At 43.0% G+C, this 71091-nt stretch overlaps 2 protein-coding genes across 6 annotated transcripts; both read left to right on the plus strand.

Moving 5' to 3' along the window:
- The first annotated feature begins 2204 nt into the window (after window positions 1–2204).
- On the plus strand, window positions 2205–49455 carry MIER2 (MIER family member 2). Of its 5 annotated transcripts, none has more exons than XM_074302052.1 (14): window positions 2223–2293; window positions 9179–9266; window positions 10205–10350; window positions 11917–12042; window positions 12557–12680; window positions 13295–13386; window positions 13869–13938; window positions 39804–39955; window positions 41036–41117; window positions 41199–41293; window positions 47530–47633; window positions 47899–48035; window positions 48678–49116; window positions 49367–49455. In XM_074302052.1, exons 1-14 carry the CDS (start codon window positions 2285–2287, stop codon window positions 49386–49388), a joined length of 1686 nt encoding a protein of 561 aa, XP_074158153.1. In that variant the 5' UTR covers window positions 2223–2284; the 3' UTR covers window positions 49389–49455. The 5 variants fall into 5 exon arrangements, with proteins under 5 accessions (XP_074158162.1, XP_074158153.1, XP_074158142.1 ...); XM_074302041.1 differs by having other exon boundaries at window positions 2225–2293; window positions 47530–47654; XM_074302066.1 differs by lacking the exon at window positions 2223–2293 and adding an exon at window positions 3139–3309 and having other exon boundaries at window positions 47530–47654.
- Window positions 49456–53096: 3641 nt separating this feature from the next.
- On the plus strand, window positions 53097–59254 carry PLPP2 (phospholipid phosphatase 2). The gene is made up of 6 exons (XM_074302074.1): window positions 53097–53313; window positions 55253–55404; window positions 55847–56124; window positions 56371–56428; window positions 56564–56740; window positions 56889–59254. Exons 1-6 carry the CDS (start codon window positions 53262–53264, stop codon window positions 57030–57032), a joined length of 861 nt encoding a protein of 286 aa, XP_074158175.1. The 5' UTR covers window positions 53097–53261; the 3' UTR covers window positions 57033–59254.
- The last annotated feature ends 11837 nt before the right edge of the window (window positions 59255–71091 follow it).

Raw genomic sequence — 71091 nt, forward strand, 5'->3', positions numbered from 1 at the left:
CTTCTTTTGTGCTTGCTTTAGGCTTATTTGTTGTTCCTATTCTGTCAGGGGACTGAATCTCTTGATTCACTGATATTGGGGAATCTTGAGGGAAAAGGGAGCTATTTCCTAGAAATTAGCGGTAAATGATCTTTTGAGGAAAATGGGTCTATTTCATAAAATCATACCCACAAAGGGGGGACAATGTTTTTTCCCAGAAGTCAATTACTTAACATTTTATGAAGTGCCTATTATGTAGCAGGCACTGGGCTAAACACTTTGGAAATACACAGAAAGGCAAAATCAGTATCTCTTTCAAGGAGCTTAAAATCTACTGGGGAAGGCAAAGGCAAACAACTATGTATACGCCAGATATATATATATGTATATATATATATATATATAAAGTTGATAAACTGGGGTTAATCAAGAGAGGAGACATCAGAATTTAAAAATATAAAGGTTTCTGGTAGAGATGAGATTTTTGCTGGGACTCCTGCTTCTCCTCAGTCTTTGTTGGATCTTCATCTGGGTCATATCCATTTATCATATTCTTCTACATAATCTCCTAGTTGTTTGTCTTTTTTTTCCTGCCACGCTATTTTATTTGGTGATACCATCAGCTCCCCTGGGTTTGATTTTTATCTCTTTGTTGATAATTCTTAAATCTACTTATCTATCCCTAACCTCTCTGCTGACCTCCAGTATCATATTTCTACCTTTGTCTCCAAAGCCTCCCTTTTCCTATCTTCCCTGTTACTGAGTGTACCACCATCTTCTCAACCAGGTTTTCAACCTAAGGGTCATCCTCAACACCTTTCTCACCATCTCATATCTAATCTGTTGCCAAAGTTTTGATTTGACTTTGTAATATCTCTCTTATATGCTTCTTTCTCTCAACACTAATACTCACACCTGAACTATCACAATAGTCTACAGAACCATTTTCCCGGCCACAACTTTTCCAATCCATCTGCGACTGATTTTCCTAAAGCACAGATCTGGCCATGTGACTGTCCTCAATAGTCTACAGTGACTCCCCTTCACCTCCATGATTAAATATAAAATGTTCTTTGGTGTTCAAAGTTCTTCAAGCTCTTTTCAAGATCCTATGATCCAGGAATCAGGAATTTTTTTAGGATCAGTCTAAAGAAAACTCTACCCTTGGAATGGTCCCCCTACTGGCTTCTTAGGCTTCTTTCAAGTCTCAGGTAAATTCTCACCTGATCCCCCCTTAATCCTAATGTCTTCTCTGTTGACTATTTCCCACTCCTTCTCTGTATAAAACTTAGTTCTAAGTATTTGTTTGCATGTTATTTCCCCTATTAGACTATGAGTTTCCCGAGAGCAGGGGATGTTTTTCCCTTTCCTTTGTATTCCTATGCTTAGCACAGTGGTTGACAGTGAGCATTTAATAAATATCAACAGACTAATAGACTTACCCCATTGAGATATAAGGTTCAAATAAAATAATATAAAAATGAGAAATAAAGTCTTTTGCACAGTTAAAAGTTAGACAATTTGTGGATCATTAAAAAAATTATAAACCACTATAGAAGTACTGCCTGCTGTACACTCATTTGTGAATACGGAAGACCAATAAGAGTAAGCAATTTTCCCAGACTCAACCAAGCAATAAGTTCTAGACTCCAAGCTCTGTGCCCTCTTCATTCTGAGAAGCTACCTTTCTCATCACGTCCACCACAGATTTTTGGAGCAGAGAATTCGACCCTCTCGGTGTATTAAAAAAAAAAATAAATAAACCAAGAAAGAGAAGGATTGGTCCAAAGTCATTTGGTGAATTAGGGACAGTCTGGTTATGTGGGCATTACATAGTACTTCTCAAGAAAGAACCCCCCACTAAGATTTTAGACCTCTCCCCAATCTAACTCCAAAGACCCCGCCTCCTTTCATGTTAGGCCACGCCTTCTTTCTAGCCCCTCCCACTTCCCTTTCTGGCTCTTAGAGTTCTCTTTCTCTGTCCCTAAACTATACTACTTTCTCCCATACTCTTTTTGGCCTCTAAGCCTCTTCTTTCTCTCTCTTCTTCCTGGACAGTCCCACCTTTTTTTTTTTTTTTACCCCCATCTCTTCTCCTTGTCCCTCCTCCCTCTTCTCCCAAACACATCTCCTCGGGGCTCCTCCCCTTTTCCTAGCCCCTCCCCCTCTCGCTCCTCCCCCACCCCTCCCTCCTAGTCCCCGCAGCCTCCCCCTGCCTCCAGATGGAGGCGGCGGCAGCCAATGAGAGGGCGGCTTCACATCCGGGGCTCCCGGCGCGGCCGTCGCCTCCCGCTCACACACGGCCATGGCGGAGGTGAGTGAACCGGGGTTGGCCGAGGACCGCCCGCCGCCGCTGCTGTTTTCCCCTAGACCTCCATCTCCCGGGGGCCATGGCCCCCTCTGGCCCACAGCTGACGAGACACAGATGGGGACGGGAGCCGGGACTGGGGGGGGAGGGTTTATAGCGGGCGCGAGGACCCGAGCCGGGCCGCCTCCTGCCCGGGGCCGCGCGCAGCTTTCCTCTCCCCCCCCCCACAACCGCCAACCGCCCCCGGCTGCCACATAGCGAGCCTCGGGCCGAGCTCCGCGGCGGCGCAATAGTGAGCCGCGGGCCGGGGTGCGCATGTGCGGCGGCTGGCCTCGGTTCTGCTGGACTGGAGGGGGGGCGGAGGAGCGGGGCGGCTGCGGGCGGCCGGGCGGGGGGGGTGGAGCGGAGTTGGGGCTGGGAATGGGAGAGGGGCGGGCCGCGCGCTGCGCCTGGGGAACTGGAGGGGAAGAGGGGGCGGCATGCGCCTCCCCGGCGCTTGCAAACTTTGCGGAGCTCGCTAATGGTACGCTGAGGCGAAGCGTCCGGCTGGAAGAGGAGCTGGAGGGGGGAGCCGGGAATCGGAGATCTTCCCCCTCTCTCCTCGTCCCCCCCACCTCTCCAGTTCTTGCCCCGCGGCTTTCCAGGAGCCGCTTCATCCATCTTAGCGTCGCGGCGCGTTTGCAAACTTTGCTGAGCGCTCCTCGCGTCGTTTGCGCCGGAGCGGGAGCGCTTGCCCAGGGTCCTGCTAGGCGGTCCTTTGGCCGGGTGCGGCGGGGCTGGGCGGGGCTCTCCCGGGTTTTTCGGAGGAGTTGCTCGGGTAGGGAGGGGAGAGTAGGGGAGGGAGGAGAAGGGAATGTTTACGGCGCCGCGTTACTCTTTCTGCGCGCTGCGCGGCTGCGGCTGCTTGGTAGACCTGAGAGCTTTTGAGTTTTGCTGCAACGGAGCTACCTGGGTCCCCTCCAATCCTTCGGGGAGGCTAAGAAACTTTTGCATAGGCAGTTACGCTTGAACCTGTGACCCAGGTAAGGCTCTGCAGCAAATGCTGGGGGCGGGGGAAAGGGACGAAAGAGATCCCTCAAAAGAACGCTCTAGAAAAAGCCTTGCAGGAGGGAGACGATTGCCTAAATCCCCACTGAGTCAAAGGCAGAGACCAGCCCTCGAAGTCAAATCTGCTTATGCCTCCCCATGGTCCTGGGCGCTTTCTTCTGCTTCTCACCTAGAAAAGTGGGTTTTCTGGGGGCCCTGGGTGATCAGCAGCAGGTAACAGTATCATTCGTCAAAACTCGTGCTTAACGTGCCGCGTTGTCCGAAAGCAACCCGGGTAGGGTCCCCTTAGCTTACTCCTCGGCAGGGTAGCATTTAAGTAGTGCTCACGGCCTGGCTTGCTTTCTTGGTACGACCTAGAGGCTGGATGTCCTTCTGTGCGAGGTTTGGACTGGCTGAAGGCTGGACGTCAGTAGAGGAGGATGTTGGAGCAGGCATTTGTTGTACGGAGCCGTCGAGGCAGTCCGGGACAGTTTCTGGGGGCCGCCTGCGCTGCTCCGTTATCCCCAACACACTAATTCATTCAAGTTTCCGTTGGTTCTGCAAGCATTAAGCATCTTCTACATGCCAGTCACTGGGGATACAAAGTAGCTTCTACACAGCTGTGTAGAAACTGAAAATGTTATAGACATTCACATTGACAGAAAAAACGGAGTGAAATGAGTGCTAAAGAGAGCCAGGTAACTGTGAGAAATCCGAGGAGGGAAAGATTGCTTTGAGGGCAGAGAGAATTTCCGAAAAGACAAGCTTTCCTCTGAAAGAAGGTAAAGAATGAGATAGAGAGGAGAGGTGAGAAAGCGAAGACCAGGACAGAGGATTAAGAATAGTTCTGTTTTAGTGGAATTTATAGTATGTGGAAGGAAGTTTGTATGAGAGAAGCAGGCCTGATCTAGATTATGTAAGGCTTAAAACCCAGCACTCATTACTACTAAAAGTCCTGAGAGAAGGCAGAGTGAAGTAGCCAAAAGAACCCTGGGCTTAGAGTGAGAGCACTTGAGTCCTAGCTTTGACTTGAGCATTGAGGAACCCCGGCTCAGTAGATAAAACATTTGGCCTAGAATCAAAACAAGTTCAAATTCAGCCTTCTTTGACACTTACTGGTGGTGTAGTACTGGACCAATCACTTAACTGCTATCTGCTTTCATTTCCTCGTCCGCAAAAGGGGAATATTAGCATCCTCCTCCCAGAGTTGTGAAGATCAAACAAGGTAAAACGCTTTGGAAACCTTAAAGTGCTAAATAAATGCTAGCAGATTTTACTGTTATCTTTAACTTCAACCTGAATCTGAGTTTCCTCAATTATATTATGGGGGTGGTGATGATTGTACCTCCTCCCTTCCAGGGTCATTATGCAGAAATGGCTAAATAAATGTAAAAATATTCAAATGGATTTGTGACTTCATTGATTTAGACGTCCCTTTCAGAGATGCAGATTGCTGCACATTTATGTTTGTTCTTCTTGTTCTCGTCCATGTACATGCAGGAACTCTTAAACATTAAAGGGATAGAGACTAGACCTGTGATTTGTTTGATGGAGGGAATTCCCTCTATTAATAGAAGTTGCACTTTTCCCTCCACTTGAAGCCTTAGAAAGTTACCTAGAGTAACTAGATGGGTTAGATGATGTGCCCAGATTCACACAATCAGCATGTAGCCAAGGTGAATATTGGCTTTTATTATTGCTAGTGTGTTACAAAGTACTGTGGGGATTTATAGATGGCAGGTTTTCCACTTGGTAGACTCAAAGAGGACTTGAAAAAGGAAGTTTCATTTGAGCTGGGCCTTGAAGAATAAATGGTGAGGCTTTTGGCAGGTGATTTAGTGGCCCAGGGAAGACCTTCCAAGAAGAAGAAAGTGTGATAAAAGATAAAGACAAGAAATTAAGGGACATGCCTGGGTACAACGCTAATACATTGTGTTCCAGCCAAACTGGGACATGAAAGAGAGGAACACAATAAGCTTAGGAAGGTAGGGTACATTCAGATCGAAGATGGCCATCTGAAGAGTTTAGATTTATTTGGTCAGTGGAAAGTACTTGAGGATATTGAGTGTTTTGTTTTGTTTTGTTTTTTTCTCTCTTCCTATTATACGTGTTCTTCAGTTGAAACTTGGAGCTATAAGGTGCCTAGGTCTTGGCTTAATGGAATGGACCAGCTAGTATAAATCAGTTTCTGAAAAAATTATAACTATAGTCTCATCATATCTTGATTTTACTTTTTAAAAAAGAATTATTGGCCCAGGGTTACCATTTGATATTTGCATAAAAGGATCTATCAAGAATATTGTCATTTAGTTCCTACAAAGGTTCCTTTTGGATTGTATGTGGTCTTCCTGAAAGTCTAGTTGGTATTTGGATGAAGAGGAATGATCTTGACAATGAAGGATTGCTTTACCAAATAGCCAGAAGCACAGGAGTGGGGTTGATTCCTAGTCAAAATTCTGCGAAAGATAGTTTCCACCAGACCCTTCTGCCCAGCGAGTCAGAGCGGGTTTTTCTGTCAGTGACTCTTTGAGAGAGTTCAGTTTTTCTAAGAGTGCCTCAAGACGTTGAGCACCACCAGTATCAAGCATACATTCCCTGGCTTTCAAGTCCCCAAAATGGGCCATAAATCCATCTGTTATTGGTAGCATCTTCATCAGTTTTACTAGCTGGGCAGGGCAGTACTGTCAGCTTCATGGGAAAATTAAAGTGATTTACATCAGAGAATATCAACAGACTATTCCACCAGGAGCAAGTTTTGCCCTGTTATTAAAGTATGGTTGAATCAGGGAATGTTCAACCATTTTGAAGTTGGTAATCTTTGTTCTCTGCCAACATTTTGTACCTCTTTGCCTTGCCCTGTCTTCCCACATTTTTCAGTCAATAAATGTTTGGGTTCTTTCTTCATTCTGACTTGACTTTACTAAGTCAGTCTCTGGAAATCTGGGAAGGACATAGGGATGCAAGACATGAACCCCACTTGTGAATGAACTAAATCTGATTGGGGAGACAAGCTATGATTAAGATACGTAATACAATATAAGATCTGATTTCCCAAGTGCTGTGAATGTTTGTTTTGTTTTTGCTAAGGCAGTTGGGGTTAAGTGACTTGCCCAAGGTCACACAGCTAGGAAATGTCAAATGTCTGAGACTTCAGGGTGTGTGGCTTTTAAAACAACTACAGCAAGCCTTTTTGATGTCTTAATTGTATCCAAGTAGTCACTTTTGGAGGCTACATATGGTCCCCTGGTGTTCCTGAAATGCAAGTTAGTTATAGAGGAATTTATCATTACTATGACCTCTACTTTCATAAGGTTTGCTACTTTATGGATATCCCAGACAAGCCTGACTCTTGTGTTGTTGAGTCACAACAGGTGTTAACAGAATATTCATAACAGTGGCTTGTTTACAAAGCCTGAGTTTATAAGGAGAACAATTTGACTCCAGCCACCAAAAAGAGAGCTTAAAGAGAAACAGAGGCATTACAGGAATAGGGCTACCCTTGGAAAATGAGCTGTGGCAGCTATGGCAGAGAGCACAGGATTGCATAGTAGCCCTGTAAGGAAAACCTTGATAAGGTAAGATGGCTCAGAGAAAGAAGGTGCATCCTGAAAGCAGGCTTTGGCTAAACTCTACCAGTATTCAGTGTTTGCTGGACACATTGAAAAGCTAAATAAATGCTTGTGGAAGGCTTGGATAGAGTTATTTTAAATTGGATTATTTTTTTCATTATTTTCATAAAATCAACCTCCAGGCTATGAAGACTCTTGGGTCACAAAGGCAGTTTATTGCTTCCCAGAGTATGTAGAGTAGAGATTTCCCATAAATTCAGAATCAAGTAAGAATATTGTTCCCCAGAGATGAGTTGGGCTTTTAGGATCACTGGTACCTTCACATAAGTTATCTTCTGTTACTTAAATCACATCTGGAACTGCTTTCACAGCTAGTCTAGAAGCTCCAGGACAATCAGTCTTATAACTTTTATCTAAGATATCAGTTCATCAGTAAGCATTTATTAGGCCCCTTCAGTTTACTAGATATTAACATGCAGAGACAAAAATGAATTCATCTTTATTCTCAAATGGCTTGTATATTATAGATGAAACATATGGAAGGATAAATTAAATATAAAATTAATGGAGGGGAGTGTATGTAGGGGGGAACTGCTGAGGGCTTTGGGATATCTTCAAGTAGGAGAAAGCATTGAGCTGAGCTTTCATCATGGAAACTAGAGATTCTAAGATTATTCTAAAGGATCTTAAAATTATTCCTCAAATATTTTATTTCAATGAGGAATGGAAAGGACATGAGGTCTTTATTAATTCCCAGAAACCTAAATTCTTTCATTCTGTCTCCTTACAATTTTTACAATATTCACCTACCATTTATATTGTACTTTATACAGATAGGTTAAATGTGGCCTATAGAGCAAGTCAGTGGTGAAGCTGAGGTCATCTGACTTGTACTTGTCTCTTTTATGGCTTGCCTCCAAGAGAAATATTTTAGAGAAGTAATATGGTTCTGAAGTCTGGAAGACCCTATTCATATCTCACTAGTTCTGTGAACATGGACAAGCCACTTAATTTCTGAGAACTTCCAGCTCCTAAATCTATAGCCTTACTTATTTTTATGTAATACACATATATTCTTAGCTCTTTCTACTTGTTGTCTAGATTTAGTTCCAAGTGATATTATTTCTAACATTCCTGTCTGGTTACAAAACAAATATTTGCTAGCATTGAAGATGTTCAGAAAACAAAATAGCAGGCTTTGAAAACAGCTCCCAAAGACAAGTTTTGAGCAATAGCAACATTGTGGGAATCAGTTACAAGATTTTAAAAGATTCTAATTGGGGAACACTCGGGGAAAGAGTTAGCATGTGTGGAGCCAGGACCACTGCTTTTAAAGCAGAGACTATAGAAAAAGTTGGGGAGAAGATTAAGTTATCTGATGTTTTGGGATGGGGAGAAAGAAGAGACACCCTCGTTCTCAGTGGATAGTGGATATGACTAACGTTATTTTTCATGCTGAGAGATCAGGTCTTATAGAGGCAGCTAGATGGTACAGTAGATAGGGCACTGAGCCTGAAGTTAGGAAAACCTGAATTCAAATCCATTCTTCAAGACTGTAGTTGTGTAATCCATAGCAACTTACTTTTTCTCCATGTTCCTCAGTTTCCTCATCTGTAAAATGGGGTAATAATATCTACATCTCAGGTATGTCTGAAAATCAAATGTAGATGATAATAATAAAGTGCTTAGCAGTGTTTAGCTCAGTGTCTAGTACATAATAGGTGCTTAATAAATCCTTTCTTCTTTCCTTCTTCCCTGTTGGAAGTTGGCTACATAGAAGGGATTTAAGCACCAAAAAGTCTTTCCTTTGTTTTACAAAGTTTAGCATCTCTTGCCCTTTCTATAGTATGGACTTTGGAATAAAAGACAGATTCCATCCTAGGTTCAGCTAGGATAATTTAGTTTCTTATGAGCCAAAAAATCTTCATGCTAAGGATTAGCAGGGGTCATCTCTCCAATATGATCCCATGGCTAGGTGAGGTCTTTGTGTTGTAGCTGAGCTGCTAGTACATTTGTGGAAATGCTTTTTCTTACTTTTGTCCCTTCAATAGCTGAATCACCATTGCAATTATGTTCCTAAAATTTCATTGAACAAATCACTGAAGCCGTTAGTTCATTTAGACGTCACAATCCTGCAACAATTTTCCCATAATCCAAAGTAAATGATGAAAGGGGAAATGAGGGAGGTGGAGTATGACTATCAAGAAGTCTCTGGGCAAGAATGGGACTTGAAGAAGTAGGGAACAATTTCTGGCAGACCATCATGTGATCCATTGGTGTCTGTTTCCTTCCGTAGGCCTCGGCGGGGAGGCAGAGCCCGAGGGTGGTCTCCTACCCAGCTCACAGCCTATGCCCCGAGGAGCCCGGCCTGCAGACAGCAGCAGGTATTTGCCCTCAAGTTTTCATGGCTTCTCTCTCTGCTTCCAGCCACGGGCATGGGCACCGGGCACTTGACTGCCAAGGCCGAGGCCAGTCCCTCCATCTGGTGGCTGGCTCTCTAACTTCAGTGCTATTTGTTTGTTTTGGGACAAGCTGGTGAGTGGAGACTGCCCAGGGCTTAGGCAGGACCCACCCACTCCTTGCTTCTCCCTGCTAGGCCATTGGGAACCCAGGGCAGAGAAGAATACTGAGTTCTGTTCCAGATTCTCTGCTCCTTCCTGGCAAACAGCTCTTTGGCCTCATGGTTTGCTTGAACAAACAAAGGGATTAAGGGGGGAGCCTGGTAATGAGGTGTTTTCAACTCAAGTTAGGAAACATGATGGCAAAAGAAGTTGTAGCGCAGTTGACAGCCTTTTATAAGATTGGTGTCAAGGGAGAAGACTCAAACCTCTTTCATGGGTTAGATCCAGCCCTTAAATGATTGATTTGATTTGTGGTTTATACAAATCTGTGTAGTAGCAAGTGGTATTATAGAGCTTGACTTCAAGATTCCTCCAGCTAAAGTAAGACATTGTGGTCAGGCCTGGGGCTTAGATTGGACTTTCTGGAGAGTGGTGTCAGTCAAGGAAGAAGCTGGTGGACAGTCTGTCCAAAATGAGTAAGACATTGCTTTAGGGAACTTCATTTTAATAGGACAGATATTAGACATTATTCAGATTAGAACAAGTACATGAGGACAGTATAAATCACTGTGAAACCCAAAGAGGAAGGAATCACTTCCAAATAAGGGAACAGGGACTGTTTTATGAAGGAAGTTTGGCCTTTTAAAGGATAGGTAGGATGGTAAAAGGCAATGTTGGGGTCAGGGGGAGCAGGAACGTTAATCCATTGAACAACTGTCTTACAAATCAGTGGAACTTATTCAGATTGGTGTCCCCCACAGTTGTGTCCATGGGCTCTGATGACCACCGTTTCAACCTGTCAGAGATCTTGTCCCAAAACTACGGTATCCGAGAAGAACAGGAAGGTGAAACTCGGGACAAAGAAAAATCATTAGAAGAACTGGAGAAAAGCTTCAACACATCTCAGGTACAGTGAGATCAATCAGAGCAGGCAAGGAAAAACTTTTTGGGACATTTTCTAATCCATCCCAAGAACCTCACCTCCTCACTGGTGGGGATGAAAACAGCAAAATCTGATGTGGAATTCCTAGGCTTATTTTTAGCACCCAGAAATGAGAGTGAAAACTTTCAATAATTGAAATCCTCTATTGGTTCTTGGTGGGTAGGAGGGAATGACAGTGGTTAAGATGTTCCCCTGTGAAAAGAGTTCCTGGGGGATTGAACAGATTTCTAGTATTCTGCCCTGAAGATAAAAGATTTGTTTCACCCTACCAAAATGCCTTGCTACAAATAGGCCAGTTGATTAGAATCTTAAATCTTTCCAGAGCTGCTCCCTTTTTGTGTCTTAATGGACCTTTCTGGAAAGAGCCTTCTGAGCCATCGTGGGTGGGGTAGGGGATTGCTTAGAAGCTGACACCCTATCCCCTTTCCACAAAGAATTCTAGGATCTAACCGTTGCAAGAGATCATGGAACCTAGTTCTGAAATCTTGGAAGTTGACATTATGGACAATAATCCATGCCTTTTTCCAAACCAACACTTAACTGTCATTTTTAGAGATCAGCTGCTGGACTAATAGAGCAATGGGAGTGAGCCAGGAGGGTGTATATCCTTTCTCTCCACACCCTAAGGTTTATTTAAGTTGAGTTCAACAAAACCTTTTTTCATTCCGCCTTTCATAACCGTTTTGACTTTTTATTCCCCACCCCCCCTTATTTTTCTAAACATTTCCAAGGAGGAAACAAGGCCCATGGAAATGTATAAAAAACTAAAGAACTCCATCCCATCATCTCCTGTCACAATGAGCAGTAAAAACACTAGTTTATGTAGCATATGTTACTGCTTGTATTTGTGCTCCATTTTACTGTCTTGAAGTGCTCCATTATTTTTCTACACTTCTGGAGTAAGTAGGATGGAGATTGTTATTCCTATCTGATATATGGGGAAATTAAGACCCAGAGCAGTTAAATACTTTGCCCAAATTCATACTATTCGTAAGTAACAGAAGCAGGATACAAACCTAAAGTGGAGGACTTCTGGTCTATTACATCCTTTAGCACAACCTTACCAAGATGTGACACTCCCAAGATAGGAAGCACTCTGGGAGTGAGAGAGAAAGAAAAATTCAAAAGGTGTTTCTTGAAGGCACCGGAGGTATCCATTATAGTTTAATGCAGGTTCACATTCTTAAGGATCTTGGTCTCTTTTAAGAGAGAATGAATATACTGTGAAACAATTAGACAATAAAACAGTATAACAAAGAACTGAATTATGTGTTATACACAGTGAGTACCAATCATTGAGGTTTGATGTTTTAAGGAATGTTCCCAAAGGATATGTCCCCTGAAGAATAGGGAAGGTTGAGACAAATATGCCTGATTGTCTGCATGTGTGCAGCTTATCCTAGTAGATTTCTTAATCCTGAGTTTTTTTTCTCTCAAATCCCGACTAATAAGTAACGGTTAAAGTATTCTAAAGGGGTTGCTCTTGAGTCCATGAGTCTTTTGGTGATGTTTTCTCTTCTTCTTTCTTAGAGCAGCGACATGCCGTTTGAAGAGCTGCTTGCACTCTATGGCTATGAAGCATCAGATCCAATTTCAGAGCAGGAGAGTGAGGGAAATGACATTGCCCCCAACCTCCCAGACATGACCCTGGATAAGGTAAGAGAGAACTGCAAAACAGACAGATCACATGAAAAAAAATTGCAAACTGGTGTGACCTTACCTTCATAGCATGGCAGTTTTATGTTTGACTTAACCTTGTAAATCCTGTTTAAAATGTAACAACTTTGTAAAATTAACAAAGTCTGTCTCTTTGGTTTAGACTGATCAATTGATAAAAAATTTTCCCTAGTCCTGGGGATGTTAGTTTATCCTAGATAAGAAGTGAGGACAGAAAGAATATTGATTAAGAGAAGAAGAACAGAGATTTCTATAGAACATCATGATCTGTGGATTTCAGGTGGTTGGATCTGCCTAGGCATTCAGAAGAAATTTTCTAGGAGGCTCTTTTGTAGGAGTCTTGAAGGGAATTCCTTGGGGGAGTTAATGAGGTTGGGGGTGGGGTTCTAAGCCTCCTAGTACCTGGGGAAAATTTGCTTCATTCTGAACTTCAAGTTTTTTTTTTTTTTGGTTTGTTTTTTTTTTTAAATGTTCTTCATTTTCTTGTTAAAAGGAACAAATAGCAAAGGATTTGCTTTCAGGGGAAGAAGAGGAGGAGACACAGTCATCAGCTGATGACCTAACCCCATCTGTCACTTCCCATGATGCATCGGACCTGTTCCCCAACCAGGCCAGCTGTAAGTTTTACTATCAATGTTTTGATAGTTGAAATTAAATTCAGCCCCTCTGCCCACTAGATTGAGGCTCTCTTTGTATAGGGAGCAGTTGGAGAGGACCTCCCCCACCAGAAAAGTCTCCTTGGTCCTCTCTAAGGGATGTTGCTTACATCTCCTAGTTTCCTTTTTCCCCAGGTCAAAATCACATATTTAGAATACGATACAGCCCTTTGTGTAGTGTCTCTGTGTCTCTTTTTTTTCCTCTCTTCTTTTCCTCTTCCCCTCCTCCCTTTTCCCTTTCTCTACTCCTCTTCCTCCTGCTCTCTCCCCTTGACATATAGGGGTTTAGGATGGAATGGAAAGAATCTTAGCCACAGAGACTCAGGTCTCTGAGTCTCCCATTTAGCTTTGTGGTCTTGGGCAAATCATTTACCATCTTGTTCTTGTGAACAATATGAGGAAAATAATCTTTGTACTTTAAAACTCATAGTGCAGAAAAATATGAATAGTTATTTGTCTCCAGAAGTGTGAGCTGTCATTTTTATTATTCATGGCCCCATCCATTGCATAAAATAAAGAAGTTCTACAAGCCAAGTCTTAACTGCCCCTGTGTTACTGTTTTGCTTTTCCCAAAGCACATTTCCTTGCTGATGAAGACAAAGAGCCTTGTTTTTCTTCCTCATCTGACTCAGAAGAAGACTCTCTGCCCTCCAACGAGTGTAAGAAAGTGAGTAATCTGTGTGGAGGCACTTTGAAAATAGACACTGAGGTGGGATGGGAACCTAAGAGAACCCCAGGCCCACATTAATAGACTCTCCTCAGCATTTCTGAGAATCACTTTATAGGGGAACATGGGGCTCAGCATAAGGAAAAAAAGGATTCTTTCACCTCAGGAAGTCACTTCATTCCATTTCTTTGAGTCTGTTTTTTCCTCTGTGAAATGGTACAGTGATAGTTGATAAAACATCAAATGTTCTGTTTCCTCTTCCCAAGCTATTTGGGTAGGGTTGGGTGGTAACTAGGGCAGGAACCAACAAAAGTTCCCACCTGGGAGGACACACCAAGGGAACTGACTAGCATGCACTTGTAGAAACAGCAAGTGGGATGCTTGGAAAATAGCTACCCAAACCATCTGCATTCTGGGAGCCCCATGAAGGCCTCATGTGCCTTATTATTGTGAGTAATTCTTCTGGCACATTGGCTTTTCAGGAGATCATGATTGGACCTCAGTACCAGGCTGTGATTCCCACCCTTCACTTAAACAGACACAGTGAAAAAGGTAAGCAGTGAGTATTCCAGAGCATGTGGCGAGATGGGTAGGGTTTGGCAGAAAGAAGAAATGGTCCCTTGTCTGCTCCATCTGAGGGTGACAGATGTTTCCTAAGTCAGCACGTCCGTCTATTCAACAAATGTTTCTAAAGCGTGTGCACTGGCAGTCTCATGATCCTGTCTTTGGGCCTTCCCCAATGTTTAATGTGCACTCTGAACCCAATCAATGCCTAATGTTTGAAGGAATGCCTTCGGAGGCAGAAGATCAGTTCTTTTTTTTTTTTTTTTTATCTGACTAATTTACTTTTTTTTTTTTTTTAAATTTTATTTTATAATTATAACTTTTTTTTGACAGTACATATGCATGGGTAATTTTTTACAACATTATCCCTTGCACTTACTTCTATTCAGATTTTTTCCCTTCCTCCCCCAACCCCCTCCCCCAGATGGCAAGCAGTCTTATATATGTTAAATATATTACAGTATATTCTAGATACAATATATGTGTGTAGAACCGAATTTTTTGTTGCACAGGAAGAATTGGATTCAGAAGGTAAAAATACCAGTTTACATTCATTTCCCAGTGTTCCTTTTCTGGATGTAGCTGGTTCTGTCCATCATTAATCAATTGGAATTGGATTAGCTCTTCTCTATGTTGAAGATATCCACTTCCATCAGAATACATCCTCGTACAGTATCATTGTTGAAGTGTATAATGATCTTCTGGTTCTCCTCGTTTCACTTAGCATCAGTTGATGTAAGTCTCTCCAAGCCTCTCTGTATTCCTCCTGTTGGTCATTTCTTATAGAACAATAATATTCCATAACATTCATATACCATAGTTTATCCAACCATTCTCCAATTGATGGACATCCATTCATCTTCCAGCTTCTAGCCACTATGAAAAGGGCTGCCACAAACATTTTGGCACATACAGGTCCCTTTCCCTTCTTTAGTATTTCCTTGGGGTATAAGCCCAGTAGTAGTATGGCTGGGTCAAAGGGTATGCACATTTTGATAACTTTTTGGGCATAATTCCAGATTGCTCTCCAGAATGGTTGATTCTTTCACAACTCCACCAACAATGCATCAGTGTCCCAGTTTTCCCACAGCCCCTCCAACATTCATCGTTATTTGTTCCTGTCATCTTAAGAAGATCAGTTCTTAAAGTGACTCTGGGCAGGTTACTTTTCTCTCTGTGAGTGAGCAAGCAGGAAAGTAAGAGGAACAGAACTATGGGCAATAGAACCAGGCCAATCTTAGCACAAATATTGGCCAGATTCTTAAGAGTTCCATTTTGTTTTATTGCTCTGTACAGACTCAAAATAAAGTGGGTCATAAAAATGCTGCACAATCTCTCAGACCTTAAAATTTCCCTTACTGTTTGTTGTAGGTGATGGGTAACTGTCACTGCTGATAGAAAGGGATACCCTATCTGGTGTAAATTCTTTTAAATATCTAATAAGATTCAGTTCACAAACTAGCAAACAGTTACAAACAAATACTTATTCAGTGAGCAACCAAGTGTCATTAGAAATACTCAGTCTGTAAATTTACATTTCAAATCTGGCCTCAAATACTTACTGGCTGGGCAACTTAACTAACCCTGTTTGCCTCAGTTTTCTCATCAACAAAATAACGCATATTAGAGAAGGAAAGGGCAAACCCTTCTACCAAGAAAACCCAATTAGGGTCTAACAAAAGTTACACACCACTGAACAAAAAATATGTGCAAGTTTTATGTTTTAGAAGACTTAGGTTTTTTAATTTACCTCACAAAGTAACCTGAATAGCAGTACAGCTGGTCTTCAGGTCAGAAAGATCTGGATTCAAATATAGCCTCAGGGACTTAATTAGCAGTTTTCCTTGGACATTTAGCACTGTTTGCCTCAATTTCCTCACTTGTAAAATGGGGATAATAATAGTACCCACCTTTTAAAAATGTAATGAGGATGCAGTAAGATAATATTTGAAAGTGCTTAGTACAGTGCTTGACACATAGTAGGTATTTTCATTCTAATTGTACCCTTCTTCTTAGTGCCCTTCCCCCTTTACACCCTAAAGTATGATTTGTGTGTGTGCACTTTTTTTTTAATGAAAATTTTTGTTATTTTTATTTTATAGAAGAAATACCTTCAAAGAATACAAGTGACAAAATCAGAGGACCTTTAAAATACAGTTTTAAAGTTCAGAGTATAGTTTTAAGGGAAGCATTTGGTAAAAGTACCCTTAAATTGAGACAATTTCTTAGACTGAATCACACTAGTTGATGGATCTGGTTCATCAGCTATTTTATTTTACTAGCCTTCATATTCCATCACTTGAGTATGCTTAAGTTTAGGGGATCACTTCTGCTCTGGTATGGGCATCATCTGGGAACTGGCTGAAAGCTACTCAGTATGGACCTTTAGGGAGGCAGTGACCCTGAGACATGTATGCTGAAAGATGGGGATAGTAGTATGTTACAGCATTAGACTGTCCAATTAGAGTCCAGGTTGAGGTGTGATGTATAATCTATGGGGTAAGACTCCCCTTACCTTTTTGACCCAAGGATTATAATCTGGGAATAATTTTGAACAATCAGTTCATAACTTGATGTTGTTTGCAATTGATAGCCAAGGTTATAGTCAAATAGGCAGGAGAGTTTATCATTTGGAATGGATAGACAGAACAAAGTGGGAAGATGAGTCAGGGTGTTCTTGGAGCTTGAAAGCTCCTTTGCTGTATACTGCTTATTTAAATGTCCCAGCAGCATATATCCATGAGTATTGGTTTAACATAAGATTGTGCACATCTAAGTGACAGCTGGCATTTTTCCAAAACTTCACCAATATATGCTGATGTGTCAGCATAAACATTTTAACCTGGATCAACTTAAGATCATAATAAATAAATCAAATGTATAGTCCCCAGAAATTCCACCTCACAATAAGTTCCTCGGCTGATGATTTAGAGCAGGATTTAGTTGGGATTAATAATATTGGCTTTAATAACACAAGACATTTGGATTGTTTTGGTTTTTTTTCTACCAGCAAAAATCTATCTCACCCTCTTATCTGATTCTCCTTCCCCTCAACTGAGAACTAAAGAAAAACAAAATCTTTTTTAAAAAAATCTATAGTCAATTAAAATAAATCTACATTGGCCACATCACAGCTCAGTTTGGGTTTGTAAGTTTTCAGTGCTTCTACAGGGCTGTGATCTTAGGAGAGGTCTTTTCACTGTCCTTGTCAAAGCTCTGTGAGATCTGCTTTATTTTGTGTGTTTGGGGTTCAGTATATTGCTACTATTATTAGCCTATTGGGAAGGTCTGCAGACTCAGGCAGCTGAATTAAACTTGCTCTCCTTGGGTCTTCATCTTCTGCTCTGGTTATTCTGCTGTGGGTTTGTGTTAAAACTGAGTCTCCACTTTGCTTTTGGGCTTTGAGCTGCACATCCAAGTTTTTAGAATTTGCTCCTTGCTATTACACAGGTAGGGCCTCAGAAATTGTGACCCAGAACTGTGTAGTAAGCAACAGTGCTGCTAGATGGCAGCCATATCTGTTCTCTTTGCAAGAACATAAATTCTCTGGGTCCTTTTTTGACCAAATGTTTGATCCCATTACTGTTCATGAATACTTGAGCTGCTCCATGCCACTTCTGCCTTGCTGCTGTGCTGCTAAGCCAGCCTCCATCAGTATTCATAGATCCCTTTGTATCTTCTTAAACTGCCCTGCACTGGAAGAACAACTCACTCTGAGTTTTTTTGGCTTTCCTAATGAGGTTTTGATCTAATCTGCTTTCTAGTTCATTGTGAACTAACTAAAAATGTTATATCCCCATTGACTATATTACCCCACCTGCCCGAATGTCTCTTATTCTATATTTTGTGTCCTTTACCTCTTCATTAACAAATGGATAGTATGTTTCATCATTAGTCCTCCTGGAATTATGGCTGGTCATTACCCAAATCAGAATTCCCAATTCTATTGAAGTTGTTGTTTGTATTAACTTATATACATACAAGTCTTCCCAGGTTTCTCTAGTTTCATTCTCTACCTCATTTCTGACAATATCGTAATGTTCCATCACTATTCTATACAACTTGCTTAGCCATTCCACAATTGATGGACACCTTCTAGATTCCTGTTCTTTGCTACTTCAAAAATCTATATTTTTGTGCATCCTCAGTTTGTTTTGTTTAGGACTAATTCCTCCCTTAATCTATTATCCCTCAAATTACTCTCTCCTTCCTATTTTCCCATTGAGTGAAATGTTTTTCTGTACCCAAATGTTATGTGCATGTGTGTATATATTGTTCTTTCTTTTCTTTTCAAATTTGGAGTGTCAGTTAACTCCCCTTAGCTCTTTTCTCCTGGTTTCTCTACATGTCTACTTGGACATCATGATTATGTGAGATAACTTTTCCCTATAACCTTCCTTTCCCTTCCTTCCTCTCCCCAGTGTATTTTTGTTCATTTGTATCTTTGTTTTCATTCTTAAGATTATTGATACAATAGAACTACTCCCAAGCTTTGTCTAATATGATTCCTTTTATAATTCATGATGAATAATTTATCTTGAGTTCCTTATCATTTGTTCATTCCTGTTTACCTTAACTACCTCCAGTATTTAAACTTGAAATTTCCTACCAGCTCTGGTCTCTTCATCAGGAATTCTTGGAAGTCCTTTATCTTATAGATAGAAGGTCCTTTTCTCTCCTCCCCTACCCCTCTTAGACATTGAGAGTTTCTTAGGCTTGCTCAGTTTTGCTGAGCAAATTAGTATTTTTAAATAGTATTTAATTTAATTTTTCCAAGTACATGTAAAGATAGTTTTCTTCTTTTTTTAAAAGCTTTTTTATTTTCAAAACATAGGCATAGATAATTTCCAACATCCAGTCTTGCAAAACCTTGTGTTCCAAATTTTTTCCCTCCCTTTTTCCCACCCCTTCCCCTAGATGGTAAATAATCCAATATGCATTTCTTTTATATATATATATTTACACAATTATCATGCACAAGAAAAATCAGAGGAAAAAGGGAAAAATGAGAAAAAAACAAAATGTAAGCAATAACAAAAAGAGTGACAATTCAGTGTTGTGATCCACTCTCACTTCCTATAATCCTCTTTCTGGATGCAGAGGACCATCTTTATCACAAGACCATTGGAACAGGCCTGAATATATTTCATTCTTAAAAAGAGCTACGTCCATCAGAATTGATCATTGTATAATCTTATTGCTGTGTACAATGTTCTCCTGGTTCTACTTACTTCACATAGCATCAGTTCATGTCAGTCTCTCCAGGTCTCTCTGAAATCATCCTTCTGATCGTTTCTTTTAGAACAATAATATTCCATAGCATTCATATACCATAACTTAATTCAGCCATTCTCCAGCTGATGGGCATCCACTCAATTTCTAGTTTCTTGCCACTACAAAAAGGGCTAACACAAACATTCTTGCACATATGGGTCCTTTTACTTTTTAATGACCATTTATCAATTGGAGAATGGCTTGAATTCTTATGAATCTGAGTCAGTTCTGTATATTTAGAAATGAGGCCTTATTTAAAACCCTTAAATGTAAAAATTTTTTTCCCAGTTGCTTCCCTTCTAATCTTAACTATGTTGTTTTTGTTTATACAAAAACTTCCTAGCAATATAATCAAAATTATCCATTTTGCATAACATAATGTACTCTACTTCTAAGGCTACAAATTCCTTCCTTTTCCACAGATCTGAGAGGTAGGCTATCCTTTGTTCTTCTAATTTGCTTATAATATCACTCTTTATGTCTAAATCATGAATCCATTTTGACTTTATCTTGGTATAGGATGTTAGATAAGGGTCAATGCCTAGTTTCTGCCATACTAATTTCCAATTTTTCCAGCAATTTTTGTCATATAGTGAGTTTTTGTCCCAGAAGCTGGGTCTTTGGGTTTATTAAATACTAGATTACTATACTCATTGACTATTGTGTCTTATAAACTTAACCTATTCCACTGATCAACTATTCTGTTTCTTAGCCAGTATCAAGTGGTTTTGATGACTGCGGCTTTTAATATAGTTTTAGGTCTAGTGCAAGCTAGGCCACCTTCAGCATAAAAAGTTTTCAACATTCACCTGTGCAAAACGTTGTATTCCAAATTTTTCTTTCTCTATAAGACAGCACTAACATTCTAATGGAGGTTGTTAAACATGAACAATTCTTTTAAATATATTTCCATATTTATCATGCTGCGCAACAAAAACAAAAATCTGAACAAAAGGGGAAAATACTATTTTTGATCCAGATTTACTCTCCATAGTTCTCTCTCTGGATGTTCTTTCCATCACAAGTCTATTAGAATTGCTTTGAATGACCTCATTGTTGAAAAGAGCCGAGTCCATTACTATTGATCATCACACAATCCTGTTGTCGTTGTGTACAATGTTCATGTAAGTTTTTCCAGGCCTTTCCGGCTCATCATTTCTTGTAGAACAATAATATTCCATTACATTCATATATCATAACTTAATCAGCTGTTCTCCAACTGATGGACATTCACTCAATTTTTAGTTCTTTGCCACCACAAAAATTTTTGCATGTGTGGGTCCTTTTCCTTCTTTTATGACTTCTTTGGGATACAGACTCACTAGAGACATTGTTGGATCAAAGGGTATGCATAATTTTTTTATTTTTTAATTCATTTTTCCAAATTATCCCCTCCCTCCCTCCACTCCCTTCCCCCGATGACAGGTAATCCCATACATTTTACATGTGTTACAATATAACCTAGATACAATATATGTGTGTAAATACCATTTTCTTGTTGCTCATTAAGTATTAGCTTCCGAAGGTATAAGTAACCTGGGTAGATAGACAGTAGTGCTAACAATTTACATTCACTTCCCAGTGTTCCTTCTCTGGGTGTAGTTATTTCTGTCCATCATTGATCAACTGGAAGTGAGTTGGATCTTCTTTATGTTGAAGATATCCACTTCCATCAGAATAGGGTATGCATAATTTGATAGCCCTTTGGGCATAGTTCCAAATTGCTCTCCAGAATGATTGGATCATTTCACAGTTCCACCAGCATTGCATTATTGTCTCAATTTCCCCACATTCCCTTCCTCCATTTATCATTCTCTTTTCCTGTCATCTTAGCCAATCAGAGAGGTGAGAAGTGATAACTCAGAGTTGTCTTAATTTTCATTTCTCTAAGAGTGATTTAGAGCATTTTTTCATATGTTTAGAAATGGCTTTAATTTCTTTATCTGAGAATTATCTATTCATATCCTTTGACCATTTCTCGAATAGGGAATGGCTTGTATTTTTATAAATTTGAGTCAGTATATATTTCAGAAATGAGGCCTTTATCAGAAATCCTGGATGTAAAATTTTCCCCCCAACTTTCTGCTTCCCTTCAAGGCTGCATTTGTTTTGTTTATGCAAAAATATTTTGATTTTATGTAATCAGAATTATCCATTTTGCATTTCATAATGTTTTCTAGTTCTAGTCCCTTCCTTATCTACAGATTTGAGAACTAAACTATCCTTTGTTCTCCTAATTTGCTTATAGTGTCACCATTTATATCTAAATCATGAACCCATTTTGACCTTATTTTGGTTTAGGGTATTAGATGTTGGTCAGTTTCTGCCATTATTTTCTGTTTTTTCCAGCAGTTTTTGTCAGGTGTTGAGTACTTATCCCAGAAGCTGGAGTTGGATTTATCAAACACTAGATTACTATAAATTATTGACTATTGTGTCTTGTGAACCTAACCTATTGTATTCCACTGATCTACTACTCTATTTCTTAGCTAGTACCAAATAGTTTTAATGATCATGACTTTATAATATAGCTTTAGGTCTGCTATAATCAAGCCACTTTCCTTTGCATTTTTTTTCATTAACTCCCTTGAAATTCTTGGATAAATTATTCTTAGTTTATTATAAACCCCTATCTTTTTCCTTCTGTAATATCTTTTGTCAAACTCTTCTATTGGTGGCTGCTAAATCATGTGTGATTTTGACTAACTCTGCTATTTGATTTCTTTCTTTATGGTTGCTTGCAGTATTTTTTTCCTTTGAAGTCTAAATTTTGGTTATGACATTACTAGGAATTTTTGTTTTGGTATTTAAAGGGGAAGATAATTTTCTAGGTTTGTGTCTTGATCTACCCTAACACCATAATATCTCTTTATTTTTTGTTTGTTTCTTCATACTTTTAATTTACTCCCTGAATTTGGACTCAATATTAGGTCTATATCACTTCTGGAGGGAAGATCTTGTCTGGCCCTATTGTTCTGTTCTTTAGATATTGAGTGTTGTGCTATTCCAGTATCTCCGGGATAGACTGGGGACCTACAAGCTTTTGTTGCTTCCAGAGTGGTCTGATTGAGAATAAAGTCTGATTGCTGCCCCCAATCTGAGCTCTGCATATTCCTAACTTGAATTTGAGTCTGAGCAACAGTATATGCTGCTGGCCTCAGCCACTGCCAACCAACTGGAAAGTTCTGTTGATTCAGTAACAGAATTGTAGGTTTTCATTTGGGCTGGAATGCCTTCTCTGCATATTCACTTTGAAGGTGGGGCTAGAAATTCTGCTCTCCTAATAAATCTGAGTTCTCTGCTATAGCTTACTTCTCAACTATCTCATTTTCAATAGACAGCACAAAGCCTCCTTTCCTGGGTATGCAACTCCTCAGTCCTCCACATTAGATCTGTGACCTAGAACTGGAGAGTAAGTAACCTGCCAGTTGCCAGCTGTACCCATTATGATGCCCTGTGTGGATCTGAGACTTCATCTTGCCCTCATGCTCAGCCATTTCCTTGGGCACTTCAGAAGTGCCTTACTTTGGCCAGATACCATTCCCAATGTCAGCTGATCTGGGTGGGATTAATAATTTGCTGACTTTTTTCTGAATTTCTCCACCAAATTTGGTCTGGTGCATTTTTTTATGTCTTTTGATAGTTTTGCACTGCTTCCTACTCTGCCATCATCTTGACTTCCTCCTCTTCTATTTCAGGTTGTTTTCCACGTGTAGCACAGTATATGAATAATACAATATCCTATTTAAAATATGCTTCAAAGCAAACATTGATGATAAGTACAAAAATGAAATGATAACAGTGAAATTTTTAAATAGGAATGATATGGCTCACTTACAACCAGAAAGGCACTTGTTAAGATTAGCAAATGGTGATTCTGAAATTGTAGAGGTCTGCATTGTTGTTTTTTATAATAGGAGGGGAGAGTTTATCAGCATAATCAATGTGTTCCTCTTTTATTTTAATACTAATCTTTAGAGAAACAAGAGTGCTTTAAAGTGGGAATCTATCAAACTGAGGTTGAAGATCTAGATGAACAAAAATATTGGTAGATGGGATGCCCAGTGAGATCTTTTTTTTCCCCAAGTGATCTCTTGCTTCTTAAGAGGCGTGGAATAGAGATTCTAGGCCCTGTTGGTGAAAGTCTTTATCACATACTGTTAGGATGTCATAGTAGGTTGAAAACATAGTAGTCATAAAGGTAAGCGGCTGTTTTGTTATTTTGATCTATTATCTGATGAATAGATCAGTCCAGGATTGAAAGGATTGTTGAATTAATTAGTGGAAACTGGCACATCTCAGTTCAATTAAAAATAATACCTATTTTTCCTGTATATTATGCATAGGATTATAGCAGTGCTATTCATAATATAGGAAAAACAGTATTTTTAATTTTGCAAAATGCTTTACAATCCCTTGAGATAAACATTATTGTTATCAATCCCGTTTTTACAGATGAAGAAAACTGACCCTCTTACTAAATGACTTGCCTAGAATCACACAGCTACAGAGGGTCTGAATCCAATTGTTTCTAATTCCAGGACCAGTGCTATATTACATCACACTGGCAGTAGGATGAAAAAGGAAGTTGGTAAGAAAACAATTTGAGAGTTTAGTAAGGGAAAGGAAAGAAAGTTAAATATGGCTAGGTAGATTCTTAGTGAATAAGAGATGGATGGATCAGGAGATAAAGCCTTCTACAAATAATTTGCCACAGCTTTTTGCCAGGACAGTTTCTCTCAAGAATTTTTCAGTGACCAGAGTATTTTGTCTTTCTGCCATGACCAAGTGATTGTCAACTACTCAAAGTTAACTGCTCTCCCTCTTGGAAGATAAAAAAGAAGGTAAAGAAATTTATTAGGTACTTTAAAATATGGAAGATTATCAGTGTGGAAATAAAGAACAAAAAAAAATATATATATATATATATAAGGTGTTGGGGGAAAATCCCTAACTGTGTTGAGTAGAAGGACCATTAGACACTTTGAGCTAAGGAACAGATTTAATCCTTCAATCGCAAGAGGAAAGAACTGGAACCTCTTATGAGGAAATATATGAAGTCTGTCCTCCAATGAAGGCATCCCTGTCCATCTCAAGGCACGATATAATGAAAGATGTAAGTTCTGGGGCAAGTTGGGAGTCTGTGCTGAAAAATAGAGGCAAATCTTTGGTGACCAGGTAATGATAGAGAGGTCTGTCTTGTGTCTTTCTGGAGCATGTAACCAGGATGTGACTAAAAATCATACAAGAATTTCAGAGTGATTACCACCATTTTATGGTGATGACCTGGACTTGATTCTCACTAAAAAAGGACTGAGATAGAGATGATGGGAACCTTGCAGTGTACTGACCACTCCAGTCTTAGAATGTGTGGTGGGCAAGACAAAAGTTGGGCATAATCTGATAAGTACTTGAGAGTTTGAGAGAGGATTCAGAGAAAGAATCAAATTTAATTTAGAGAATTTTACCCAGGAGGGAAAAATTATGGAAGAATGAAATTCCAAACAGGCAAAGAGAAACAGTTCTAGTGAGGGAAAAAGGAAGCTCTAAAGAGAAGCTCGTGAGTGCCCAAGGAGTTCTACCTACTCAACTTGGAAATTTTTTGTTTTTTAATTGTTTTTTTTCAGTTGCAAATTATTTCTCCTTTCACTTTCTCTCCAACCCATGGGGAAGGCAAGAAATCTAATATCCATTATACATATGAAGTCATGCAAAATATATTTACACCTTAATGATGTGGGAAGAAAAAGGTAAGAAAAATAAAGATAGGAGAAAAAAATAGGCTTCTCTATCCAGAGGTGGATAGCACAAGTTGTGGTGAATCACTGTATTGGTCAAAGTTACTAAAGTTGCTTATCTTTATAATGTTGTTACTGTGTTGATTGTTCTGGCTCTGCTTTCTTCACTTTATGTCAACTCATATAGGGCTAACCAGGGTTTTTCTGAAACCTTCCCATCAGTCATTTACCACCTTGTTCAGCTATTCCCTATTTGATGGACATCCTCTTCAGTTTCCAAATCTTTGCCATCACAAAAAGAATTGCTATAAATATTTTTATACATACAAGTCCCCTTTTTCTTTGGTCTCCTTGGGGTATACATCTACTGTTGGTATTGCTAGACCAAAGGGTATGTGCATAGTTTTCTAACCTTTTGGGACATAGTTCCAAATTGTTTTCCAGAATGGTTAGACTAGTTCATAGCTCCATCAACAATGTATTAATATACATATTTTCTCACATCCTCATTAATATTTATTTTCTTTTTCTGTTATATAAACTGATGAATGAGGTGATGCTCCAGATTGTTTTAATTTGCATTTCTCTAATAGTGATTTTGAACATTTTTTTAAATATGATGATAGTTTTGATTTCTTCCTCTGAAAACTGCCTGTTCATATCCTTTGACCATTTGTCCATTGGTACATAGCTCCTATTTTTATAAATTTGGACTAATTCTCTATACATATTTGAAAATGCTTCTAATTTTGGCTGTGTGAGGTTTTGTTTATAGAAAACTTTTGTAACTTATAATCAGAATTATCCATTCTATTTCCCATTAACCTCTCTATTTCTTCTTTTGATTATGAACCTCTTCCCTTATCCATATATCTGATAGGTAATTTTTTCCATGCTTCCCTAATTTGTTCATGAAAGTCACTGTTTAAATTGTGTATTCATTTTGAGCATGTTAGTATATACGGTGAGATGTTCATCTGTGTCTGATCCTTCTCCTTCTCTCCCTCCCTAGCTCCTCCCCTTGGCCGAGGCAATTGGGGTTAAGTGACTTGCCTAGAATCATACAGCCAGGAAGTGTTAATATCTGTGGCCAGATTTGAACTCAGATCCTCCAAACTTCAGGGTTGGTGCTCTATCCACTGCACCACTTAGCTGCCCCAATGCCTTTTTTTTTTTCTTTTTAACTACTTAACAGTTTTTCTAGCAATTTTTGCCAGATAGTGAGTTTTTGCCCTAATAGGTAGGTAGGTTTATTAAATTTGCCTCTTTTTCTCATTTATACTATTGATCAAGTTCTCTCTTTCCCATATAGCATCAGATGCTTTCATAATTATTGCTTTGAAATATATTTTGAGATTTGGTACTGTTTTACAGCCTCCTTTCACGGTTTTTTTTTCCCATTGATTTCCTTCATTGTTTTGTTCTTCTAGATGAATATTGTTGCAATAGTTTTCTAGTTCTATAAACTGAATAAGTAAATTAATTTAAGCAGTATTGCCATTTTTATCTTTTCCTTGGGTTTTGTTGGTAATGTATAGAGGTTCTGATGATTTATGTGGGTTTATATCCTATAATCTTGCTAAAATTATTTATTCAACAAGTTTTTTTAGTTGATTTTATAGGGTTCTCTGGGTGTATCATGTCATTTGTAAAGAATGATATAGTTTTGTTCTTTATTAAACCTATGCTTATTCCTTCGGTTTCTGGTCTTTTTGTTATAGCTAGCATTTCTAGTGCAGTATTAAGTAATAGTGGTAGTGACAGACATCCTATACCTCTCTTTTTATTGGAAAAATTTTTAGTTTGTCTTCATTACAGATAATGTTGCTCTTGATTTTAAATACATTATACTTATTTTAAGAGTATTCATTTATTCCTCTATTGTTTTTAATGGAAATATGTATTGTATTTCCTCAAAAGCCTTTTCTGCATCTATTTATATAATCATATGACTGTTATTTTTGTTACTGATATGATTAATTATTCTTATAGTTTTTCTAATGATGAACCATGTTTCTGGTACAAATACAGTCTATCATAGTGTATAATTTTTGTTATCTCTTCCTATAATCTCTTTGTTAACATTTTATTTAAAATTTTTGCATCAGACTCATTAGGGAAATTAAGCTATAATTTTCTTTCTCTGTCTCTCCTAACATTGTTAGAGGTATCAAAAATATATTTATGTGATAGAAGGAATTTGGTGTAGGACTCCTTTTAATCTGTTTTTTTCAAACTGTTTATACAATAGTAGAATTGATCTTTATATGATAGAATTCACTTGAAAATCCATGTAATGTTTTTTGTTTGTTTGTTTGTTTGTTTTTTTAGGGAGCTCATTTATGGCTTTCAGTTTTTCTAAAATAGGGTTAAATTTTCTATTTCTTATTTTGTAAATCTGGACAATTGATATTTTTGTAAACATTCATCCATTTCATTAGGATTGCTGATTCTATGTGCATATAGTTAAACAAAATGCTCCCAGTAATTGCTTTAATTTCATCTTCATTTTCATTTTTTGATACTGGTAATTTGGTTTCTTTTTAAAATTTTAATCAAATTAGCCATTTCTTTCTTTATTTATTTATCTTAAGCTCAGTTCAGGGAAGATGGCAGGGTAGGTTGGTAAATTTCAAGCTCTTCCAATTTCCCCATAAATAGAACAAATTTGCACTTCAGGGCCAACATAAACTGGTGAAAAACCAAGAAGAATTGGGGCAGAACTGGGGGTCTCTGCATAATATTTGACAAGATCTGAAGACGGACCCCAGGCCAGAATTAGCTTGCCTGAAGTGCAAACACCTCCAGGCTAGCTCCACAGAAACATCATGTGGGGATCCCTTGGGCTAACTGGGTGTGGCTGGAGCTTCAGCAGGAACCATGGACAATTTCACCTCCCAGATTGATGATCGAATGAGGTTTGAGTACTGGAAGACAGAGTGAGCCTCAGCTGATTGGGAAGCCAGGCCCAGTTGTACTGCTGAGATGCAGCCCTGGGTGAGAAGGAATCAGCTCCTGGTGAGTGCAGAAGCGATGTGGGTACTTGCAGAAGGGGGGAGCTCTTGGTTTGGGGTTCCTGGTCAAAGGGGAGAGCTGCAGGGAAGCTTGAAGCATCACTCCACCCCACATCCCATGATTAGAGGTACATATACTAACACCTCTTATTAAAAAAAAAAAAAAAAAAATTTAACTGGCAAAGAAAGAAAGAATCATTGAAACTTATTATGGGAACCAGGAAGACCAGGATTCATCTTCAGAGAAGGACACTTTAGTAAAAAAAAAAAAAAAAAAAAAAAAAAAGATTACTCTCTGCCCCAGAGAGTAATGTGAAATGGCACCCTGCCCAGAGAGAATTTATAAAAGAATTCAAAAAATCAAATGAGAGACATTGAGGAAAAACTAAAGAAAAAATTAAAACCATCTAAGAAAAACAAGAAGATTATGAAAAAAAGTTAACCAATTAGAAAAAAGGAGGTACAGTCTCAAAAATGAAAATAGCTCTGAAATTAGAATCAGGCAAGGGGAAGCCAGTGAAATAATGAGAAACCAAGAAATAACAAAACAGATTATAAAGAATGAAAAAATAGCATGTAAAACATCTCATGAGAAAAACAACAGATCAAGAACAGATTATAAAGAATGAAAAAATAGCATGTAAAACATCTCATGAGAAAAACAACAGATCAAGAAGAGAAAATATAAGAATAATTGTACTGCCAAAAAATTGTGACCAAAAAGAGAACTTGGACACAATCATATAGGTAATAATCCTAGAAAATTGGTCTGGAATGATGGAACATGAGGGGAAAGTAGGAATAGGGGGGAAAAATCCACCAATCACGACTTCAGAGAGATCCTTTGTGGAAAACACATAGGAACATTATTACCAATTTTCCAGACCCCCCAGATCAAAGTGAAAATTTTGCAAAAACAATTCAGATACGCTGAAGCTACAAATAGAATTGTACAAGACTCATCAGCAGCTATAAGATCTCAGGTCTTGGAATCTTATCTACAGAGAAGCAAAAGAACTTAGGCCTATGGCCAAAACTATTATAGCCAGCAAAATTATCCATAATTTTCAATGAGAATAAAGCAGACGTTCAACAAACTTGCAGATTTTCAGAATTTTCTATCAACCAAACCCAAATGTAACAGAACATTTAACAAATAAGAGCCAATATCAAAGAGCAGTTTTAAGGTACTCAACATGGACAAACTGTTTAAACATGGACTGATTGATTTTTTAACATGGGAAATGGATACTTTATGTTTAAGATTTATATCAACATTAAGGTAAAGCTCAAAAGAAATATTGGCAGGCACAATGGATAGAGCAACAGTCCTGAAGTCAGGAGGACCTGAATTCAAATCTCATCTCAGACACTTAATACTAGCTGTGTGACCCTAGGCAAGTCACTTAACCACAATTGCCTTATCAAAAAGAAAGAAATACTGGCAGAGTAAAGGTAAAAATAGTAATCATGTTATACAAATGGCATGCAGAGGAAGAGTTGACAGAAGGCATTAGATGGTGAGGAGGGCTTCTACTTCTGAAAATCTACTCAAATTGGGAATGGGTTCAATAGGTAACATGACATATATACCATGAAGGGCATAGCACCCTCCAAAATTTATAAAGAAATAAGGAGGAAGGGATAAGTGGATGGGGAAGCAAAGGGTGAGGGAAGGAAGGTTAAGTAATAGTAAGACAAGTTATGGAGCGGAATTTAATGAGAGAGTTAGCAGGGATAGGAAAGACATGTATGTTGAATGTGTGTGTGTATATATCTACATATGTATACATAGATATATCTTAACTGTAGTTTGCTTGGGGGTAGGAGGGATGAAAGGGAAATATATGTGTGCATGTATACATTTACATAAGTATATGTAAATATATCCTTTCTTAACTATAACCTGCTTGGAGGTAGTGGGAGTGTGGGAGTAATGAAAGGGGGGAAAAAGAATATTTTAAATAAGGTGCACATCAAAGAACAAATTTACAAGTAAAGAAAAGATGGGTATTAATGAATGTAATTTCTTCTACTAATGTATAAACTTTCTTCAATTGCTATTGTCATATAATTTGAATCCTCTCAGGTGTTCTGCTGGGCATATACTAATGTTCTCTTTTGTATTGCTTTTGTGTTTTTGCTTATTCTGTCTCTTCAAATAAAATAAATTTGGAAGAGGGGGGGGAATTTAAAAATAAAAGAAAATAAACCCAGTTCTAGTTTTATTAGTTCAATATTTTTGGTTTGGTGTTTTGGGTTGGTTGGTTGGGTTTTTTTTTTTTTTTAAGTTTTCAGTTTTACTAATCTCTTTGATTTTCAGGATTTTTACTTAATTATAATTTTTTTTCTTTTTTTTTTTAATTATAGCTTTTTATTTACAAGATATATATACATGGGTTAATTTTTCAGCATTGACAATTGCAAAACCTTTTGTTCCAACTTTTCCCCTCCTTCCCCCCACCCCTTCCCCCACATGGCAGGTTGACCAATACATGTTAAATATGTTAAAGTATAAGTTAAACACAAAGTTATTTTGCTGTACAAAAAGAATCGGACTTTGAAATAGTGTACAATTAGCCTGTGAAGGAAATCAAAAATGCAGGCAGACAAAAATAGAGGGATTGGGAATTCTATGTAGTGGTTCATAATCATCTCCTAGAGTTCTTTTGCTGGGTGTAGCTGGTTCAGTTTATTATTGCCCTATTGGAATTGATTTGGTTCATCTCATTGTGGAAGATGGCCACATCCATCAGAATTGATCACTATATAGTATTGTTGTTGAAGTATATAATGATCTCTTATTCCTGCTTATTTCACTCTGCATCAGTTTATGTAAGTCTCTCCAGGCCTTTCTGAAATCCTCCTGCTGGTCATTTCTTCCAGAACAATAATATTCCATAATATTCATATATAATAATTTATTCAGTCATTCTCCAATTGATGGGCATCCACTTAGTTTCCAGTTTCTGGTCACTACAAAGAGGGCTGCCACAAACATTCTTGCACATTTCCCTTTAAATCTCTTTGGAATATAAGCCCAGTAGTAACACTGCTGGATCAAAGGGTATGCACAGTTTGATAACTGTTTGAGCATAGTTCCAAATCATTCTCCAGAATGGCTGGATGTATTCACAATTCCACCAACAATGTATCAGTGTCCCAGTTTTCCCACATCCCCTCCAACCCGTTATCTTTCCCTGTCATTCTAGCCAATCTGACAGGTGTGTAGGGGTATTTCAGAGTTGTCTTAATTTGTATTTATCTGATTAATAATGACTTGGAGCATCTTTTCATATGGCTAGAAATAATTTCAGAAAATTTTTTTTAATTTGCATGCACACTTCATTGACTTGTTCTTTCTCTCTTTAATTGAGTAAGCATTTAGAGATACAAATTTTTCCTTACGTGCTGCTTTGGCTGTAATTTTGGTATGTTGTCTCATTGTTATGATCTTAAAGAAATACTGTTTCAATTGTTCTTTGATCTACTCAGTCTTCAGAATTAGAGCAAGAATGTAATTTTTATAACACTATTGTACCAAAAGAATATATTTAGTATTTTTGCTTTTCTACATTTGTGTGATTTTTATGCCCTAGTACATGCCAGTTTTTGTAGAAATACCATATATGGCTATTCTTTTTTTTTTTTTTTTTTTTTTTTTTTTCATTCATTCTTTTTTTTTTTTTTTTTTAATATATATATATATTTTATAATATTATCCCTTGTATTCATTTTTCCAAATTACCCCCCCTCCCTCTATTCCCTCCCCCCGACGACAGGCAATACCATACATTTTACATGTGTTACAATATAGTCTAAGTACAATACATGTGTGTGAATATCATTTTCTTGTTGCACAATAAACATTAGAATCCGAAGGTACATGCAACCTGGGCAGACAGATATTAGTGCTAACAATTTACATTCCCCTCCCAGTGTTTCTTCTCTGGGTGTATCTACCTCTGTCCATCATTGATCAACTGGAAGTGAGTTGGATCTTCTTTATGCTGAAGATTTCCACCTCCATCAGAATACATCCTCATACAGTATTGTTGTTGAACTATACAGTGATCTTCTGCTTCTGCTCATTTCACTCAGCATCAGTTGATTTAAGTCTCTCCAACCCTCTCTGTATTCCTCCTGCTGGTCATTTCTTACCGAGCAATAATATTCCATAACTTTCATATACCACAATTTACCCAACCATTCTCCAACTGATGGACATCCATTCATCTTCCAGTTTCTAGCTACAACAAAAAGAGCCGCCACAAACATTTTGGCACAATATATGGCTATTCTTGTTTAATTTTCTCCAGAGGTTTATCATATCTAATTGTTCAAAAAATCTTCATCTCCTTAACTTCATTCTTATTTGTTTTATAGTTAGATTTATCTAGGTATGAGAGAGGTAATTGAGGTTCTCCTTCACTAATATAGGTATTAATTTCAAAAATCTGTATGCTATACCATTAGGTACATATAAATTCAATATTGAAATTCATATTTTTAATTAAAAAAAGGGGAAAATGATATATGTACCAAAAATATTCATAGCAGCTCTTTTCTGGGGGGGGGGGGGAAGGGAATGCCATTTGGTTGGGGAATTATTCAATAAGCTGTGGTATGTGTTTATGATGGAATGTTATTATTCTATGGGAAATGATGAGCAGTATGCTCTTGGGAAAAAAAGTCTGGAAAGACTTTCATGAACTCAAGCAAAGTAAAATATACTGTATAGAAAGTAATAGCAGTGTTCTGAGATGACCAGCTTTAAATGACTTTGTTATTTTCAGTAGTACAGTTATCCATGACTACTCTGAAAGACTTAGATTGAAAAATACTATCCATAACCAGAGAAAGAACTGATTGAATACAGTTTGAAGCATTCTCTTTATCTCTCTTTTTGACTTAATTTTTCTTGAGGGTTTTTATTTTCATTATGGTGAGAGATCCATGTTTTCATTCACAACTTGATTTTTATGGAAATGTTTTGCATAACTTCACCTGTGGTTTCTTAATTGTGGGTAGGGATAAGGGAGAGAACCTAGAACTCAAAAATTAAAAAAAAAATGTAGAAATTTTTTTTGTTGTTTTGAATGTAATTGAGGAAAATGTTAAATAAATACAAATAAGTATTGAATTTTTTTGTTCATAATACCTTTAAGCCAGGAGTAGTTTCTCTGATTATCTCTTTTAATTAAGTATTTTTGCTTTTGCTTTATCTGAGATCACGATTGTAACTCCTGCCTTTTTAATTTTCACTCTAGACTCTTATTTTTAACTGTGTGTATGTGTTTCAAGTGTGTCTCTTGTAAACAACATATTGTAAGAGTCTGCTTTCTCTTCCATTCTGCTGTCATCATCCATTTTATGAGTGAAGTCATCCCATTTACACTCACAGTTATAATTGTATCTTATTCTCTTCTATTCTATTTTTATTATTGTCCTCAAAAATGTTTTGTCTTTTAATCTAACCTTCCTCATATCACTGCTTTTCCCCCTCATTCCTTTCTTTTACACCTTTCCCCTTCTACTTCTCTGTTGGGTAGGATGCATTTCTATATCTGTTTGTATTTGTCTGGTGTGTTTATATTTTTTCCCTCCTTGACCAGTTCAAATGAAAAGTAGGTTCAAATGTTGTCCATGCTTCTCTCCTCTATTTACTATTCCCCCCTTATAAAAACTTTTCCTTTCACACTTTTTTATGTGAGATAACTTTCTCTTTTTTCCTCTCAAAGTAGATTTTTCCTAACTGTCCTAATAATGCTAAAGGAATCAATCTTCCCACATAGGAATATAAACAATTTAAAATTATTAATTCCCTTACAATTTTATTCATATCTATCTTGTTATATTTGTCAGATTTTCTATTCTGTTCTGGTCTTTAAAGCAGGAATGCTTGAAAGTTCTCTGTCATGGAATGTCCACTTTTTCTCTTTTAAAACTTAGTTTTGCTGGACACTTATTCTTAGTGGTAATCTTAATTCCTTTGCCTTCCAGAATGTAATATCCTATGCCCTGTGCTCCTTTATAGTGCTAGTTTTTAAATCTTAGGTTATCCTTTCTGTGGTATTTGAATGGCTTCTTTCTTGGTATTTTGTACTGTAGTATTTTCTCCTTGACCTTCAAGCTATGAAATTTGACTATATTATTTGGGAGTTCTTTCAGGAAATTATCAAGTAGGTGCTTTTCATTTCTACTTTATTCTCTGGTTATTAGATATGTAAGCAATTTTACATTCTAATCATTTGAAATAGATTATGGCTTTGATCATGGCTTTCAGATAGTCTAATGTTTAAACTGTCCCTTTTTGATGTATATTTCAGGTCATTTATTTTTCTCTGAAATATTTCATGTTTTCTTTTTTCCCCCAGTCCTTTGACCTTGTTTTATTATTTCTTGATGTTTCATACAGTCATTCTCTCATATTTCATCAATTCTAATTTTTAGGAAATTTAGTTTTATACCTTCTTTGCCATTTGTCCAATTCTGCTTTTTAAGAAGTTATTTTCTACAGTATTTTTTAATGTGCCTCTTTTACCAAACTGTTAATTCTCTTTTAATAATTTTCTGTCATCATTCTCATTAATATTTCCAATTTTTCCTCTACCATGCTTATTTAATTTTTTAATAGCTTTCTATAGCTCTCTAGGAATTTTTGTTGGCCTTAGGTCCAGTCTGCAGTTTGTTGTTGTTGTTGGTTTGGTGTTTTTTTGTTTGTTTGTTTGTTTGTTTTTTTGAGGCTTTATTGTAAATACTTGTATATATCATTGTATTCGGAATTTGTGTCTTGAGCTTTCCTGTAACCATAAAAGTTCTTTTTGATCAAGTTCTTTTGTTGTTTGCTGATTTTTTTTCCCAATCTATTTCTTGAACTAATATATTGTGGTTGGGTTATGTTCACCTCTTAGAAGGGAATGGCTGACAGGTCCAAACTTTTGTCTTAAATGTCATTCTGCTTTCTCAGCTCAGTAGGGTAGTCTTTAAGTTTTTGGTGCTTCCAAAGTGGGGTGAACTGGATGCAATCACTGACTCCCTGATCTGTGCTCTGATCTTACTCAAATAGGGCCCCTACTCCCTCATCTCTTTCTAACCAGGTGGTGGGTCTCCTCACTGTCCAAAGTATTGCTGCTATTTCTATCTTGGTGCATTCTTGGCCAGGCCCCCTTTCTAAACTGTCCTGGGCTGGGAAAATGATCTAGAGTGACTTTTTTTTTTTTTTTTTTAATCATTTTCTTGCTCAGAATTTTTTGTTTTCTTTGGACATTTTGTGGAAGATTTAGCAGCTGTGACCTTTCACTCTACCCTTTTTACTTGGCTCTTCCCTGCTAGTTTGGTTTTAAGAAGTATGTACAGAAGATAGAGGTAAGAGCGGGTAATAAGAGAATGAATCCAGAAACATGGCATAGTTTAATAAGAATCAGTGACACTAAAGCTAAGAATAAGTTGAAGTTAGCTGAAAAAGCTAATACATTTAAAATTGTTTTTAAAGCTATTTCTAGGGAAAGAGAGGGATCATAAGAAAAAGATAAAACTGTTGCTCAGGGTGGATAGGATAATAGCAGTTGTAGTTGAAGTGAAGAAGAATCTTTCAACTATGGGCAAGCTATTTAGACTTCAGTCCTTAGTAAAATTCTGTAATTTAATAAAGGGATGCTTAATGAACCTTTAGAAAAGAAAGCAGTGATCAATATAGTTTCATTAAGTGCAAAACATAAATTAGAACACTAATGTATTGTTGGTGAAATTATGAAGTGATCCAATCTTTCTTGAAAGCAATTTGGAATTATCCCCAAAGGGCTATGAATACCCTATAACTCATCAATACTACCCCCAGATCTGTGTCCCAAAGAGATCAGAAGATCAAAAAAGAAAAAGAAAAGGGCTTCTATGTACAAAAATTTATAGTAGTTATTTTTGTGGTGGTAAAGAATTAGAAATTGGGGGGGATACCTATCAATTGGGGAATGATTAAACAAATTGTGATGTATAAATGTGATGGAATGTCATTGTGGTGTAAGAAATGATGATCAGAATCATCATATGATTATATACCTGGAAAGGTATATAAACTGTTGTAAAGTGAGCAGAACCAGGAGAATGGCCTACCCAGTAACAATAGTTTAAATATAAACAGCTGGGAACGATTAACTTTTCTGTTCAATACAAAGATCCAAGACAATTCTGGAGGACTTAGGAAAAATTATGTCCACCTCTGAAGAAAGAACTGAATGCAAATTGAAGCATAGTTTTATTAGTCAGTCTGTCAGCAAGCGCTTACTAATCACTTACTATGGGCCAGACACTACCAAGCACTGGGGATGCAAAGAAAGTCAGGAGCACAATCTGGGAACTCACATTCTAATGGAGGAGACAGCCCACAAACAACTCTGTAGCTACAAGATCTGCGTAAAGAAATGGGTGGTCATCCCAGTAGAAAGGCACTAACCAATAGGAAGGAAAGCATGAGGACAGGCCTGTTGCAAAAGGTGGGATTCACTCAGTCTTGAAGAAAGCCAGCACGTGGAAGTGAGGGAGAGCCTTCTAGGCATGGGGGACAGCTGGTGCAAAGTCCCAGAGCCATTGTAGGGAGTAGCGGACATCACCAAGGCCTATGGGCTGAAGTGTACAGTACATGAAGGGGAATTGGGTGTAAAAAACTGACCATGAATGTCTGGGAGAGTCTTTACTATAATCCCTCAGAATGTGTGCTGGGCCCTGTTTTTATCAGTTCATTTGGATGAAGACATAGATAGCATGCTTAGCAAATTTCTTAGTTGACACTGTCAATGACATAAAATACAGCTAGAACTCAGCAGGCACATGTCATAGGATGAAATATAACAGTGCTACTGAGAGGCAGCATTGGCTAGAAACTGCAAAGCTGGTGGAGGAGTCAGAAAGCACCTGGGTTCGAGTCCCATCTCTGGCAAATACTAGCTCTATAACCTTAGAGACAAATTAACTTAATTTCTTGCTTCCACTCAGACTAAGTTACAGAGTAGTTTCTCTGCATTGGATTACATGGATGACATTACAGGTCCAAAGCAAAAAGAAAGACCGGAGGGGTGGCGATATGTCCTGCCCTCATGGGCCAAAGGATGGTGTGCATTTTGGTCCTCATCTTCTTCAGTATCTGTAGCAACTCTGAGATTCTGAAGTTTTGCAAGATGCTACTCAGCTCCCATTCTTTGATGAACTCACAAATCTAAATTTCCTTCCCTTAGCTCCCTATACTGAAATTCAGAAATTTGCCTTTGCCAGACTCTGGCTTAGTATATACAGCCACCTTGCCCATCATGGTGCTCATAAGCACACACATGCTAGACTAGGCCTCTTAAACTTTTTCCACACAAGACATTTTTTTTAGGTGACCCTAGGAATATAAGTATATAAAATCAAACATCTGATGATAACACACCATAAAGAAAATTATTTTAAAATAATCTTTGACATACATATAATTTTACCATTTATTAAAGTGAAAACACATTTGCATATGAATGAGATGGATGTGATTGTTTACTTTTTGTATAAAGTATTAAATCTTGGTGGAATATTTGACACCTTTTACTGTTCCAACTTTTTCATGACCCCCCACATTGTTACATGACCCTATCTGAGGTCGAGATCCATAGTTTAAGAAACTTTTCACTATACTGAAATAATAAGTGGTGTGAGAGATCCTGGGCCATTTCACAGACATCATGAAAAGCTTCCTGTGCTGGACAGAGACAAAAGAAGACCCTTCTCACTCTCCCCATGAGACCACATCCAGGACATTTCTGGTTCCAGTTTTCTTCTAGGCACCCATACTGAGGAAGGGCTGCCTTAGCTGAAGAAGGTTGACTTACTCTAGGCATTTATTAGGTACTGAATGAGTTCCTGGCATGACTCAGGGTTACAAAGACAAAATTAACTATTCCTTTGCCCTCAAAGTATTTATATTTTGTTGGAGGAAACTATACATAGAACACATAAGTAAATGTACAATATAATCATTCTGGGGGGTGTTATGAAGGGCTATTGGTTGACAACAGAACAGCAGTTCTAAGGGGGTACAATGGAACAATGAAAGGGTGGGGAAGAGTGTGCTAGGAGCCGACTTGCTGGAGTATCTTGGAGCTGGGAGTGGTAGTCTGGGAACTTCAGTCTGATCAATCTACAATTCAGAAACACTGATACAGAATGGATTCCTTGGGCTGCTGGTTGTCACATACTGTTAGCCATACTGAAGGTATTGTGGATTTGGTTATCTGGAAGTAATGGGTGGAGATATGTGCTCACCAGCTGAGCCAACATTCAGTCTCTGGACTGTCTGACTGTTGAGGTTGGGGCCCATTTATTCCTTGGACCTTGTCCTTCTTAGGGGCATGCTTGAGGCATGTTTGAATTACTGATACTCTTTCTCCCTCCCCACCCCCCAGTTCAATTTAGTTTTCTAGTATCAAGGATATTTCACCAGGAAAAGATAAGATATAGGGGCTATACCATAAGTATGTAAAGTATTGTTTTGTGGAAAAGTGAATAGACTTATTTTGTTTAACTCCAAAGGTATGAACTAGGAGTGGTAGGTGGTAGGCACATTTAAGTTTGATGTCCAGAAAGACTTCCTAACAGATCCAAAACTAAAACATCCCTGCTCCTGCTCAAGTTCGTGCATTTCCCTCCACTGGCAGTCTTTAAACATAAAGATTGGATGACAACCAGGCTTATTTCTGAGAGGAAAAGAAAGTTCTGAGATTGCCGTCAGTAGTCCTTCCTGGGCCAATAGCTCTTGTCATGTCTTTTTTCTGTTTTGGCTTGAACTCACCTTGTAGGCTTGGCATCTGAAAGCCTCACTCTCCTTCTAGGGACCCTCATATTTCGGGTCTAACAGTCACAAAGGAATGTGACCTTCCCATTGGAATTAGGGTTCAAGAGATTTGAAAATGGATTATCTCCCAAAGTCCCTTCTCCCACCAAATTGGTTCTAGTCAGATCTTCCTAGAGACAGTGACAACTCTGACTTGCTCTGTAAGTAGCAACAGGTCCTATATGGGGAATAGGGTCATCCATCTGGCTACCAGCAAGAAACTACAGACAATCAGTAGGGACCATCTCTTTCCAATAGTTGGCTGGTGGGATGTGGGTTCCACAGGTGAACTCACTTCTTCCCCATGCCGGCAGAGCCTGGGCAGACAGGCTCTTAAAGGAAGACACAGCAGAGTGTGGGAACTGGGTTCTGATCTGGTTTACTAGCTTTCCTAGGCCGTCAGTTTGCCTATCCTCTTTTTCACCATGTCCCTCATCCTCAATTCTCTGGATCTCTTCTAAAGAGTACATCTTAATATCCCCTAGCATTCTGCTTTCCTTACCTCCTAATTCCTAGCTTGTTCCTATTGAATAAAGGATAAGACCCTTCCAGATCTTTTCTCTCCTGGATGTGAAGTTGTTCTAAGCATTGGGAGCAACAAGAACAAAGGAATGAGGGTGTGTTCAGAAGGCTTAGTAAATGGCACTACATTTAAATTGCCTGGGGTGTAGTGCACCTGAGGCTGGGAAGGGGGAGGTACATAGCAGGCTTGCATGAGTGTCAGGACGAGAAGTATAATAAGCCATGGCAAAGTTTTTGGTGTAGCTTAGTAAAATGAAGTGTCAAAAAGATCCCTGCTATATAGTGTTAGAAACACCCCAAAGTGATGCTGATCATTAGTAGGCATCTGATTCTTTCCAGCTCAGTGCCCTTAGAGACTTAAGTTCTTGTTATGATCTCGACCCATAGACCCCTGCCTTGTTTGGGGCTGATTGTCAATATGTCCCTTTCCTCTCTTCTTCTCCTCAGTCTATGAGAAAGAAGACCAGCTGCTGTGGGATCCTAATGTCCTTCCTGAAGGGGAAGTAGAAGAGTTTCTGTACCGGGCAGTGAACCGGCAGTGGGACGAGATGACCACCTCTCAGATCCCTGTTGGGATAACCGTGAAAGACAATGAGCAGGTGAGAGTGAGTGCAAGGGACAGTGCTCCCACTTCTGGACTGGGTCACCTGAGCCTGGTTTAGAACAAAGCATTGTGTGTGCTTAGAGTATGAGAACCTGGCTTTGAATCCTCACTCTTTTACCTAGGTGATCTCAGGAAATTCATGGTTTCTTTTTGGACTTTTAATTTCTCTAACTTTAAAATGAAGGAATTGCACTAGATCCTACTTGACTCTAAAATCTATGATCTTAAGAATTAAGTCTCAACTGTCTTTTAATTTACTTAGTTGAGAGTAAGTGAGTAGAGAACAAATTTCCTCCACAAAATTAGAGAAGCCTGTAAATGTGAACCAGTTCACAAAAGGCTCAATGACTTTCTGGATATGTGCCACGTGGTGAGGTATAAGAAGGTTGGCATGTGTCCTTCAGTGTCGCAAAAGACAGCCAGAGCTTTCTCCAAACCAGCCTGACAAGTGCACAAAACCTGACTCTCTGTCCATTGCTATGGCCATGTGCTTTGGTCGTACTAAGTGTCTCGAGTCTGGGCCAAGTGAGAGAGGCATTGATGCAGAGTATGTGCAGCTCTGTCTCTGTAACAAATCAAAGGAAGATAATCAAGATTCTCTTTTGACTTATAGCTTAACTGTATAGTTCGATTTTCTCCTAGACCTTCGACTTTGGTTTCTTTTTGTGTAGAATGAATCAGAAGAGGGGTATTCTAGCTGGTTTGTGGGGTCCCTTCAAGTGTTTGATTCTATAATTCTTCTTGTACTACCTGGAGGTACTTTATAATGCCTGGGGCCCAACCATACAGCTGTACCCTGTCAAGACTAATAATGAAGTGAGGTACTAGAGCGGAATCCAGGTGCTGGCCAATTAATATTAGCAGGTCATCTCTGCAATTTGTACCTCCCGGATTTTCTCCCTGACCATCAAAGGTGAGTTAGGAGGCAGAGAGCAGCAGGCCTCTGAAACACCTGAGTCTACTCCCAGGCCCCTTGTGGCCATAGCTTCAGGGATTTGTTATTGAGGGTAACAGCTTGGGGCTCCAGAGGTGTGGGATGTGGGGGACTCAGCCATGGCCTCTCTGCTGTCTCCAGGCCCTGTATGAGCTGGTGAAATGCAACTTCAATGTGGAAGAGGCACTTCGGAGGCTGCGGTTCAATGTGAAAGTGATCCGAGGTGAGAGGGCCTGCCTGCGGCTGCCTGACCTGCTCAGCTCCTTTGAGCCCCACCCCATAGCCTACTCTCTTTTCTTATTAGATGAACTCTGTGCATGGAGTGATGAAGAATGCAGGAATTTTGAACACGGCTTCAGGGTCCATGGGAAAAATTTCCACCTGATACAGGCAAACAAGGTATGGATCCCATAGGTTGGAATTTCACAGATATTTCTAAGAGCTTGCCTTTTGCTCAGCACTGAGTTGAAAAATAACACAAGCTGAGCCCTAAAAGGGACTTGTAGACTAGTGAGGGGAAAAAAGCAACATATACACAAATTTGGCCTGAATTGAGGATTCCATAAATCAGAGACTGGGTGGATTAGGGCCCAGCCTGTAGCACAGAAAATGGAAGTGGCAAGGTGAGTTCAGGGAATAATCAGTTGGTTGGAATTATAGAATACAAATTATAGAATACATGAAGATGCTTAATGTAAAATAAGGCTAGAAAGATAGATTGGAACCTTGAATGCTGGGGAAAAGAATTTGGGTTTTATAGGTAATGAGAAACAACCACAGTATTTTGAGCAGGAAAATGGTGAGACCTTTGCCTTAAGATAGTTTTGACAGCTGTGTGTGTAAAATGGCTTGAACTGAGAACAGATGGGAGGTAGGGGTCACAAAGGGGCAGAAACTGAGATCTCAGAATCAAGTAGGAGGTGTTATAGCAATCCAGACTAAAATTTACTAGATGCAAGCCTGGGCTTGGTTGGGAGAAATGTCAGTAAAGAGGGAGGATATGTTTAGAGAGAAAACTTAGGTTCTCTTTGGGATATGTTGAATATAAAGAGGATATTCAGATAGAGATAACTAGCAGATAATTGGAGAAATGGGGCTGAAGTTAATTGAGAGATTAGGAAAAAATATTTAGACCTAGGAACCTATGTAAAGGTAATAATTGAATTAGTAGCATTGGATGGAGCTTCAAAAAGAGACTAGGTGCAGATAGACAAAGCCTTAGAAGACAGGCTAGGGGACACACATTCTTAGTGGGGAAATCAGAAAGCATTGAGCCTCAAAGGAAATAGAAATAGTGAACCACTGATAAGAGCATCTAGAGAGCAGCTTCCCAGAAGAAAAAGCTAGGGGGTCTGAACTGAAGACTGTCTGATGGAAGGAGTGCCGGGGTGAGGGAAGGGGATTTAGTAATTCTGAGATCTTTGGTGACCTGGGAGAAAAGAATGGATAAAACAGTTGAGGTCCAGATTGCTGGCTGATAAGGGAGGAGGGGATGGAGTGAGGAGCAGGTGAGAAAGCAGAGATAACCAGAGTTGAAGCCTCTATCTGGGCTCTTAGACAATAAAAAGAGAAGCTTGTCTGGATTGTAGCTGGAGTGAATGGCCGGAAAATGAGTAGATTTAAGTATGTAGATTAGGTAAGGTCTGAGATAAGCATCTGGGTGTATTATCAAAGTTTCTGGAGACGAGGTTTTGAGGTATTTAGGGGGAGATAAGAGGATCTTGTTAAGTAAAAGGGAAGTATCTGTGAAGGAAATGATACAAAGTAAAGAAAAGGAAGAAATGTTGGGCTCTCAGTCTAATGTGAAAGGATCGTAGTGGGATAACGACTTTATATTAGACTTAATTCACATGATTCTGTGACTCCCTCTAGCACAGTTCAGATTCTCCAAAAAAAGACAAGGATGATTTAGGTTTGAGGATTAATTAATAAGTAGAAGAAATACCAGAGGGCAAGGAATTCAAGGATAGAGGCATTTCTGTGCTGAACTGAGTAGCTTAAAATGTCAAGGCTAGGAAGAGGTGATGACCTGAAGAACTGGAAGGGATTGAGGGGCCAGAGGTTACGCCAGGTGGTGGGAGTTGGAAGGCCAGGAAATTACAGCCAGAGACCTGGAGGGTTCTGTCTTGGAATGAGACCATGTTAGGGGGTGGTGAGGCCTATCGGGTTAAGGGATCCTCGGCATAGGGATGGGAAACGGCACCTGCTAGTTTAGGTGGTGGAAGTGGAAAAAGGAACTTCAAAGGCTGTTGTGTGCTGGGGACACCAGGTTTGAGACTGGGGGGAGGGGGGAGGAAGGAATACTGCCCCGAACTCCCAGGTTACATGTTTTGGTATTGGAGAAGTAGCTCGCATGAGTAGTACAAAAGGATATGCTGTCTTCAAGAGAGCCGGCATTGGACAAGTAGACGAAGTGAAGATAATTGGAAAATTGAGAATTTCCTGAGTACACAGTGGATGGGGAAGGGGAAGGAGAATGGGGTTTGGAAATGAACCAGCCAAAATCTAAATAGAGTCGTGTGGAAAGCTGGGATTAGAAAGATGAAAGAAACTAGTTCTTTCTGAAAGCACAGAGAGGCTCTCTGGGAGCCATTTGCTGCCCTCATGCAGGTAGAACAAGGCCTGAACTGTTTGAGTTTTTCCTTACGTGATGAAAAGGCAGGAATGGTTATAGTTTGTCATGTAAGCAGAGCACCCTCTCTGTTACTGTAACATTTTCATCAGAGATTCTAATGATAATCGAAAGTGAAAAAAATTTTGGGAAAAGAATCTGAATCAAGAATCAACAGGGGAACAGAGCTACTCAGCAAGTAGAATATTATAAGGATATATATCAGCCCCCAGGAACTGGGGATCTTGGGTTCATATTTTAGCTCTTTGTCACTGCCATAAGACAAGATCTCCTTCTATCTAGACCTCGGATTCCTCATCTCTAAAATTGAGACCGAGTGGAATTAGATGGTCTCAATTTCCTTCTTACATTAAGCTTCTGATCCCATAATCTTGGGGGTTTATTAAGAGCCTTGGTGTGTTGGAAATTACAATAGCTAATATTGAGATATGCAAAGTGTGGGGCCCTTCTGAAGCCCTGGGAGTAGAGAGCTGTTTTTATCCCTATTTGGCAGATGACCTAGAAAGAGAGGTCCATGTCAAAGGGAAAGAAAGTGGGGGGAAAAGAGAGAAGAGAGATCATGATAGCAGTACTCCTTTAACTATTGTGTGAAAAGAGATTTGGATTTGGATATACTGAGTCTCAGAAGACAAATTTAGGAGCTGTCCTACGTGCAATGACCTATCTAAGGAAGGTCCCACTTACCACCTTCACATAGACTGGGTTGACACTTGTGGGGATGTTAGTGAGAGGCCATCTTTTCAAGTATGGGTTCAGTCAACCCTCTGGCTTCTGAGCTCCTTTCCAAATCTACAATTAAACAGAAAGTCTGGTCTGGGAAAGACCCTAGAAATAGAGTAATATCATCTGGGCCTTTCCTGAGTGGAAAACTGACTTTTTTTTTAACATTAATTTTTAAAACTTATAAGTTCCAGATCTTCCTTTCTCCCTCCCTCCCATGGAGAATTCAAGCAATTTGATAAAGGTTATACATGTGTAGTCATGCAAATTTCCATAATAATAGTCATGTTATAAAAGAAAGAGAGACCAAAACAAACAAACAAAAAAAAAACCCTCAAGAAAAGTATGCCTCAGTCTATACTCAGGCAGTATTTTTCATCATAAATCCTTTAGACTTGGATCATTGTATTGCTGAGAATAGTCATTATTCATAGCTGATCATCTTAAAATATTGCTTTTACTTTGTACATAGTACATTTTACTTTGCATCAGCTCATGGAAGACTTCCCAGGTTTTTATGAGTGAAAGAGACTTCAAGACCCCATTAAAGGCATGAAATCCAAGGCCCATAGGACTCCCAAAGCTGGGACCTCAGCTTAGTCCCCATGTGCTTTGCGTCATCCTAGTTTTGGGGTTTTTGTTTTTAGTTTATAAGAATGGATTTATCTCTACAGAAAATTATAAATAAAAATTTTTATTTATTTCTTGTTTTTAAAAGACAAGCTGTTGCATTGTAGCTACAGAATTAGCTTCTTGTAAATAAAAAGCTATTTTTTAAAAAGAGAGAGAATTAGCCTCAAAACAAGGAATATCTGAGTTAAAGTGTTACCTCTTGCCTCATCCTGGCTGTAAGACTCAGGACAAGTTTTGCTGACTCTCAGGGCTCTGGGCAGCTCTGAGACAAGGGCTCTTTACTTTCTATTTGTCTGGATCCTTTTGGCAGTTAGTCTGCTAAAAACTATGGATCCTTACTCAGAAAAAAATGCTTTTAAATGTATAAAGTGCAAAGGATGACAAAAGAAATTGAAATAGTTATCCAAAAAAATTTTTTTTGACAGAGTTCAGGTTAAGAACTGCTGCTCATAAGGGTCAGCTTCAGGAGGAAGTCAATCCCAGCCAGCTGGAGGTTACCTCAGTCTGGATTTCTCAGATTCCCATTCCAATACTGTTCCCAACTTTGGTCTTTATGTCACTTGTTATTCATACTACTTTCCTTCTTACCCCCTGGAATAAAGAATTTTTTTTAAAGGGAGAAAAATAAAAGGCTCAGTAAAACTAATCAGCATATTGAAAAGGCTGTAGTGACATACAGTGGAAACCGAAAGTGGCAGGGTACAGAGGAAACTATCCTCATATTTCTTTTGTCATTCTAATTTTGTAGTATACAATTTTGATTTTTATTATTCTCATTCTGCTTACATTTGTCTTTTTTCCTAGTTCTGCTTACTTTACTTTTTTACATCTTTTCCATATTTCTTGGCATTTGTGATATTCTGCATTTCTCACAGCATAATAATATTTTGTTCCACTAATATATCATAATTTGTATAGATGGTCGTCTGTCAAGGGGCGCCTACTTTGTTTCTCATTCTTGTTACCATGAAAGATATTGCTGTTGATATTTTGGCCCTTTCTCTTTTGTTATTCCCTTATGGCCCACAGTGGAACCCTTGGGCTGAGCCATCCTTCTCTTTGGATAGTTCCAAGTTGTTTTTCTTGGGACATTTTAAGTTCAGATTGACTTAGAATTTTCCAAAAATCCTAGTCAGGCTCTTCCTTCTCTCATAGTAAAGTTAGCTATGCATGGTCACATGCTCCTCTTATTTCCTTAAGAACTGGAGATGCTGAACTTTGAGATGTTGTAAAATTATCTCATTGGTCTAATAATCCCTCTATTTCATAGTTCATAGAGGTACTTGAAGCTATAGAGATAATATGCAAGCTTATCTTCATTTTTTATCTATTCTTTCACCAGAAAGAATAGGAAAGCAAGGCAACCCCTGTGACATTTTTTCTCTCTTATTCTTTCTGCTAAGTCAGAGGGAGAGGAATCTTTCCTTTTTCAGACTTCTCTCATTTCTTCCTTTCTCCACACTCAGAACCAGAGGTTAAACAAGCCTAGAAAAGATATAGAAGTCTTTGCCCTTAGAACCTGCAACCATTAGCTTTCTCTATAGCTTTCCCTTCTAGGGAAAGAGAAAGGTAGCAAACTTTAATTATAAATAAATCTGTGTCTTTGACCAGTATCATCAGCATCTCATGGTAGATTGGAGTGGGACATAGCAATCAGTTGTCATGGTAAATGGCCATAGATGGGTCATAGGGTGAATGTAAAAACAGACAGGGTAAGTAAATGCCTAGGAAGCCAAGGGCAGAGTCCTAGCTGCCTGGTCAAACCTAAGGGAAGAGACAAGGGACAGAGTCCGAGTTAGAGGAAGGGAGGAGGAAGGAAAGCAAAGTCTGAATATGTAAGCACGTGCATGCAATGTTAGTTGGGGCAAGGAAATGAGGAGGAGATTGTGGCATTAATAAGCTAAAATACTTCTAGAGAACAAATTGGAACTATGCCCAAAGGGTTCTCAAACGGCATACCCTTTGATCCAGCAATGCCATGGGTCAGTATCCCAAAGAGATTACAAAAGAGGAAAAAGGGCCCATGTGTGCAAAACTATTTGTAGCAGCCCTTTTTGTGTGGTGTGAGGGCTGTGGTGGCAAGGAGTTAGAAATTGAATGGATGTCCATTAATTGAGAAATGGCTGAATGACTTATGAAATATAAATGTAACAGAATATTACTGTTCTATAAGGAATGATGAACAGGCTGATGTCAGAAAGGCCTGGAAAGATTTACTTGAACTGACTCTGAGTGAAGCAAGCAGAACCAGGAAAACATATATATGTGTGTGTGTGTGTGTGTGTATATATATATATATATATATATACATATATATATATATATATATATATAAGCTGTCAGGTAAAAGAAATTTAGACTTATTCTCCTTGCCTCCCAAACCCCAATTGGACAGTTGGAAATTGCAGAGGCTTCATGTGAGAAAATATTTCCTATCCATCAGAGCTGTCCCTAAGTAACATCTTGTGTGTCTTGGAAGGGAGATGGTAAGTCTCCTAACTGAAGGTTTTTAAGCAGGGGTTGGATGATTTGCCTCGGAGGGTGGGAGAAAGGTACTCGCCAGAGGCAGAAATGTAGTTTGATTGCTCGCTCAGGTGCAGGTTAAACAAGCAGGATCTTCAAGCTCTTGGATGCTGTGATTTCTCTGCAGGTGCGCACACGGTCAGTGGGTGAGTGCGTGGAATACTACTATATGTGGAAGAAGTCTGATCGTTACGATTACTTCACCCAGCAAACCCGCTTCGGCCGGAAGAAGTACGTCCAGCCCGGAGCCACGTGCGTGAAAAGCTTCTCACAATACCATCAGTAACGTCATGAAGGCCCCAGGGAATCACTGGTGCTGGCTCCTGAGTGGAGGCTTCCCAGCCCAGCAGGGGAGGGCCAGAGCTTCCCACGGGCAGCCTCCCCCAGTGTGTGCCATTGCTGGGAGGGACTCTCTAGGGAGAGGTGAGGGAGGAGGAGGAGAAAGGCTGCTCAGCTGGCCTTCAGGTTAGGTCATGGTGCCCTCTTTGCTCCGCAGGGACTTTGCGGACAACGACTTGGACAATGGGGAGGTAGAAGGCTCTGGCCGCTCGAGGAGCTCCCCACCCGTCTCCTCTGCCACAGACTGCCTGGACTCCACATTCCCCCAGGACCACTTGGCAATGGAGAGCACAGGTAGCTCCCAAGGGGAAGTGGAGGCGAGGTGGAATGGAAGGAGCTTTGCACTGGGAGACAGAGGACCTGGGTTCTAGTCCCAGCCCTGCTGCTTTCGGGCCACTGGGTCAGGTGCCCTGAGGTGGCAGGGGAGTGAGGCTGACCTCAAGGCCTTGCGCCCTAACCCTGACCCCGGGGAAGGCAGCGAGCAGCTCCCTGCTGCTGCTGCTCTCCTTCCCTGCCCACCCCATTTACACCTCGCTGCCTGATCTGTCCTCTCACACTCTTCTCTTTCACCTCTCCTCAGTCGGCATTTCTGTGGGTACATTTGAAAAGGCGATACTTGATTCACTGCCTCCTGTCTGAGGCCTCCTGGTCAGTGGCAGAGCTGGAACTAGAACCTAGGTGTCCCGACTTCTAGCCCTGGGCTCTTTCCTGTCCGCAATGCTGCTGCTCTGGAAATGTGCCAGGGACAGAGAAAATAGAATGGGCTGTCTCAAGAGGTAGTGAGCTCTCCATCACACAAAGTGTTCAAGCCTAGTTGCACCTGGGAATCATTGCCTCGGTGTTGGGGCTGAAGTCTTAGGGGAGGGAGGGTGTCAGGGAGGTCCTGAGCAGAGTATCCCCTTTACCCAATCCCTGTTTCCCCCTCCCTTCCCCCAGAACCTCTCAGTGTGGAGAGTGCCGCCTGCAGCCTGGGCAGCCTGAGCGAGTCCGGCCAATGCAGCACACCCTCAGAGGCCAACTGCTCCTTGGACCCAGCCGAGGAGCCCTCGGGCATCCCTCTGCCCCAACGGTCCCTTACCCCAGCTAATGTAGGCTTCTATCCGCTGCCAGCAGTAGACAAGGCAGAGCTGGACCCAGCCCCTGCTGGACGGCTGGCAGTGGACTTGGCTTTGCCTGCAGCGCTCCCTGGAGAGGAGTTGCCTCTCATCTCCGGCCATGTGGATTTGGACAGAGACGCAGAGGAAGCTGTGGCCCCTGCCCAGGTGGCTCTGTCGGTCACAGATTTTGGACTTCTTGGCATTGGAGATGTCAATCCTTTCCTGGCCGCCCACCCTGCCTGCCCAGCCCCTGTGCTGCACCCTGAGCCCTTGTCACAGTAAGCATCCTCCAAACAAGGCTCGCTCCTTCCCCGGCCCCTCCATTCTCCAGGACCTAGTACTCGGAAAGGGGAGGTGTGTGGGCCCTGGCTAGTAGCTCGGAGAGACCCACGCCCTGAGAGGAAGGAGGGCTGGCCCGAGTACCCGGGGCCCCACGAATGGGAGGAGAGTCAGCGTCTCTCTTGGCAGATGGGAGGGGGTGGTTCCTATTAAAATGAAAATAATTCTCTTTCTCTTCTCTTCTGACAGCTGTAACGTGATGACCTGTTGATTTGTTAATCTGGGGGCAGGTGTGTGCACCAAGACTCCTCTCTGTTAACGCGTCACTGTTTTCAGACTATAGGGCTCTGGCTGACTTCTCTTCCCCCTTCTGCCCACGCCAGGCCTGTCCTGCTATCGCCTCTGTCAGAGCCCTCCCACCCCCACTTCCATCCTGCTCCTCCCAGGCCTTGGTCAGCTCCTCCATTCTGGAAGGTGGATCTAAGGGGACGAGGAGTTCTGGGCCTGCCGGGCCCTCGATGACTGACCTTTCCAGACACAGCCACATCCCAGGGTTGGGGCAGAGAAGGTTCTCTGAAACAGTGCTCGGTAGGGTCCCAAGCCCCTCAGCTCAACTTGAAACCTGGTAGCGATTCCCAGGGCAGAGTAGAGTGGGTGCGAGGGGACAGCCTGTAGGGGGTGGAAGGAGGAGGCATAGGCCTCTCAGCCCCTCCCTGGACTTCCGTTGCTGGCAGCGGACATGACGGCCTCTGGGACAACTCCAGCACTGTAAGGATGAGCCCTCTGGGAGGGGTCTGCTGAGACTGCCAACCTCGCCCGGAAAAGGGGCCCCCAGCACCTTTAGCAAAGGTCGGAGCCACTCCCCCAATGGGGGGAGGCGGGCTCTGGGGGACATGGCACCTGGCCCAGCCCCTTCCACCAGCAATCTCCCCCAGCCTGATGGCAGCTCCTGACTTCGTCAGCATCAAGGCTTGGGCACAGGGAAAGACATTCCCTTCTGGAGAAGGACCTCCCTCGGGGCATGTGGAGAGAGGACAGCAGGATGGCCAGCTGCTGCTCATGGTGCCAAATAACGTGGGGGGCAAGGGTGGGCCCGGACTCGGAGCCATATACCTCCTGACTGTGTTTGGGCCCTTGGTGACTCCTGTCAGCTCCCCTCCACTTCAGGTCAAGCAGCACTTTACACTCACTCCTTGCTCCTCCCCCCACCCCTGTGTCACAGTGGCCCCTGGCCCTGGTCAAATGACCTCACTTCCCAGGCCTCCTCTGCTTCCGAGGGCCCAACGGGCCCAGAGATCCCAGTTCTCCACTCTGTAAAAAGGAGGGAGAGAGGGCCCTCTTCTGGCTTGGCCCTGGCCAAGCCTTAGGGGTGGAGGCCATATGGGAGTGTGCAGCCTCTTGGCTTGCATAAAGCAAGCAGCAGCCACAGCTTGATTTCAGAATCGCTGAGGGCTCTTGGGAAGGAGACAACCTCCTCCCCCTGGCAATATAGAGAGGGCACTTGTCCATGCCCATGTTTCCTCCAAGCCTTGATTTTGTTTTCTGCAGAATGGCTGGAGGGCTTTGTTCTTTTTTTTTTTTTTTTTTTTTTTTTTTTTTCTCCTCTCTCCCCCACCCCTCCTCTCCCATTTATTTATATTTCTGTTGTTTACAAATCAGTGGGCTCCTGAAGGTTAGGCAGGGGCCATGGCTTCTTCTGCCCCCCTCCCCCAAGGTCCATATGTCATGAAGCACATTTGTTTTTCCCCCTGAGCTGTTCCTGAGGGCCAGACTCAAACCCTCCCCTAAGGACCACACTGTGAAGTGAAAACTGCCTTCAATAGCCCTCGCCGTTATTTATTAAATTTGATTTGAAGTCAAAGATGTGTCTTTGTCGTAGCAGAAATTGGGAAACCTTGCTGCTTTACCAAGGCAGTGACAGCCCATGCTTCAGCTGTGTTTGCGCTACAGTTGAGCATAAATGAGGACCTGTGAGCTCGGCACGTGGGTCCCATGACTAGATAGTCCTGGTTGGGGTCTAACAAGCCTAGGGCTCGACTGTGCCAACATAGTTCTGTCATCTTTGGAGAAGTTAGTGTGCGGATAGTGTTGTTTTGGTAAGAAATCACAGATGTAGTTTGTAATCTGGGTCCAGACGAGGTATTTTTCTTGTAGTAGGTCTTTGCCATCTATAAGGATAAGAATCCTTTTGTGAGTTACTCCCATTAAAAATGAGAAAAAAGCCAAGAAGCAATGGATGTAGCTGAGAACAGGGTCAACTAGACAAGCATTTGTGACCAGCTGATAGTTTTCTGCTTGCTGGGAGCGGTAAAGAAGGGGGAGGGGGACCCAGTTGGGACAGTTCTGGTCTATTTCAGGGACCTGATCCTGGCCCAGAGGAGAAAGGTCTAAACAGCTCTGAAGTTAGTACTTCCAAAGTTCTTGAGAACTTGTGTATCCTGCCAGGCAGCTGCTGTTGTATAGGCAACTGGGAACTCCTGAGGAGGGAGACCATCCAGGGCTGAGACTTAGCATCTCTCCCTTAAGCCATTACTTAGCTCCTTGGGCTCTGTCACTATAATGGAATCTGACTCAGAATATGGGAGTTTTTAGGCACACTCCACATTTCAAATCTTGGGACATACGAGTTTTCCTGGAGGCCTCTCTCTACACAAACCCTTGGGGGTGGGTGGATATAAAACCTATCCTGACCTCCCCCTTATTTTAGACTTGTATTGGGCTGACTCTTATGTGGTCTGGTGAAAACTAAATGGGGCTTTTATCTCCTCTTGTGTGACAGATCCCACCCTAGATTCTCAAGGATGGGACCAGGTTAAAACTTGAAGGATTAATTGGCTAATTCTCTAACCATGAATGATTAGAATATTAGCTTGTCATAACTACTTCCTGTCCCGAATTCCACAGAAAAGTCCCTTCTTGAGGGGAGAGGAAGTTGACTGAAAGGATTAATACTTTCCTTGATGAGTCTGAGCCTTCCCTATTCGAAAGAGGTTTTTCTTCTTGGGCTCTATGACTTCACCTTGCTCATTTTTAAATGGGGGTGGAAAAGTTGAAGTTTCTACCCAAAGGCAGTGGTTTACCAAAAAAAAAAAAAAAAAAAAAAAAAATCTTTTTCCTAGGCAGTTGGAAGAAAGAGCATGTGGGTGCAAGACAGAACGTTTGGGGAACCCTTTGTAAAGAGGTGTCAAAGGGTCTGCGACTGCATCTGGTGGAAAGGAAGGTTATGGGGGTGGGTGGGAGGGGCTGATGAAGTCTGAGAACCAGAGGCCTTTCTGTGGGCAGTTTGCCCAGCTAGGAAACACCCCCCTTTCTCCCACTTGTCCTATTTCTCCACCCACTGCCCAATCTAGTCCAAAGCCAGAATTTTATAGATGAGAAAGTGGAGGTTTAGGGGGGATTACGAGAACGGCTCAGGCCACGGGGCAGTAGGGAGCACAGTCAGGACGGAACCTTTAGGTTCAGCCCTCTTCCCCAGGCGAGATTGGAGTCCAGGCCCAGAATCGGGACCTCCGGCGCCCGACTTTTCCGAGCTCTCCACGAACAAAGGAAGTGGAGCGAGGGGAGTCGGGCCGGGGGGCCGGGGGCCGTGGGAATGCGGCCTTTTTAATGTCTGAGGCTTAGAGGGGAGGGAAGCACTAGCCTCGAACGGCCTTAACGAGACGCCACGGCCTTGGTCGGGAGACCCTTAGTCCCGGCTCTGCTCCCCGAAGCTTTGGGGTCTCCCCATCTCCGAAATGCGCGGGAAGGAAGAAGCATCTGGGGCGCGAGTCGCCCGACCAAACACGGCCTCGGATGGAAGGCGACTGGACGGGGCGGACCTCCCCGCGCCCAGGTCGGCTCTCCCAGAACCTGCCGCTTCCTCCTCGCCGCCTCCTTCCTCCTCCGGGGGCGGGACGGGGCCAGAGTCCAGCCTCCCCGCCTGCTCCCCGCCTCTCGGGCGCCCGCCCCCAGCGCCGCCGCCATGTGACCCTGCTCCCTTTCCCTCTCCTCCCCTCGGCCCAGCCTGGCCGGCCTCCCTCCCTCCGCGCCGCTCCGGCCCCGGCCCAGGACCCGGAGCCCCCGCGGCCCGTCCGCGTCCACCTCCCGAGGCAGCGGAGCCGCGGCCCGAGGCAGCCGTCCAGGGCCGGCCTGGGGCGGGCCAGGCATGGAGAGGAACAGGGTGTTCGTGGTGCTCGACGTGGTGTGCCTTGTGGTCGGTAAGCCGGGCGCCCCAGCCCCAGCCCCCTCCTCCTGCCGGGCCCCTCTCGCCGGGCCCCCCCATCTCCAGAAGGGAGGACCCCGCCACCTGGGGCGGTGGAAGGAAGGGCCTTCCTGCTGCACGTCGGCCCCTAGGAAGGTGCCCCAGGGGCCCAGACCTGGGAGCCTGGAGCTGGGGAGCTTAAAGCAACGCCCCCCTCGCCCTCACCCCTAAAATGAGTCTGAGGAACGGCCCCCTTAAGAAGAACAGTCTGGTGGGGGTGGGGTGGAGGGAAAGGGAGGGGAACGACCTCCGAAGCAAACGGCATTCTCCCCTCTAATTTTCGCCCGAGCTGGGCTTTAATTAAGTCCTTTTTCCTGTCTCTGAGCCTCAGTTTCCCCGTCTGTAAAACACAATGTCTTTACGGCTATTTTGGTCTATGGTCCCAGGAGCGAAGTCCCACCTATAAAGGGGAGTTCCTTTGGGAGAGGAGGAAGCCGGCCCCCCTTCCTCTTGTTTCTCTCCCTGGGGCAATGAATCATAACTGGGAGGAACCCTGACCTGGGAGCCCCCGCCTGGCCGGCCCTGTGGGGAACTGACCAGACCTGGGTCCCACCCGCAGCACACGCCCCCAGCCTCAAGCCTGTTGAATGAATGAATTTGGGGGGCTGGCGGGTGGGAGTCTTCCCTTCCTGGGCTGCTCCTCTGACTCCTCGTCTGAAGGATTAGTCAGACTCTCTGAGTCGCTCCCAAAGTCTCAGGATAAAATGGAGGGCGGTACAGCCTGAGTGGGACCCAGAGTTTGGAGCCCGCCCGCTCTCCCCCAGGCTCCCGATTCCCTGGCCCCCCTTGCTGGTTCCCAGCACGCCTGAAGGGCATCTTCCCCATGCACCTGCCCGCTGGGACAGCCCCAGAGCTGGTCAGAGCGCCCTGACCCGGCCCGTCCTGCTGGCTCTTCTGGGGAGACTTCACTGTGGGTCGGGATGGGGGGCCGTGGGGAAGGTATGGGTTAATCGGAGCTCTGAGTGGCGGGGGGAGGGGGCAGTCTGAGCTGGGACCCTGGCCCCTGCCTATCCCAAACCAGTCTGACTGGTTGGTTTTCCTGGAGAGGGGGGTGTAGCTGACAGCCCGTGGGCCCCCTCTGATCCCCTCCCCCAGGGCCCAGACAAAGGCCGAGTGTTTACTGTGGGGCTGACAGACAATAGCCTGGGAGGCTGGGAGCTGAGGGAGCCCGGCCTAAAGGTAGCCCTTTAAGGTGGCCTGGGGGAGGGGAATCTTCTAGACCTAATCCTAATCCCTCCCTAATAGAGGACATGGGCAGGGAGGGTGGCCCCTGGATCAGGTTAATACCCTCACACTGTCTCTCCCCTGGGGGGGGGGGGGCTTTCTTGGGGTAAAATGGGAAATGGAGGAGTTGCTTTAGTCTGTGTGGTCCAGTGACTCTCTTCCTGCTTGATGTTACCTGGTCCACCGAGAGGAGAACAGTGGGATCCAGAGAGGGAGGTGGCGGGCTTCCCGTGTGTCAGGCCGAGTGTCCAGGGCCTTGTCGGTGCGCTCCCCAGCCCTCACAGACCGCCCCTCCTCTCTCCCAAACCTACAAAGCTTCTGGCCCTGTGCCCCCGAGGAAAGGGAGCCGGGCGAGGCGGGTCTAGAGAGTCCTGCCCTGTCCCACGCCTGAAAACCAGCAGGGAATGTGCCACCTGTCAGGTTGAGGGCAAAGGGTAGCGGGAGCTGCTGGGCATGAACTGCTGCTGCAGGGAGGGTGAGGAAAGAAGAATTCTTCCTCAGAAACGGAGTCTTCCCTTTTACCTTCAGCAGGTCCCATTCTTCTCTGGGCCTGATGGGTAAATGTTGGACCCCGTGATGTCTTAGGGGAAAACCTCTCCCCCCAGCCTTGACATCCTGGGCTCTAAGGCCCCTCCCAACAGTGATGTTGTTCTGTGTTCTTTATTCCAAAGCTGCCCTGCCCTTTATCATCCTGACCCTGGTGAACTCCCCCTACAAGAGGGGCTTCTACTGCAGCGACGACTCCATCCGATACCCCTACCGCCCCGACACCATCACGCACGGCCTCCTGGCCGGCGTCACCATCACTGTCAGCGTTATCATTGTAAGGGTGCCCGGCCCTCCGGGGCAAGCCAGGCTGAAAGGGCCGCCGGCATGACTGGAGGTTGGGGGACTTCCCAATGGGAGCGGACATGGGCCAGGACTGCTGCCACCAGAGCTGGGGGAATGTGAAGGGGCAGCGGGGAAAGGGGGCCCAGCTCCTGGCGCAGGAAGAAGGACTGACCAATGGGGGGCGAGGGGGGAACCTGCACTAGACATTGTTGAGCACCAGGTGCGAACGGAAGTCCCTTCTATCTGTGGGAGACAGCTGTGGCTCAGCCCTAGCCAGCCCGTGGCTGGGGAGAGTCCAAGGCCAGACTTGAGCCCCCAGTGCTCTGCCCACCTTCCCAGCGGCCTTTCGTGAGCCACAGCCCCTTGTCATGTCTGCCCCACCCCTGAGCCCTTACTGAGAGCCTCTGTGCCCCCTGACCCGCTCTCCTTGGCAGGTCTCATCTGGGGAGGCTTACCTCGTGTACACGGAGCGCCTCTACTCCCGCTCCGACTTCAACAACTACGTAGCCGCCCTCTACAAGGTCCTGGGCACCTTCCTCTTTGGGGCGAGTGTTAGCCAGTCCTTGACCGACCTGGCCAAGTACATGATCGGCCGCCTTCGCCCCAACTTCCTGGCAGTCTGTGACCCTGACTGGTCTCGCGTCAACTGCTCTCTCTATGTCCAGCCTGAGGCTGTGTGCCGAGGAAGCCCCGCCAACGTCACCGAGTCCAGGTGAGTGCCCAGGAGAGGCCTTCCCCCCCCAGACCTGGTGTCCCGAAGGCAACTCTGTTCTAAGGACCCTCCCAGCTCTGACCTCCTGGGTTCTAAGGGCCCTCTCAGCTCTGACCTCCTGGGTTCTAAGAGCGCTCCTGGCTCTGACACCCTTGGTTCCATCTGTTACATCTTTGTGGAGGGGATGGGAGGGGTCAGCCTGAGTCAGCCTTGACCCTCCGGGACATGGTCTTGCTCCTGCCCCAGGTTGTCCTTCTATTCCGGCCACTCCTCCTTCGGCATGTACTGCATGGTCTTCCTGGCGGTGAGTGAGTCCTGATGGCCCCTAGGGACCTCTGGGTCTCCCAGGGGGAGGAGCAGCACAGGGTGGGCAGGTCCAGGAGTGGGGGGAAGGAGAGGTGGGAGGGTCCTTCCTGTAACTCCTCGGTGCCCCCTGCAGCTGTACGTGCAGGCCCGCCTCTGTTGGCGCTGGGCCCGGCTCCTGAGACCCACCATCCAGTTCTTCTTGGTGGCCTTTGCCCTCTACGTGGGCTACACGAGAGTGTCCGACTACAAGCACCATTGGAGCGACGTGCTGACCGGTCTCGTTCAGGGGGCTCTCGTTGCTGGACTCACGGTGAGAGTCTGGCCCTGGGCTCCCCCATCTTGGGCCCTTTCTTTCCCAACAATCTTTCCTTTCCCGTTTCCTAGGGCTTTGTGCACTCTTGTTTTTGTTCACAAATTAATTTCTTCTCGTGCTCTCTCATGCTCTGTTCCCTTCTCAGGTGCGCTATGTCTCGGACTTCTTTAAGGTTCGCCCCCCTCCAGCCAGTGCCAGTGAGGAGCTGGAGCGGAAGCCCAGCTTGGCCCTGAGCCTGACCCTCGCCGAGAGTGACCGGAACCATTTCAGCTACTCAGGGGGCTCCTGAGCCGCCTCCCACCCCTCGCTCTCCTCCTGACGGAGCCCCTGCCTTGGACTGATGCTTCCTGGAGGAGTCCTCCTTGCTCCAGCCTAGTTAGAGAAGAGCTGCCGGAGGGGGCCGTGGTGGGGGGGTCTCACCGCTGCCTCCCATTTCCGACTCTAGGAGAGACAAAGCAGGAAGCTGCGAGGAGATGCTGCTAGAACCGGTGGCATTCTTCAGTCCGTTGGGGAGGGGAAGGGTGGGGCCTGTCTTGTAAGTTTGTATTGTAAGCTACGTTGGGGTTTTTATTGAATTAGAATAACTGGGGGAAAGGGGGACTGTTCCTCTTCCTCAGTCCTGGGCTGGCCTCTGAGACTTGTGGAAGAAGGAAGGAAAGGTCCCCATCCACATCGCAGCCCTTCCTTACTCTGAAGACCGGATTCGGCAGCTTCCCAAAAATTGGCTAGAAAGGTCCATTGCTGCCTTCACAAAGCTGTAGAGAAAGGAGCCTTTGGCCCTGGAGTCCCCCCCATCCACTTCTGCCCTGCCCTCCTGTGATCCAGCCAAGGAGGACCTCTGGGGCGAGCAGCGGTTGCGCCTAACCCCCAGCTCAGCTCCCAGGCTGCCCTGAAATCCTCCATTGGAAAGGGTAGAGAAGTCAAGGTGGCAGGTTACAGATGGGAAACCAAGGCCCCGGGGGAGGCAAGTCACCAAGTGTGCCAGTGTTGGATGCAGAGCGGGTAGTCCTATTCTCCAAATCGTAGCCCAGGGCATCCCTCCTCCTCCCCTGCCTTCTCTTGGCTTCTTTCTGCTTGGAAAGACAGACTTCCCTGAGCCTGAGCTGGAGGAACCTGTCTGAGCACAGCAGAGGGATGGGGGAGCCCCGAGCTCCCTGGCCCCCTGCCCCGTCCTTGGGCCTCTTGCATGAACCGTGGAGCCCGGTGAGGTGGAGGGGGTGGGCACTCATGCTCCGGAGGTTCCCCCTTTCCTGCGCAGGCCCACCTGCCTCTGGATGGGGATGAGTTCAGGGAGCTCTGAAAAACCCACATTCTGGGATCCTGGAGATCCCATGCTAGGGCCACTAACCTGGAAAACTTTCTTTTCCCATTTTTCAACTCAGGCCTAGGGGAAATGGTCAGCAAAGCCCCTGAAAAAGACCTAGATTTGGAAGATCAAAGATCTTAGAGTTCAAATCTAGCCCTGGGCAAGACCTTCCACTTCTGTCTGCCTTAGTTTTCTCATCTGTAAAATGGACATCTTAATAGCTTCCATCTTCCAGGCTGTGAGAGGATAAGTTAGTGTTTGCAGAACACTGAGAACCTGGAGGTACAGGCTGTGATTGTGGACGAAGGGTCCAGATCCAAAGGCCCCGAGCCCCCCCCCCCCCCAGCCAGCCTCAAAGTCCCCAGGCTTCCGGTACTGTGGCGGAGGACCCCTGCGCCCGGAGGGTTCTCTCATCACGCTGTAACCTTCACCAAGTCCTGGGACACGGCTCTGACTGTGCTGGCCGGGAGGTAGGGCCGCTTTGCTGTGCACTTCGGGGGGAACCAAGGACACTTGGGCAGCTGAGGGAAGCAGTGCCCGGGCTAACTGGCAACCTGAGCCAGCCAGACTTGGAATCCAAGAACTTAACCCTCCCCAGCTCCAGGCTCCTAAAAACACCCCTGAAGCTTCGGGATCTGGGCCAAAAGAAAGCAGAGCCGCAGGGGCATGACTCATTTGACCTCCCTAGGGTCAAAGTTGCGTGTTTGTGAGTCGGCCAATCCGGCCTTCCCAGTGGCCCGAGTGACCCACCGGCCCTTCCTCTCTACATCCTCAGAACCGGCAAGGAGGGCTCGGTTAGCCATATTTGAACAAGTGTAAGAAGCGCACAGAGGGGAGGGTGCAGGCCCGGGAGTCCCGGGGAGATTCTGGCGGACATTAAATGGATAGAGCTTGTGTCCCAGGGATAGGGGCGCGTGGGGGGGCGGTGCTCGACTCCAAGCGCTTCCCGACAGGTCACTTCTCCCTCCCTCCGCTTCCTGCCCGAGTGACTTTTCTCACACGTATAAAACCAGTCCGCTGAGGCCGACCCTGACAGTGATTAATGTGCCGGACCCGAGGTCAAGAAGAGTTCCAATCCGGCTTCCTCAGTTTCCTTATCTGTAAAATGGGGATAATATTCGCACCCGCCTCTTCCCAGGAGGTGAGAAAGAACGAAATAGTTACTGTACAGTGCTTAGAGATCTATAAACGGGCAGTTTAGTTGATGCTTTGATGTGTCCGTGTCTCCGTGGACACAAGTCCCTCGTGGGGAAGAACTATCCTCTGTGCCTTTGGGGTTTCAGCACCTAGACAGCTCCCGGCAATGGGCCCCGATGGCTGAGGGCCGGGGAGGGGGTCCTGGGAAGAAAGCCTCGCCCCCTGCTGGGGAGAGCGGCGTCGGGACGGAGGGGCTGGGGCCCGAGGCCGGGCGCGTCTGCTGGGCCGCAGCAGAACCAGGAGGGGGCAGCAAAAGCCCGGCTTTCCCGTCCTCGGGACTCTGGGCAGGGCCGGCCGAGCAGGGCTGGGCCACGCCGGGAGCTGCCTCTTCCCTCGGCCCGGTCTTCCGCTTCCTGTGCTCGCTCTCCGAGGGAGTGCCCAAAACCGGCTCCGGGCGGTCCTCGTCACGTGACGGAGCCTCGCCCCGAGGGGGAAGTTCTTGGGCCCGCAAACCCTGCTCCGGGCGTCGAGCGCCTGCGGCCTGGGCCTCGGGGTTCGGTCCCCCCCCCCCCCCGCTGCAGGGCGACATGTTCCGTCCCAGCCGGGGAGCTGCACCCCACTCCCAAAGTGGGCGCTCCCTCAGCCTAAGGTTCCAAAGCGGGAGGAATCCTGATCCACACCGATCCCTCCTCCCGGAGCACTCGCTCTGACAGGATCCAAGGGGGGCCTTCGCGCTCCCCTTATTTTATCAGTGAGGGCTGTGAGTCAGGAAGAGGCGGAGGGTCACAGGCCGGTCCCCCCAACCTTCCTGTCTGCTGGGCCTGGGACCTCCGTCAGAGGCTCCGCTCGGTTTGGGCTCGGGAGCGTCGGTGCCAGGCTGGGTCTCCCCGCCGCCTCCGGCTTCCCGCTCCTCGAGGGCTTTTTTATTTGTAGCCTTACTGTAAGCGAGCCCATAGTGGGCTCTTAGTGTTTATTAAATTAAAAAAAAATCTTTCTGACAATTAGAGCTGCCCCAAAATCCCCCCCAGGAGTCTGGGAGAGTCTCCTAGCAGAGATGAAATGGCCCCTCACTGGCGGGCGAATTCCCGGTCAGGCTCAAGAGGAAACGAATGGCCCGTGAGATCTGTCCTAACCCCGAAATCCTGATTCCAAGAACTGTGATGGGGCGCGGTCACCGGGACTCAAAAAGAGCATTCGCTGAGCACCTCCCCCTAAAAATGAACCTTTAAAGGTGGGCTTTGAACCCAAACTCTTGGTCATTTCAAGCCCAGGGCTCCAGCTCGCCGCACGTGCTTCTTCATAGGGAAACCAAACCCCGTTTTTCCGAAGAGCCGGAAGGAGAATTGTAGTCTCGCAGCCCCCCTCTCTCACCGCGGGGTTCTCTGAAGATCAACGAGGGCTGCAGGGGATGATTCCAGTGGGACCGAGGCTGTCTTTGGGGGTGTCCCCCCCGGGATGGGGAGCAGGAGGGCAGGGAGAGAGCGCTGGGCCTTCCGGGAGGAGCTGGAGTTCCCCTCCGTCCGTACAATGGTGATCCCTGAGCTTGGGGTGCTTCCTGTCCCCACGCCTGCCTCCACATGGGGGAGACAGAGGGAGGGCTGAAGCCTGCTCCGCCGGAGGGAACTTTTTCCCTTCCCGGTCCCGGCCCCTCCCCCACCTCCGGGTCCTGGGGGCTCCTCTCGGACATGCCTCCTCAGCTGGGCCCGGCACCTTTTCCCTCGGCCCAGGGCGGGGCCTCCCACCCGGGTGGCGGAGGCTTGGAAAGGTGGCCCATGTAGGCCCTGTTTCCCGCGGGTTCCAGCCCAGCCGGGGCTGCTGGCCCGCAGCCATTCCCAGAGACTGCCGGGCCCCGCGGCTGCCGGGCCAGCCCTGAGGTAGGTCAGTGGCTTCCTGAGGGCCAGTGATTGATGCCTCGGCCGCTCCGCGGGGAACGGGGAAGTTTTCCTTCCTCTTCCCGCCTTAGCCCTCCGGCTTGACCTGACCACAGAGGCCCAGGGCTCCGGAGGGATCGTCCTTGGGGAAGGGGAAGTCGGGGCCCTGCCCGGCTGGAACGGCCCGAGGGGAGCCGGTGACTTCCAGGCCTTCTTCGGGGATGGCCCCTAAAGCAGCGGATGGGGGTCCGGGAGAGTCCGGAAGCATAGTGAGGAAATTGTGGGATCGGAGAAAACCGGGGGCTGTGAGAGGGCCAGGAGCTTGGGGTCTCGTTACCTGGAGGCTCGGGAGCAGGGCTGGGGGCCCAGTGAGGAGGAAAGAAGCGAGGCTCCCTGCAAGATGTGGGAGCTCCGGGAGCAGAAGGGGCTCTGTGGGGGATGGAAGTCAGAATTAGATTCAGTGAAGGAGAGGGTTTTAATGAAGAAATGCAAACTCGGGAGGGATGGGGAAATATGGCCGGTCAGGTAGGGGCTTGGGGGCCCAGGAGGGAGGCGAGGCCTGGAGAGGAAAACCGGGCCTCTTTTTACAAGCTCCAGAAGATGAAAGCTCAGAATGGATCCTCCCTCTGGGAAAGAAGCTCTGAGGAGGGGAAGGGATGAGGCTCAGTGCGAAGGTCAAGGTTCTGTCAAAGGATGAGGGCAGAGAGAGGCCCTGGAGGTCAGTGGGGGCTGACAGCTCACTGAAGGGATTAGGGCCTCCTGGGCCTCCGGGAAGGGTCTGAGCACCAGGAGCTCCCAGCCTGGCCCTCCAGACCCTCCCCTCCCCCAGGACTGTGAGAAAGTAAAATTTATAAAAAATTAATATCGAATCATCTGACTGGGGCTGAGCTTAGAGACTGTGACTGTCTACTCATCTCTACAGATGCTTCTGGAATTCTGCTAGGCCGCAGCTGGGGCTGTGGAGGAGATAATTTCCATAGAACCCCACCCCCCTTTTCTAAATCCAGTGAGCATTCCCACTATTGCTGGGGCCCTCGGAACCCCTGTTCTCTGGCTTAGCCCCTTCCACACTCCTTCCCTCCCCTTCCACACTTGGCTCCCCCCCCAAGACTCTGTGCTGAGTGGATCTCCCTGTCTCCCTCTCCCCAAGTGGGTCAGGAGGAGGAGGAACCGTTGTTCCTAATTACCACTTCCAATCAATCAATTAATTAGGCATTCAGCAACCTCATTTCCCTTGAGTGTCACTCCATCCATCCAGAGCTTGATTCTTAGTTACTGGGCCTCAGGTCTCAATCCATCAATCAATAAACATTTATTAAGTGCCTACTATGTGCCTGGGCGGCCAGTGACTTGTGGACAGAGGGCTGGGCCTGGAGTCAGGCAGACCTGAGACAAATGTGCCCTCAGACGTGTGACCCTGGACACTTAACCCTCAGTCTCCTCATCTGTAAAATGAGTTGGAGAAAGAAATGGCAAACCGCATCGGCATCTTTGCCAAGAAAATCCCAAATGGGATCACGAGCAATGTGAAATGACTGAACGCACACACATTCATGCAGATTCCTTCTAGGAGCCTGTCTCTTTAATCATTTATTTTTCTAAATATAATCTTCCATCTTTGTTTATACGTTGGCCCTTCCCACTATCTGCAAACCCGTCCAAATCTTCCCATCCTTAAAAAAAAATAAAATAAAATAAAAAATTCACTTGATTATTCCATCCCTTCAGGCTATAATCCTATATCTCTTTTTACATTCCCAAACTTCTAAAAAAAAAAAAAAAAAAAAAAAAAAGGAAAAAAGCTTTCCTTATTCTGCTTCCATTTACTCTCCACTCACTTCTTAATCTCTTCTAAAAGGCAGCTAGGTAGTACAGAGCACTGGCCCCAAAATTAGGAAAACCTCAATTCAAAACGAGCTTCAGACACTTACTCTGTCTACTTCTCTTTCCACCACAGTAAGACAGGGGTAATATGTGGCCCTGACACACAGTGTGTTTAATAAATGCTTGTTTCTTTCTTTGTCCTTTCTCAAAATCTTGCAGTCCCACCCTTTGCTGAAACTGTTTTCTCCAAGGCTACCAATGATCTCTTCCTTCTTCTCAGTCCTCCTCCTCCTCTCTTTGCAGCATCTGCCACCCGCCATTCCTTCTTTAATTGTCGTTCCTTTCTGGGTTTTCATGGAAATGTTGATTCTCTCTCTATGTCTGACTCCTCATACTCCTTTGCCAGAGCTTCATTCCCATCTTCCCCTCTGTGTAGGTACACCCCAAGGCTGATCCTTTGCCCCTTTTGCTTCTCCCCTTCCACTCTCTGTTTTCCGAAATTATACCTATATACATACATATTCAGAGATGACTCCAACACCTCAGTTCCTCCCACCCTCCCAATTTAGATAGACATCTGTATGTATATATCTCCTTAATCCTTAATTAGGATGCAACAAACATTTGTTAAGCACCTACTTAGTGGGACTTTAAGCACCAGGGATTCACTTTAGGAAAAGGAAGATGGTCCCATCCATCAGGAGTTTCCCTCTAAGGGAAGAAGACGATATACAAAAGGCAGCTGGATAAGAGGAATGCCAGAGGAGAAGGGAAAGAGGGAAGAAGAAAGAAGAAGAAGAAGAAGAAGAAGAAGAAGAAGAAGAAGAAGAAGAAGAAGAAGAAGAAGAAGAAGAAGAAGAGGAGGAGGAGGAGGAGGAGGAGGAGGAGGAGGAGGAGGAGGAGGAGGAGGAGGAGGAGGAGGAGGAGGAGGAGGAGGAGGAGGAGGAGGAGGAGGAGGAGGAGGAGGAGGAGGAGGAGGAGGAGGAGGAGGAGGAGGAGATGATGATGAAGAAACCAGAGGAATCTAGCTCCCAGATAGATATCACCTGGATATTCCAGAGTCATCATTTCAACCTTTGATGTTCCCTTTTTTTTTCAGTTTTTCAGTGTATGATTCCTTAAGACCCCATTTGGGGTTTTCTTGGGAAAGATATAAGAATTGTTTTCCATTTCCTTCTCCAGTTTATTTTACAGATGAGGAAATTGAAGCAAACTGGGCCAGATTTGAATTTAGGAAAATGAGCCTTCCAGACTTCAGGTTCAGTGCTCTGACCCACTGTGGTGTCACCTACCTGGCCTTAACTCATCCAAAACCCAGTCCTCTTCGTAACTTCCCAGTCTCTGTTGGGTTTACCATCCTAATGCTCACCCATGGCTGCAACAACCGACTCATTCTCAGCTCCGCCCATTCCCTGTATCTCATCAGTTGCCAAATCTTGTCCTTTCTTTCTCCCCAACATCTTTTTTTTATTTTATTTTATAATTATAATTTTTGACAGTATATATGCATGAGTAATTTTTTTTATAACATTATCCCTTGTATTCATTTTTCCAGATTTTTCCCCTCCCTCTCTCTACTCCGTCCCCCTGATGACAGGCAATCCCATACATTTTACATGTGTTACAGTATAACCTAGATACAATACATGTGTGTAAATACCATTTTTTGTTGCACATTAAGTATTAGATTCTGACGGTATAAGTAACCTGGGTAGATAGACAGTAGTGCTAACAATTTACATTCACTCCCCAGTGTTCCTTCTCTGGGTGTAGTTGTTTCTTTCCATCATTGATCAACTGGAAGTGAGTTGGCTCTTCTTTATGTTGAAGATTTCCACTTCCATCAGAATACATCCTCATACAGTGTTGTTGTTGAAGTGTATAATGATCTTCTGGTTCTGCTCGTTTCACTCAGCGTCAGGTCATGCAAGTCTCTCCAAACCTCTCTGAATTCCTCCTCCTGGTCATTTCTTACAGAGCAAGAATATTCCATAACCTTCATATACCATAATTTACCCAACCATTCTCCAATTGATGGACATCCATTCATTTTCCAGTTTCTAGCCACTACAAAAAGAGCTGCACAAACATTTTGGCACATACAGGTCCCTTTCCCCGCTTTAGTATTTCTTTGGGAATAAGCCCAGGAGTAGCACTGCTGGATCAAAGGGTATGCACAATTTGATAACTTTTTGGGCATAATTCCAGATTGCTCTCCAGAATGGTTGGATTCTTTCACAACTCCACCAACAATGTATTAGTGTCCCAGTTTTCCCACATCCCCTCCAACATTCATCATTATTTGTTGCTGTCATCTTAGCCAGTCTGACAGGTGTGTAGTGGTATCTCAGAGTTGTCTTAATTTGCATTTCTCTGATCAGTAGTGATTTCCTCCCCAACATCTTGAGCATCTTCCTCTTCTCTCTGCTTCCTCAACTATTACTCTATAGTCCAAGCTCCCAACCCTTCTATCCTGCATATTACTATCATCTTCTCCAGTTGGTCCCTTTGCTTCCAGCCTCTCCCCTCTCCAAACCAACCTCCATCTAATTTCCAGATTGATATTTTTCATGCATAGGTCCCTGTCCTGACCAAGAAGCTCCTGGTTGCCTGTTGTAACAAGAATAAAACACAAAACCATGTTTTGCATTTAAGGCTCTTCCTAATCTTGAAAATGTGTTACATATACCTTTTGGCAGGAATGAGGGCTGGGAAGATGAGGGGGCAACCTGGTTGTTAAAGATTAACAAGAGGGGCAGCTAGGTGGCGCAGTGGATAGAGCACCAGCCTTGAATTTAGGAGGACCTGAGTTCAAATTTGAGCTCAGACACTTAATACTTCCTAGCTGTGTGACCCTGGCCAAGTCACTTAACCCCAGCCTCAAAAAAAAAAAAAAAAAGATTAACAAGCATACTCTAGGCTCAATGAGAATTGAGCAGTTGATGAAGTAGATGAAGATTTTTTTTAATAATAGCTTTTATTTCAACATATATACATATATATAGTTTTCAATATCTTTTTAGAAATTTCACATCATCACCCTTCATAGGCCTACCTGATGTTCTCCAGTATATAACATATCTCTCCCAAAGAGAGCAAAGACCCCATGACACCAAAGAGTTCAAAGAAAGAGGGAAAATCCCGTATTACAAAAATATTTATAGCAGCATTTTAAAATTGTTTTTCTTTATTAAAACTTTTTATTTTTCAAAACATATGCATGGATAATTCTTCAACATTAACCTTTACAGAACCCCATGTTCCAATTGTTCCCCTCCTTCCCCTCTCTCCCAAGTGGCAAGTAGTCCAATATATGTTAAACATGATAGAAATATATGTTCAATCCAATACATACACACATATTTATACATTTATCTTGCTGCACAAGAAAAATCAAATCAAACCAGAAAAAAAAGAAAGAAAATAAAAAGCAAGCAAACGACAACAAAAAGAGCCAAAATGCTAGCAACTTTTTTTAATTGGAAAAGAGCTGGAAATTAAAGGAATGCCTATCAACTGTCTAATGCTGAATATGATATGGTAAGGAGATGAAATGGAATGGTTTTATACTGTAAAAAATAACAAAAAGGATAGGAAATGGTGTAATGGAGAACCAATTGTCAATTTTTCATTGTGAACTTTTACATATTAGATATCAGCAAACTCTACAAATCAGGGCTTGGTTTATTATTTTGCCAATTGTTGAGACTTAGGAAAGCAAGAGAAAAAATATTAATAATGTAAATTGAACTTGAAAATGTGTTTATATATATATATATATATATATATATATATATATATATATATATATATTTTTTTTTTTTTTTTTTTTTTTTTTTTTTTTTTTGGCAGGAATGGGGGCTGGGGAGATGAGAGGGTGACCTGGTTGTTAAATGTTAACCAGCATACTCTTGGCTCAATGAGAATTGATGAAGTAGATGAAGATATTTTAAAAATAATAGCTTTTATTTCAAAATATATGCAAAGATAGTTTTCAACATTCATCCTTGTGTGTTAGGATTACCAGGTGAGAATTCACGTTGTCTGGACAATTACAAGGTGAGAACTCAGGTTGACTTGACAGTTCTCTGGCTCAGACCTTTGGTTTGGGCCTTTAAAGGGAGTTTACACCTTAGGAATTCTAGGAGGAGCAAGCTCATTGGTTGGAGTACTTCTTCCCAGAAGCCCTTGCATTATCCCACACCCATTCTCTGGGAGGATAAAAAGAGGCAACATTGAGCCTGGAGAGCAGTCTGGATTGGGAAAGGACAAGAGCTGGAGGAGATTCAGAGCCAGGATTCAGGAAGAAGAAGAGGCTGGCTGGAGGCTCTAGAAGCCTCCCAAGAAACCTGCTCATAGAGGAAAAGATTATACAGAAAAGAAACCTCCTCCCAGAGAAGGATTACAACTGAGAGATGACCAGACCCTCACAATTCAGAACTTTACACTTGTGTTCGAAATTTTCTCCCTCCCTTTCCCTAACCCCTCCCCTAGGCAGCAAGTAATCCAATATATGTTAAACAAGTTCAATTCTTCTACATATTTTCACATTTATCATGCTACACAAGAAAAATCAGTAGATTTTTTGGAAGGGAAATCTGCATTAGTGAAAGGGAAGGTGACTTAATGTACAAATATGGATTCTGGTAAAGGAATAGGGATTTGAGGAAGGAACAGGGGCTCCAGCATCAAAAAAACATGACTCAAGGAAAGCCTGTACCTGACTGGGAAAAATCTCTACAACCTCTGAACAAGGAGTCAATATATATGCAAAGCCTCTGCTTGAAGCTCCCCAATGATGGGAGAAGCCACTGCCTGCTCAGGTATAGCATCTTACTTGTTAAGGTTTTTCCCTGCCAAGCCTACAGTGAAACCTCCCCCTATATAGCTCCTGGTACCTTTCTAAGGCCAAATGGAACAATCCTGCTCCCTCTTCCATGTGACAGTCCTTCAACTAGTTAAACACAGCTATCATGTCTCCCCAAGTTTTCCCTCTTCCAGGCCTAAAAAAAAACTGGTTTCCTCCAAATGGTCTTCAGAGGACAACTTTATTTCACCAAACTGGTTGCCTTCCCCTGGAGGTTCTATAGCCTAAAGAGGCTGTGCCTTGGATGCCTGCAGACCATTCCTGGTGTGGCTGGGCCAGGACACCGTACAATGGGACAATGCCCTCCCCGTGCCTCTTTCTAGAGCCTTAGACCCTGAATTTAGATTTGAAAGAGACCTTAGAAAGCTATCCAGTACAATGGCATTGAAAAGGATCCCTGCTAAATTCACTTAGAAAACCACAAATTAACATTTATGTTGCATTGTATTTTTCTTAATTTTGTTAAACACTTCCCAATTACATTTAATCTAGTTCTGGCTCACACTAGAGAGTTTTGAGGTATGGATTGTTATTCTGAAACCTTGGATCTAATAAATCCTTCATTTTAAAATATGTAAAGTGAGGTTTGGAGAGGTAGGAAGGTATTGTGGAAATATATATTACAGATGAGAAATATATATATATATATATATATACACACATACATACATACATATATATATATAATTTGTGTATTGTACATATATATACTATGATCTATACTATTCATATATATTACAGACGAGAAATATATTTATATATATATATAATTTATGTCTCATGTTATATATACATATTATATATATATATAATATTACAGATGAGAAACATATATAATTTTTTACAGACAAGAAAACTGATTCAGAGAGAGGTTCCTTAGGTAGGAACTGTCTGAGGTCCTGTTGGAACTCAAGGCTTCAGGAAATCCAATCTCATAGCTCTGTATACTATAGCGCTCCCTCATGGCTGTGTATATAGCACTCTAGCTTTCTATTGAGGTTGCTTTGTATTCAAATCATAAGATCTTTTTTTCAAATCAACAGCAGGAAAAGTATACCAATCAGTTTGTCCTTGAGAAGTTATTTTTTTTAAGCTTCTATATCCTATTTAGTTTTATCTTACAGAAAAAGATTCCATCAGCATCAAAATATTCTCAGAATTTTTTCTTTCTCTTTTTCTTTCCTTTCTTCCTTCCTTCCTTCCTTCCTTTCTTTCTTTTTTTCCTTCCTTCCTTCTTCTTTCTTTCTTTCTTTCTTTCTTTCTTTCTTTCTTTCTTTCTTCCTTTCTTTTTTCTTTCTTTCTTCCTTCCTTCCTTCCTTCCTTTCTTTCTTTCTTTTTTCCTTCCTTCCTTCCTTCTTTCTTTCTTTCTTTTTTCTTTCTTTCTTCCTTTCTTTCTTTCTTTCTTCCTTTCTTTCTTTCTTTCTTTCTTTCTTTCTTTCTTTCTTTCTTTCTTTCTTTCTTTCTTTCTTTCTTCCTTCCTTCCTTCCTTCCTTCCTTCCTTTCTTTCTTTCTTTTTTTCCTTCCTTCCTTTCTTCTTTCTTTCTTTCTTTCTTTCTTTCTTCTTTCTTTCTTCCTTTCTTTCTTTCTTTCTTTCTTTCTTTCTTTCTTTCTTTCTTTCTTTCTTTCTTTCTTTCTTTCTTTCTTTCTTTCTTTCTTTCTTTCTTTCTTTCTTTCTTTCTTTCTTTCTTTCTTTCTTTCTTTCTTTCTTTCTTTCTTTCTTTCTTTCTTTCTTTCTTTCTTTCTTTCTTTCTTTCTTTCTTTCCTTCCTTCCTCTTTCTTTTCTTCCTTCCTTCCTTCCTTTCTCATCTTTCTTCCTCCTTTTCTTCCTTTCTTTCTGTCTCTTTCTTTCTTTCTTTTTTTCCCTTCCTTTTTTTCCTTCTTTTTTTGTGGTAAGAAAGATTTGGTAACAAAATAGATGCTATTCTTTGGCTGGAAACTGACTAAACAAACTACAGTACTCAAATATAAAGAGATATTTCAGAGACTTCCGGCCAAGATGGCGGCGTGGAGGCAGACAGCTGCTTGAGCTCCTCGTTTTCTCTCAGAACTTACTTCATGACAAGCCTCTGACTTGATGCTTGACCCAGAAAGAAATCCACAAATTATCACCAAGAGAAGACATCCTTGAAAGTCGCCAGAAAAGGTCTGTGTTTGTTCGGGGGAGGGTCAATCAGACTGGGCGCAGACTGAGGGCAGACAGCCAGAGCAAGACAGGCAGCTCACACAGCTCAGACCAGAGGGGGAGGGGTGTGATCTCTGCCGTTTCTGCGAAAGGGCTTTTGCCCCAGTGTGGATGCTCCGTCTTGGCAGCAAGCCAGGAGCAGCAGAGAGGGTGTAAACACCGGAGGTGAAGATTAAAACCCCAGAAAGCCAGCGTCTCTCAGACCCCGGCCACCCCCAACCCCCACCGGGACTGACTCGGTGCGTTCTCATTGCTGTTCTGTTAGTGGCTCTCTGCTGCCCTAGCCCCAGTCTGTAGAGGAAGCCCATTAATAACATCCAGCCTTATCCCCCGCAAAACAGACCAATTGTTTCTCTTGTCAGTTTGTTTTCTTTGATTCCTACTCTGACAAAATGAACAAAAAATTCAAAAGGGCTCTAACCATTGACAGCTTCTGTGTGGAGAGGGAGCAGACTTCAAATGCTGAGGAGACTAGGAACAGAATGTCCCCAGATGTATCCCCTGGGAGGGATATAAGCTGCTCCTCAATACAAAAGAACCTCATAGAGGAAATCAAAAGGGCTCTCACAAGAGAGCTGGAAGAGAAATGGGAAAAAGAAAGGGAAGCTTGGCAAGAGAGCCTGGAGAAGTCATCCCATGCATTCAAAGACAGAATGGATAAAGAAATCAAATCATTGAGAAACAAGATTAGTGAGCTGGAAAAGGTAAACAACTCCAAGGAAAACAGGATTAGTGAGCTGGAAAAGGTAAACAACTCCAAGGAAAACAGGATTAGAGAGCTGGAAAAAGAAATCAGCTCTCTAAAAAATAAAATGGATACAATGGAAAAAAATTCCATAGAAGATAAAAACTCAATTGGACAATTACAAAGAGATATAAAAAAAGTGAGTGAAGAAAATACATCATTGAAAATTAGACTGGAACAAGTAGAAATGAATGACTCAAGGAGAAACCAAGAGGGAGTCAAGCAAAACCAGAGAAATGAAACAATTGAAAAGACTGTCAAGTACCTTACCAGAAAGACAACAGACCTGGAAAACAGATCCAGGAGAGACAATTTGAGAATAATCGGACTCCCTGAAAAATGGGAGGAAAAAAAGAGCTTGGACACCATTTTCGAGGAAATTATCAAAGAGAACTGCCCAGACGTTTTGGAAACAG

The sequence above is a fragment of the Sminthopsis crassicaudata genome, chromosome 1 (assembly GCF_048593235.1).
Source record: "Sminthopsis crassicaudata isolate SCR6 chromosome 1, ASM4859323v1, whole genome shotgun sequence".
NCBI lineage: Eukaryota > Metazoa > Chordata > Mammalia > Dasyuromorphia > Dasyuridae > Sminthopsis > Sminthopsis crassicaudata.

Excerpts from the sequence above, each read along its gene's own strand:
- PLPP2 (XM_074302074.1), top strand. The coding sequence starts at position 53,262 with ATGGAGAGGAACAGGGTGTTCGTGGTGCTCGACGTGGTGTGCCTTGTG. Across the intron at positions 55,405-55,846 it reads TCACTGTCAGCGTTATCATT|GTCTCATCTGGGGAGGCTTA; the intron begins GTAAGGGTGCCC and ends TCTCCTTGGCAG. Across the intron at positions 56,741-56,888 it reads CTCTCGTTGCTGGACTCACG|GTGCGCTATGTCTCGGACTT; the intron begins GTGAGAGTCTGG and ends TTCCCTTCTCAG.
- MIER2 (XM_074302041.1), top strand. Across the intron at positions 12,681-13,294 it reads GTTCCCCAACCAGGCCAGCT|CACATTTCCTTGCTGATGAA; the intron begins GTAAGTTTTACT and ends CTTTTCCCAAAG. Across the intron at positions 41,294-47,529 it reads ACCTGATACAGGCAAACAAG|GTGCGCACACGGTCAGTGGG; the intron begins GTATGGATCCCA and ends ATTTCTCTGCAG.